The sequence below is a fragment of the Vitis vinifera genome, chromosome 6, assembly GCF_030704535.1.
Source record: "Vitis vinifera cultivar Pinot Noir 40024 chromosome 6, ASM3070453v1".
Taxonomy (NCBI): Eukaryota; Viridiplantae; Streptophyta; class Magnoliopsida; order Vitales; family Vitaceae; genus Vitis; species Vitis vinifera.
Window position 1 is genome coordinate 18,436,762 of NC_081810.1, and position 72,089 is coordinate 18,508,850.

At 34.3% G+C, this 72,089-nt stretch overlaps 4 protein-coding genes across 7 annotated transcripts in view; 1 reads left to right on the plus strand and 3 right to left on the minus strand.

Moving 5' to 3' along the window:
• Positions 1 to 5,069, minus strand: part of LOC100264975 (hydroxymethylglutaryl-CoA lyase, mitochondrial) — an 11,756-nt gene extending 6,687 nt beyond the window's left edge. The window contains exons 1-4 of one of the 2 annotated variants that reach the window (XM_010653238.3): positions 4,445 to 5,069; positions 2,391 to 2,577; positions 2,034 to 2,241; positions 1,548 to 1,727 (exon numbers count right to left, since the gene is read on the minus strand). In XM_010653238.3, coding sequence (XP_010651540.1) covers positions 1,548 to 1,727; positions 2,034 to 2,241; positions 2,391 to 2,554 — 552 coding nt within the window. In that variant the 5' untranslated portion in view covers positions 2,555 to 2,577; positions 4,445 to 5,069. The remainder of the gene's footprint in view (positions 1 to 1,547; positions 1,728 to 2,033; positions 2,242 to 2,390; positions 2,578 to 4,444) is intronic. The other variant, XM_002263829.4, reaches the window with a different exon arrangement.
• Positions 5,070 to 13,741: 8,672 nt separating this feature from the next.
• Positions 13,742 to 15,814, minus strand: LOC104879656 (uncharacterized). Its single transcript, XM_010653237.3, has 3 exons — positions 15,658 to 15,814; positions 14,817 to 15,003; positions 13,742 to 14,272 (listed from the first exon to the last, which is right to left on the minus strand). The coding sequence occupies exons 2-3, from the start codon at positions 14,978 to 14,980 to the stop codon at positions 13,897 to 13,899; spliced, it is 540 nt and encodes a 179-aa protein (XP_010651539.1). The 5' UTR covers positions 14,981 to 15,003; positions 15,658 to 15,814; the 3' UTR covers positions 13,742 to 13,896.
• Positions 15,815 to 23,816: 8,002 nt separating this feature from the next.
• LOC100251275 (uncharacterized) lies at positions 23,817 to 29,981 on the plus strand. Of its 2 annotated transcripts, XM_002265452.5 has the most exons (8): positions 23,817 to 24,004; positions 24,095 to 24,162; positions 25,302 to 25,421; positions 27,443 to 27,516; positions 27,614 to 27,668; positions 27,743 to 27,844; positions 28,269 to 28,377; positions 29,484 to 29,981. In XM_002265452.5, the coding sequence occupies exons 1-8, from the start codon at positions 23,937 to 23,939 to the stop codon at positions 29,602 to 29,604; spliced, it is 717 nt and encodes a 238-aa protein (XP_002265488.1). In that variant the 5' UTR covers positions 23,817 to 23,936; the 3' UTR covers positions 29,605 to 29,981. The 2 variants fall into 2 exon arrangements, with proteins under 2 accessions (XP_002265488.1, XP_019076371.1); XM_019220826.2 differs by lacking the exon at positions 24,095 to 24,162 and having other exon boundaries at positions 23,819 to 24,004.
• A 962-nt stretch (positions 29,982 to 30,943) lies between these two features.
• Positions 30,944 to 56,683, minus strand: LOC100242692 (Holliday junction resolvase MOC1, chloroplastic). 2 transcript variants are annotated; one of them, XM_002263424.5, is made up of 6 exons: positions 56,180 to 56,649; positions 54,190 to 54,295; positions 44,621 to 44,673; positions 37,431 to 37,562; positions 36,390 to 36,462; positions 30,944 to 31,386 (listed from the first exon to the last, which is right to left on the minus strand). In XM_002263424.5, exons 1-6 carry the CDS (start codon positions 56,585 to 56,587, stop codon positions 31,283 to 31,285), a joined length of 876 nt encoding a protein of 291 aa, XP_002263460.1. In that variant the 5' UTR covers positions 56,588 to 56,649; the 3' UTR covers positions 30,944 to 31,282. The 2 variants fall into 2 exon arrangements, with proteins under 2 accessions (XP_002263460.1, XP_010651537.1); XM_010653235.3 differs by lacking the exon at positions 37,431 to 37,562 and having other exon boundaries at positions 56,180 to 56,683.
• Positions 56,684 to 72,089: the final 15,406 nt, after the last annotated feature.

Here is a 72,089-nt window from a genome sequence, read left to right on the forward strand (position 1 = left end):
AAACCTTCCTTTTGTCAAGGCCATCAAATTCCAAATGGCCCTTTTAGGGAACGCTTATGATCTTTCCTGCCCCAAAAAAGTGTAGAAGGATTTGACTGAAAATTTATCCTTTTTTGCAGCCATCCATTCCATCCTATACTCCTAGCCCCTTCTCACAGCCTTGCCTTGAAGCCTTAAGAGGAAGGCCTCAAACCCTTTCCATCAATATTGTTAAAAGCAAAAAAGCAATGTCAAGGCAATAAGACTCCTTTTAGTCTAAGGTAAAAGGCGAAAAAATAAGGCGATAACTTAACTATATTAAGACAATAAAGAGTATACATATAATTACCTATTCGATACTTAACCAACGTAAACATCGTCTTCAACAATTAACACTACTAAATTTTCATCCTTCATGGTGTTTTATAGAATTAACAAAATAGTAATAATTATTCAAAGTGTTAAATATTATACCTCACATCATAAGAAACATCATATTATTTAGAGAAGTTCATCTTGTCCAAATGCATATTCTAATTTTCTAACACCCAAAAATCAAAATTAAAAAAAAAAAAAAGAGAGAGAGAGAGAGAGAGAGAGAATAAACATCCAAGAGAAGCTTTACGCATCAACATCATAGTCATTATTGAAGTTAAAATTGTCATCACTTCCATCCAGACTAAATTGATAGCTCTCCATTTCATTATCACTATAATTGATAATATATACTCTGTTTTAATCTAATCTTAGATTGAATTAAATTACAATCTAAGTATGTTTAATCATAACTCATGGTCAAAGGCAATCACCTCTATGCCTTGAACCTTATCCCAATGCGACCATCTCTATGCCTTCAACCTTATCCCAAGGCGACCGCCTAGGCATCGCCTCTTTGAAGCTACCTCGCTTAGGTCTTCAAGAGGCGACTTTTATTTGCCCCACCCAACCTAGTGGCGTAGGCTACCTAGGCAATTATCTTTGATAACACTGCTTTCCATCCCTCAATCATTCAAATGCCTTGAAAAGCAAGGATTCTAATGACTTCCCTCATCTGTTAGATCTCAAACAACCACCACTCATGCATCTTTTGTCAAAGCTATGATGCACAAAGAGGGGAAAGACTCTCTTAGAGTTGTATCACCACACCATTTATCTTTCCAAAATTTCACTCTTTTACCGTTACCCATAATAAAGGAGGTTTTATTGTTAATACCCTCCCATCCTGATGGCCTTCCAGAGCCCAACTCCAAAACCATCTACACCATTAATATCTTATGCGATTTATATTTGTGAAAAATAAAAATTAGTAGACCATACTTTCCAATACTATATAAATAGAAAATCCACAATTACAAAGAAGAATGAAAGACCCTTCAGGTAAATAGAAAGAAAGAAAAATGAAACTAATTGAAAGTCATGGCTTCCAACAATAATTCCCCATCCTAGGAATACAAATCCAAGGCAAAGGCATGTAAATTTAAGAAGTCAACATAAAACGCACAATACTGAATTTATAATCAGTAAAACTGGTGCCTTAAAGAACAAAAAAGAAATGGCATCTGAATTACCTGAGGTACCCATTTTGGCGACACAAAACTTGTAGCCTCAACAACAGGCAATCCACAAGAAACTAGCCTATGGATTAGTTCCACTTTTACAGCTGTAGGTACAATATTCTTCTCATTTTGCAATCCATCCCTTGGACCAACTTCCACTATCTTCACAAACTTTGGTATACCTCCTAAAAACTGCTCTTATCAAAGTACAAAAATAAAACATAAAATAAAATAAATCAGATGAAACAACTCCAGTAACACAAAGATTGTAAAATGCAAAATTATATTATTAACAAGCCAATAAATCACAACACGAAACTTGGAGTTAAATGCAACTTAAACAATGGGCTAAATGAAACCCAACCTTCCATTGGTCAGCTCTAAGAAATAACGTGTCAAAGAATCTTATTCACCAAACCAAGGTTCCAAATACTAATCCTACAACTCAAGACAAATAACAATATATATTTATATAGCTCTATTCCATTAATGAATCACCTTATTTGCCATGCCCCTTACACCTTTGTTATTGCATTGGAAGCCATATTGGTGATCTGAAGAGTACCATGAATCACAACTGCTTCCATACACCATGCAACTCCTGCCCTGGCTTGAAGTCCTTCGTTTCAAGGAGTCTCCTTGTGATGTTTCTCTTGTTTGTCTTTTCCATTGGAATGCCTCTCTTGTATAGCCTTCATAATCTTCACTGCAAATAAACAAGGATTCATAGTGATGTAAGATAAAGTAGGAATGACACTTTAGGAAGTAGAACAAAATTAAAAAAGAAAAAAAAAAAAAAGCAATGCCCTAAAACCCAAAAAAGCAACAGACACAGATCTGTGAAGAGACCCTTACTTGCAATTATTGGATGAGCTACAAGTCCTCCCGTCAATCCAGCAGCTTCCCATCCCCATATCCTCTGCTCTGGGCCTGCAAGCATTAGAGGAGAACCTCTGGAGATCAATGGTACTCAGGCTCGACAAGTTGTCAAGACCAAGCGGCTCTTCCAAACTTGACATCGTGGCAGAAGATACAAGGGAAACTGGAAAAAATACACAACATAAGTAAGTGTCCTCTGTGGCCACTTATCTAAGATCTCAGTTATTAGCATAAGATTAACAGCAGTGCATCTCATCTCAAGAAACGATAATTACAAACATTGTCAAGAATTAAAGCACCCAATTCCAATATGATAAAATAAGCTTAACATATTGAACTCAACTATACATTTTAAAGGTGATAAATTCAGTAACAGAAGTTCTACAAGAAGGTTCTTTTAAAAAGGTAAGAAAATATTAGGAATGCAATCATAGTCCATTGTATTTTTCCTCAGAGCTTTAACTAAAGTTTGTTTTTCCTGATGTTTTTGTGTTGGCCTGCAAGTTGAATTGTCAGTATAGTACTCTCATAGAAAGTTCCCTTTCATTTGACAAGCATGCATTGATCATATTTTTTAAACTTAAGAATCAATCTGAATATTGTGGAGCAAATTTATGAAAGTAACTCATTTTTTATGACTATCATGCTACTATTACTTGTTAGTACAAATAGCATGTTCCTTTAGCTAATAATATCCAATGTACAGAAAAAAAAAAAAATGATTTAAGAAGACCCTCAAAGCAATTATGACTTCTATGAATAATAAAGCGTGGTTACCCTCCTTTTTTTATTTTTTTATTTTTCTATCTTTTATTTTATTATTATTATTATTTTGATAGGCAAAAGAGAAAACATATATTAAAAGCCCCTACAGGGAGGTGTAGCACAGTACACACAAAGAAACAAAAAAACCCTTCTCCTCACTTTTAAGCTCAACCAATCTACAAAATCTAATATAAACATTGTGTGGTCCACTATATATACACTAACCCAATTTACAAAAGTATACAAAAAATCGGATTTGATTGTTTGGTCAAACTGCTCAACATCATTAAAAGTCCTTTTGTTCCTTTCCTTCCAAAGAATCCACAAGTACAAGGGAGCAGCACCCTCCATATTCTTTTCCGTTTTTCCCCACAAAAGAGCCATGTCAACACAAGAACTAAAGAATGCATAACCCACTTCAAACCAAAAAGAGAAAAAATCAGGCGTCACACCATTCTTGCTTTGGAACAATGTAGAAGCGAGTGGTATATCATTTCCTCTTCACCTTTGCACAAGTAACACCTATTCAAGAGCGTCTAACCCCTCCTTTTGAGCTGGTTAAGAATTAAAATTCAATCCCAAGATGCTTCCCAAGCAAAGAAACTCGCCTTCATTGGTGCCCAAGTCCTCCACACGATATCTAACTGAAAACTTACACCTCTTGGATTCATTACAACTCGGTTTGTCGTCCACAAGATATCTAACTGAAAACTTACACCTCTTGGATTCATGACAACTCGGTTTGTCCTCCACTTCCTTTTTAATTGTCAACGATTGTAATTTCCAAGAGAAGTATGGTTACTTTCATATTTGATTAACTCATATGCATTGATTACCCCCAACAAATCAATGAACACAAGTGAGGAAAAATCAAAATGCAAAGAAGTACCAATGAAGTAACCTCCCAAACTTGTCCTAGACAGCCAACACAAATGCCATTGAGAATGGCAAACTCAATGAAAAGATTTCAGAAAATAATAGCATCACTATATATGTATATAAACTGATAAACCAAAAATTCAAAATTCTTATTGCCACCAATGCATTGTATGTTCATCTCAATAAGTAGAATAAATATACATATCAAGCACAGTTCCAAGACAAAAGGCAGAGTATGTTTCAGTTGCATTGTTGCAGAAGCCCAACTAGGCATTTTATACTCCAATGTAATGCATCCATCAATGCTCCAGAACAGATGAGTACATATTCTAAGCAAGAATGAGACATATAATAGTAATTAAAGCTCTAACCAAATCAGAAAATACCAAAACTCGAATCAGTTGCGTATCGTTTTTTTTCAAGGGTACTTTTCCCATTTTCTGGAACTCAAACAAAACGATATTTTCGGAACTTCCAAGACACAAACCAAGCAATGCCGCAATTGAACACAAACCCCAAGTCCCAACAACCCAAATCAATCATCAACACAATCACAACTCAAACACTCCACCTAACACCAAAAAAAGAAACACCGTTTCGGTTGTACGGAGAAAACCCAGATGAAAAAACAAGAAAAGTTCCAAACTTGAAAGTTCCCTTGTTTGTTGTCCTTTCCTGAGTTTTCTCGGCAACCAAACAGGGGAAAAGAAAGAGAAAGAGAAAGAGAAAGAGAAAAAAACCTGGAAAGGAAGAAAGGCGGACGACGGAAGGTAGGGTTTCTTGGAGAAGAAGGAAAGAGAAAAAGAAACCCTAGGAATGGAATTGAAGGGCGTAAGGGGTTAGCTGAAGAAGGGGAGAGGGGAGGAGAAGGTAAACAAAACGTGACGGAGTTAAAGAGAATAGGAAGGGTGTTTGTTGACGAACCTTTATTATTACAAATCTCTCCCTCAAGGGAGTGGTGGGAAAATGGTGGTAGGTAGTTTTCAGTTGGAAGTTGGCACCTGCCTTCTTCCTTCTTTAATTTAACCCTTTTTTCTATTTCATATACTTTGAAAAATAAAATAAAATAAAATAAAATAATTTCATATAAACTTAGAATTTAAGAAAAATATTTTGGTAAAATCAAGAAAATGTTTATTATGATAAGAACTAAAAATATTGTAAGTTTATAAAATAATTTAATGGCAAAAGTGATTGAAATGACAAGGAAATGAAAGATTTACAAAGGGGGTATGGTATGATTCTAAGGAATTTGTGAAAACATTTTCAAAGAGTTAATCAGTGCATTCCTTTTAACATTTTCTGAAAGGGCATCTCAAAGTTTCCCCATGGTTAAGCTTCTTCAGGGAAAAAAAAAAAAAATCAATTAAAAAAAAGATTGTTTTACCTACCCACTATCAGTGGCGGGCGCAAGGAGGAAAACTAGGAAACAGTCCACACATGGATTTCTTTTTAGAAGGCAAAGTTGAAAAAATTCAAAGGAGTTTTGGGCGAAATAGTATTTTTATGAAAATAAAAAATTAAATTTAACCATTTTTATCAAATTTATAGTTTGTCTTTTTCTTACCGTTTAAGAGTCATATCATTATTTTATTTTTTTAAGTTAAGTCGATTACCAATTAAGATTTCATTTTTAAATTGACAATTGGACTTCATTTGTAAATCGAAATTTTAATTATTAATTGAAGTTTCATTTTTATGAGATGATGATGTGGCACTCACATGATAAGGAAAGGGATCACATTAAATGAAAGTTTTAAAAGCAGCCTAAATGTAAATTTTTGTAGTTAAATGGGCAATTTTGACCCAAAATTCCAAAACATGACCTACTTTAGTAAAATAATAATAATTTATTAAGAATAAATTGATTAAGTATAGTATAAAAAATATTTGATATCTTTGATTTATCTTTTATTTATGGTGAGAAACAAAATTTATGAAGGATGTTTTAGTAAAAACAATTAATGAAAACTAATGATACTTATTTATAATTTTTATTAAAGCTATAGTATTTCAAAATATTTTCATATTAATTTCTTTTTTAGGATTGTTGAAATGAATTAGTATCTTTCACATTTTTGTTTTAACATAATTTTTTATAAGATGGTAAAAAAAGTTATCAAACTCTTTTAGCATTTTATTTATTTCTAATTCATATATGACAAATATATATAATTTATAAGTTTTTTTTTTTTTCTAGCAACATTTATCATTATAATTTTATATTTGGTAACACTTGAAGATGAAAGAAGACCATTTTGATTGAGATAATATTGGTAGCATGACATGGAGTTTACATGATAATGATTGCAATTACGAGCATAGGTCTGTTGATCCCTTCCCACGATCTCTTCATGGATGAAAAACTCCAACACTCGTGTAAATTTGAAATCCACTTTTGTACCTAATTTGGAACATCATAGAACTTTTGTATTGGAGTATAGTTAAATATATGATAGTGATCATAAGTTGAACTCAAATCCATCCCATGATGTGGTGGAAACTACCAATAAGTCATGGAAAAAGAAGGATGAACATTAGTATTATTAAAATGACTCATTTTGTTAAGTCCCTATACTCACGAACTCAAGATTAGTAAAAAGAGACTTCTTGTCTTTGTTAGATTTTGTCGCCTTCATCTTATGGTTAGTCAACTCTTAGAGAGTTATGGTTTTCGATCATCCCGTAGTGTATGTGCAATTAGTTTTACCAAGGAATGGACTCCATGAATATTGGCTTTAGTCATATTATCCTACATCCCCTTTATCATTGTTATTATTATCACTATCTCCATTGTTATCTTTAAGTAGCATAACCAAAACCAAAAGCACCATTAACACTACTTTGCCCAACACCTTTAGTGTGTAACATAAGAAGGTGGTCTTGGTGGTTGCATTAGCTATTCAAGTGAAAACTTCATCTCTCTATTGTGATTGTCACTCCAAACTTCTTCAAACAACTTTTCAACATCAATGTCAAATTCATGAACATGTGTGGCAATTTATGGATTAGGTTTCCCGTCACCATCAAATAAGTGTTTAACCCATTGAAACAATCCATCCTTCTTTAACCCGTCAAAATAACTGGTCCTTTTCTTTTCCTTTCTTGATTGAAATCTCTAAGAAATATAAGAAAGTTATTCCAACACCTTTATCATTTTCAATCTTCATATCTCCAAACTTTTGTTACAATCTATAATAACAAAAAACTAATTGTTGAAGCTTTAGGTAAGCAAGATGATTTGTTTTGTGTAGATTAAAGTCAATTTGCTCTCATTCCTATTATAGACTAAAAGATAATGTAGTTTATGACAGATAGCTAACTTCCTTAATATATGAGCATTGTTCCCATACACGAACCGTCATTCAATTGTAAACAAATAAATGATATAAATACATGTCTAAATACATAAATAATAATTAAAGTGCTTTGATTTTAGCATTCTACTTTTCCCACTCGTAACAAATTCTTATCCATAACCATCCATTTCTATCTTTGAAGTAATTGTAGCTTAATCACCTAATCCTTTTTTTTTTTTTTTTTTGCAGCTAAAAAAAGTATGAAAAAATGTTAGAATTGTTACAAACATGGTCGATAAGTAATATTTATCTTGCTAATACTTAATAGTTGTTATATACATGTAATTATCCACTTATTGTCTTTTACATATCATGTTTTTGAAGTGAGGGAAGGATACTTTTGTAGAGATATACTCTTATAAATAAAGAATTTAATTATCAATCACCCCATGGTTTTTTTTTTTTGATAGAACCCCTTTGAACATTTCTTTTTTGTCTTGTACCATTTGATTTGTAGGGTAATGGTGCAATTAACATTATTGGATTTCTTTCATTTGTGCAACTTGTTTTATTTTTGCCTTAATCTTTTGGAGGTGTCTTTTAGCTTTGTGTTTGAATGCGGATCTATGTGTGATAGAAGATACTTAAATCAAGTGATGACTCTAATTTGAATAATATAACCACAAAAGAAAAAAGAAAAGAAAAAATATTTTTGTCTCCCTTCATTACAATGCTATTTCCCACTTTTACTACCTATTTTTTGAGTTGTAAATTTACAAAAATAAATTAAAGTAGTAAACTACAATTGAAAATATAAAATTATATATGCATATATAAAGACAAACCATATACAATTAAAATAAAAAATAGGACAAATTAAATAAAATTAAATATGAAAATAATTTCTAAAATTAAACTAACTCAACAATTACTTTGAAGTAAATAAATTGTGAATTTGTATATATAAATAATAAAGCATATATAGTTAAATTAATTTAAATCAAATATAAAACTAATATCTAATTTGAAATAATTGAAAAATTACTTTCAAGTAAACAAATTTTACTTTTATTGACAAACATCCCTAATAGATTGGACATTGAAGGTGCATGAAGTATATTTTATATAAAGAATGAAAGACAAGGAAAAAAATTGAAATCCATTAAAATTTGAATTTAGTTTTTTTCCAAATTTATTTGATTTCAAAAAAATTTGAGGAAAGATACGAAAAAAAAAAAGTGAAGAAAAATAAAAAATAGAATTAAAGCCAATAAATTATTTTATTTATTACTTCATACTTATTTTATTTATTTTAATTCATCACTATAAATATTAAATAAGTTAAAAATATATAAATTTTTAACTAATTTTAATTATATTTAATTTTTTTTAAAATTATAAGAGAAACAAATATGATAAGATAAAGAATTTGAAAACATATAGATAATAATATTATTTTAGTTTATTATTTTATTATTTAACATTTACCTATGACTAAGTCAAAAGATAATTTATGTAGTGACGAAAAACTAAAAATTTGAGTCAAAGAAAGCACACGCCATGAATTTGAATTTGAATTCAAACCGACAAGGCGGCTGGTTTGTTTTAACTTTTCCCACTTGTTTTGGAGGCAGACAGAATTTCTCAATTTAGTTTGTTTTTTCAGAGCACATAAATCACCACGAACAGCTTCCTCAGAAATTGTCGGCGGACTGCGGATATTTTTTTCCAACGTCCATTTTGTGATACAAAATTTTTGTATAAAATTGGATAAAAGACCAATATATATATATATATATATATATATATAAAAGGTGAGTTTATATTTTAAAGTTGTGAAAACCGTTGATCTTATATTAATAAATTTGACCTTAAATTAGATTAGTTGCTTCCATATCAAATTAGAGTATTAATTAACTCACACATACAAAAATAGAAAATAAAGGAAAAATATAAGATTTTAACTTGGTTCAACTATTAATACGATCCACATACATATATATATATATATATAAAAGTGCATCAATACTCAACAACCCACTCATCAAAATGAATAAGAACAATTATAATAGTGAAACTTTTAGTAAACAATCTCTCAATTTTGATTGCTTTTTCTTTAAAACAAAATCTTAAATATAAAAAAGTTAAATATATAATAAGAACAAACTCGTTAATCATTACTTAAATATATATATATATATATAAAAGACAATGCTCTATTCAATCCTATGAACCCTATGAGTTTATAATAAAAAACTCGACTCTCATGAGTTGATCAGATAGTTTGAACTCGATATATTGAGTAAAGCAAAACAAAATTTATTCAAATTTTACAATTCAATATCAAATCCATTGGATATTAAATTTTATACTTTTAATATAAAAAGAAAAAACCTGTTTTTTTAAATAACGTTTTTTTTTTTAAATAAGGTGTTTGGGGTAGGTGATGGTCCCAAAGTGCTTTTTAAGACAGTAGTACAAATAATTTTAAAAAATTATTAATAAAATTTTGTCAAACATCTCGTTTTTAAAAAACGCCTTGCTAGGATTTGAATGTATGATAAATTATTATTATTATTGAGGGTTATATTTTAAAATTTAAAATATAATTCATGGGAGTAGCCGAGTAGGTGAGATTTGGGGCTGAAGAAGGATGTGGTTGTCCTGGGACGGCAATGTGTGGCCTGAGTTTGAGGGCCCACATTATAAAAATGTGGTTGTTGTAGCGTCACACGGAAGAATTCGCATCGCTGATTTCCCCAGTGCATGTAGCGAGACGCCCAAGCAACGCGGACTGCGCAGCTCTCAGCCTCTCACCTCAACCCCCACGTGTCTTTCTTTCAGTGGCTGTGATTGAATATCTGGTGGGCTGTGACAGTAACTGCTCGTCTGCACCTTCCGGTGAGCCTTTCACCAAAATAAAAAATTTGATAACATCTCGTTTTGTAAGGATGTGGTTGGAATTTATTTATTTTTTTTATTTTTATAACCGTGGATGTGGTTGGAAATTTTTGAAGATAATACTCTAAAAACCCCAGTGTTGACATGTGTCTCGTTTTTATTTTGAAACATTGATTTTTGAAGAAAAAAATAGAAGTTATTACTTGTTTTTATTTATTTTTAAAAGTAAAGGAAAATAAAAAATAAAACACTTTTTTTTTTTATCTCAAATAAAGATTACTTATTGAAAAGGTACTATAAAATAATACTCTTAAGTTATAAGAAAATCTCTACCAAGTAAGTAAAAAGAATTATAACAATTACTTAATTAATTATCAAAATCAAGAAAAAATATTAAAAATATGTACAACAAGATGAAAAATAAAAATATACAACACAAATGCTCGGAAAATTACACAATTTGATTTCTTAGATTGATAAAAAAGAATTTGTTTATTTTAAAAACTACAACATTTATAAGAAATTTCAAAAAGAATTTATTTATATTATAAAAATTCAATTTATTTATTTACAAAAAGGCGTTTTTACATATTTACAACAAAAGATTAATTTGATTTTTATCCACATTCCAATTTATTTTCAACATGACTTTTTCTTATTTTTATTAAAAGAATGAATGTAATTTTTTTTTTTTAAAAAAAAAGACTTCAATTTGATTTTATTCACAAGAAAAAAAATTAGATACTTTTGTAGGGAAAAAGATGATTTTTACTTACAAAAGAAATTTCCAATCCAATTTTTATTAAAAAGAGATTTTTACAAATTATTTTTAAAAATATTTTTACAATCCAATTTTATTAAAAAATTAAACTTAGAAAAATGATTTTATAGTTTTTATTGAAAAAGAGATTTTGTAATTTTTATTTAAAAAACCCAAAGCACTACAACAATCAATGAAATATGAGGCCCAAAGGTATCATGACACCAAACCCGATCCAATAACAAGCAAGCCCAAGGAAAAAGTATATAAGGCATGAATTACACATCTCAACAAACCAAAATCCAATTATGCAAGACCAAGGCCCAAACAAAAATATAACAAAAGCCCACATCAAAATAATACTCTCCAACTTTATTAAAAAATGATTTTTTTTTCTTTGTTGTATTACCTTTTTGTAAACAAAAATAAAGTTGGAGAGTATTATTTTGATGTGGGCTTTAATCACTTTTAAACAAAAATTAGATTATAATACTGTAGACCCCCTCTTTTGGTCTTGTTTTTTTTCTCTACATATATTATATTTGTTTTAGTCATTTGGAGCTTTTTCCCGCCACTTTTGGAGAGCATCCGGAGGAGGGCGTATAGAGTGGGGGGACCAGCTCCTTGAAACAGCAACTGCACAAGACACATGGCTATGGATTTGACAGTAGCCATGCCGGTTGGGTGAATGGTGACACCATCCTCCGAGGACACACAGTGGAGTGGGGAGGTGGCAGAGCAAGTTACAGGGTAAGGATTTTGAGTAGAGAAAAGGAAGGGATTTCAAAAGGAGAGCTAAGGGGGGAGACCAGAGGGGGAGTTTTGGTTGCAGGGCTGTTGGGAGACTTTTGAAGAAAGAGTAGTGAGGAGTCCAACCCATTTTGCTAAAGAAGAACGTCCTCAGGTATGAATATTATAGATTTTTCCACTTCGTTTCAACTTATCTGTTTTTCTTCTCTTTCTTTGTTGACTATTGGGTGCTATTTGTTGAATGGGAATAGAAGTCCAATGCCATATGTGTATCTCAGCTGAGCTTTAGAATGGTTTGGTGGGGTTATAGCATGTTCAGGTTCATTATTTATTTGGTTCTTATTGAAGATTAATTTAGTATTGTTTCAGATTCCTCATGAGATTCCTGTAACCATATCTTGATTTAATACCCGTTTGATTCCACTCACCCAGCTTTCCATACCCATCTCCACGCCAATCCCATCTCTCGCCACCTTTTCTTTCTCTATGCCCGTATAATCACTATCACTCACACCTCCATGCGCGCAAGTCCTCTTCAATTTAATTTCCTAAATAATATCCTAATATTATTATTATCATCATTATTGTTGTTATTATTAAAAATCTATCTATATCCTCGCAATTTAATTTCCTAAAGTTCATTTCTTATTATTATTAAAAATCTATGTTCTAGCAGTTCAATTTCCTGAAGTTCATTTATTATTATTATTATCACAATTAATATTATTGTTATTATTATTATTAAAATCTATATTCTCGCAGTTCAATTTCCCAAAGTTCATTCCTTGTTATTATTATTATTACAAATTCAACTTTCAAAATCTATATCCTTGCAGTTTAATTCCCTAAAGTTCATTTCTTATTTTCTCTATTACCGAAGCTCTAATTTTTTAAATATAATTCCAAATACTCCAATTTTTAAATAAACTCCAAGAATCCAGTTTTCACTCAAATAGTTTTAATCCCATTTCAGTTCCTAAATAATCTTCTGATCTTCTTGATTTTACATAAGCAATAATGATTCCTTCATAATTCTAAAACACGGGATTTATGAGCTTAGCTCATGAACAATAAATTGGGCTTTGTTGGGGGTCCTATGTTTGATCCCTTTTTACTGTTAATTGTCGTGCTTAATATATTTTGCTTGAGCTTCGTTTTGCACTCCGATATGCATGGGTTATACTTTGTATTCATTAATTGTGCACTAATCTCGTTTCTTGATAGCGCATTGTGGCTTATGGCCGAGGTACCCATCCACTCTCATTCTAGTCAATCTTTATTGCGTGTTTTGATTCTCATATTATGCATGATTTAGGTGAGTATTCATTGACTTTCTCGTTGATCGCCGCGTCAGCTTCATTTTATTATTAGAGACCCGTTTTTAGGGACTTAGGGGTGCTACGGTCTCTACCATACCTTCCCGAACTCGATCCAGTTTTTCACATACCACCTTTTCTGAAACAAGGAGTCACACTTAGGGTTTTTCTTTCTTATTTTGTTTACCCTTTAAAAATAAAATAAAAATAAGTGACGACTCCAATCTTTTTTCTAAAAATCAAATTTTATCAAATAAAACAAAAAGCGAGTTTCGCCATCGAGTGGGAAACGCATGAGCTGAAATGCGGGGTCCACAAATACTTTTTTGTAAGTAAATTTGTAAAAATCTTTTAGTAAATAAAAAATGATAATTGAATATCATTTGTAAACAAATTTGTAGAAATTATTTTCTAAATAAAAGTTGAAAAATCATTCTTTAAAATTTAATCAAAGTACTTTCTTTTTAATAATAAAAAGAAAATTTAACAAATTTAACTCTATGTGTAATGTTAAAAAAATCCAACAAAATAATAACGAGAAAATTGACGAAAAAATGAAATATAAGTTTAAAATTGGCAAGCCAAAAACCAAAGGAGAAATCATAATTCTATCAAATTTCCCATAGCGAGATTTAAGGGTCATGCCACGTCATAAGATTCAATCAAATAAGAAGATAATATATTATTATTGTCTTTTTTTTAACATAAATATCCAATACGAAAAAAGGCCCTAATTACAATCATCTTTCCCTAAAAAACTCAAACCCTAGGTACGTTATTATTAAATCCTAGGTACATTATTATTAAATATTTCACTCTAATCGATAAACACCCTTGTAACAATACCCTTTTCCAATAAAAATGTTATTTTTTATGAGAAAAAATTTGTCAAAATCGAACAAAACCCTAATACCTGTTTTTCCTAATGATGAAACTGATATTAGATTGAGACTTATGTTTGGAACATAAAGAACATCATTCAGGACAAGGATGTTGTTTGAGGCAAGTTTAAGAACGACTTGCCCTTTACCAATCACAGGCAATGGCCTCAAATCTCCCACCAATACCATTCGATGCTCACCTTCTTCTATTGGAGTAAAGTAGTTGAATGCTCTTATATTGCCACATATATGTACAGAAGCTCCAGAATCAATTATCCAATCGTTCAGATAAGTAATCATCTTCATGCTATAAGAGAATGAGACTTAGAATCCATTTAGCAATACTTTTACAAAACACTTGTAGCATAAAACGAATAACAACTTATTAAATACCACCTTTATTTTTATACTAAAAATAACTTAATAACAAATCTTAGAAATAAGTATGGAAATATGGCCCAAACAAGCCTTACCACTAAGAAAAGTAATATTTATTCAATAAATATAGGAATAAACGAGGAAATGAATGAGACCTCTATTTTTATTCCTCATTCACGCATGTATTTAACATGACCTTAATTGAATTCTTTTTCTTCAAAATTTAGTTGCAAACACTTATCGAAAAATATTTTATCTTAAAAAAATTTTAAATTTGATGCAATAAAAATATATTAATTTTAAAAAATTCTTATATTTTAGATAGGAGTTATTATTACCTTCTGTTCTCAAAGAGAGAACAAGCTTGAAAATGGACATCAAAATTTTTTACTTATTGTTTTATACCACATAAAAATTCAATGCCTTAAAACCCAAAAAAAGCAACAGACAGAGATCTGTGAAGAGACCCTTACTTGGAATTATTGGATGAGCTGCGATTTCCCCCTTCAATCCAGCAGCTTCCCATCCCCATATCCTCTGCTCCGGACCTGCAATCAGGACAGGAGAACCCCTGGGGATCAATGGTACTCAGGCTCGGCAACTTGTCAAGACCAAGCGGCTCTTCCACACTTGACATCGTGGCAGAAGATACAAGGGAAACTGGAAAAAATACACAACAAAAGTAAGTCCTCTCCGTGACTGCTTATCTAAGATTTCTTATCCTTATTTTATTATTATTATTTGGTGATGACTAAACTAGGGATATTACAATGGCAAACTCAATGAGAAGATTTCAGAAAATAATGACATCACTGTATATAAAGAGATGAACCAAAAATTAAAAAATCTCATTGCCACAGTGCATTGGATGTTCATATCATAAATATGCATATCAAGCACAGTTTCAAGACCAAAAAAAGAGAATGTTTCAGTTGCATTGTTGCGTAACTAGGAATTCTATACTCCAACGCATCCATCAATGCTACCAAATAGTTCAGGGAAGAAAACAAGTACACGTTCTAAGCAACTATGAAAGATACAATAGAAATTAAAGCTTCAACCAAATCAGGAATACAAAAACTCTACAAACTGTGCCATAATTGAACACAACCCAAATCAATCATCAAACAAACATCAACACGATCACAACTCAAACACTCCACCTAACACACCGTTTCGGTTGTACAGAGAAAACCCAGATGAAAAAACAAGAAAAGTTCCAAACTTGAACTCCCCTTGTTTGTTGTCTTTTTACTGAGTTTTCTCGGCAACCAAACAGGGGGAAAAGAAAGAGAGAGAGAAAGAGAAAGAAACCTGAAAAGGAAGAAAGGCGGAGGACGGAAGGTAGGGTTTCTTGGAGAATTTATTGGCGTAAGGGGTTGGCTGAGGAAGGGGAGAGGGGAGGAAAATTTAGAAAAAAATAAATAAATTAAATTTTAAAAAGATAGTTTTGCCAACCCGCCATAAGTGGCGGCGCCAGTACAGGCCTAGGTGGATAATTAGGAAACGATCCACACATTGTGGGATTTCTTTTTAATCATAAAAATAAAAAATAAAAAATAAAATAAAAAGCGTGTTTATTTGAAATTCTTTTTACACCTGATTTGGAACACCATTCAACTTTTGCATAAGAGTATAGTAAAATAGACAATAGCCGGATTGGAAATTTATGAAGGTAGATTAATTTAAGATGAAAATAGGAAAATTTAAAAAAATTCAATTGAATAGAAAAAAAATGAATGAAAAATCAGTAAAAGAAAAGAAATTTTAGATTTTTTTAATAAATAAATAAATCGAGGCTTTAGATTGGAAAAAGAATAATAACAATAATAATAATAATAATCAGAATAAGAATTGCAAGGTTTCTAGATTTTACAATTTGAGGTAGTATGTTAGGACGACAATTTTGAAAAAAAAAAGGAAGAAGAAGAAAAGAGGAATGAATACATGCAACGGGAGATTGTTGAGTAAAAAAAAAGGAAAAAAAGAAATCAATCTGTAAAGGTGAGGAATAAATTTTCAAGCTAAATTCTTCAAGATTTTGAGTGTTTTTTCAAGGTAAAATAAATCAAGGTAGATTTTGTAAAATGAATTTTTTTTTTATATTGTATTTTGAAATATGTAAAAATATTATTTTTATTTCTACCCATGGATCAAATATATTTTTAAATGAAAACTATGAAGATATAATATTTTATTTTGTAAGTTTGAATTAATGAAATAAAGTGTTTGACTTTGGTTTCTATGACCTTAGTCAATGAGTTATAATTATTGACATTTCTATCGCTATAATCTACTAATTATAATTATTAACATTTGGTTTTGTTTGACTTAAATGGAATAAATTTGAAATTAGCCACTCATTTGTGGACTCCTACTTAATTGTCCTACTTAATTGGACATTATTTGTTATTTCGATAACTAAAGTAATGATATTTTGAATGTATTTGATTTGATCTTGATATGAAATTGTTTTAAAATAGATATGAAAAAGTTTTTTTTTGTTGAAAAGTTTTGAATATATTAGCATGTTTAACTCACAATTTTTTATGTATTTGGACAATAACATTGGGGTTGATGGGTTAATTTTTTAAAGTTGAGAATTAAAGATCATAGAATTTATTTATTTTACTAATTTCAACAGGAATTTGGGAATTTGTAATTCCAATTAGAAGATAAATGTTTATGTCACTTTGAGCCTCATGTTTGAGGTGTGAAATGACCGCGGATGAAGGAAAATTTCAACTTTATTTGGTTTTTTATTGAACAAAATCGGAAGAAAAAGATATCCTCAAATTTGGGGAAAATTCATGCAACCAACAAATTGGTGAGAAAATCTGGGAGAAGACTGGATGAAAATTTTTCTGGGTTCAAATTTGTATTTTATTTTTTTCCTTTTATTTTTGCCACTTAGTTTTTCCCTTGTGCTTCGCATTCATTTCCTTTATAGTTTCCAGAGAACCAAACAACCTGTGATTATTGTTATGATCACTATTTTGGGTATACAATAATTTGAAGTAACTGTAAGCCAATGACCTATTGTTACTGTTGCAGTCATTTTATTGGTACAGAACTATCTAAAGGAAACTGTTAATCAGGGTATTGGGTCTAGGGCTTTGCGTACTAAAATTTCAGAATTAGTTGGGATATTGCTTGGTTTAGTGATAGTTGAAATGTTATTTTTCTTGTTCAAAATTTTTCATAATGTATGTTTGCAGAATTCAATGGGAATTGTTTTTGTTTAGGGTTTGGGGTTTCGGGTATTTTTACTTTGCAAATAATATTTTTGAAAACTATGGAGGGAATATCAATATACTTGTTTACCCAAATTTAACAGACTCTTTTTTTTTTTAATTTTCTTTTATTAAGATAAATAGAAAAAAAGGATGAAAAGTAAATGTCTAAGGTTGAGGCTAATATATTTTTAAAATATTGTGAAATTGAAATCAAAATTTAACACTATGTCTAATTTTTTAAATCTTATATTTTGTAGAAAAATTGTGAGGATTAAGTCTTTATTTTTAATTTAAAGCAAGTAAAGTTTGTTTCAATTTAAAGTGCTTTTATATTTTCTCCCATTAAAAATTAAACTTCCACCAAGAAATTTAATGATTTAAAAACAAAAACAAAAACAAAAACCATAATTTTAATAAATTTTCTCATTATTTGAGGTATCATACAAAGATGAAGAATATTGAGATTTAAAGGGTCCTACTTTATCATGCCATATCACAACAATCAATCAAATAAGAAGATAATAAATTATTAAATATTCAATACGCAAAAGGCCCTAATTACAATCACTCTTTCCTCAAAAACTCAAATAACTCTAGGTATATTATTATTAAATATTTCATGACACTCTAATAAGTAAATACCCTCGTAACAATACCCTTTCCCCATAAAAATGTTATTTTTTATAAGAAAAATCTTGTCAAATGCCAACAAAACCCTAATACCTATTTTTCCTAATGAAGAAACTGATATTACATTGGGACTTACGTTTGGAATATAAAAAACATCATCGAGGATAAGGATGTTGTTCGAGGCAAGTTTAAGAATGACTTGCCCTTTACCAATCACAGACAAAGGATTCAAGTTTCCCCCGATTAATTCTATCTTCATACCTTTCTCCATAGGAGTATAGTAGTTGAATGCTCTTATATCTCCGCAAATATGTATAGAAGCTCCAGAATCAACCATCCAATTATTTAGAGAAGTCACCATCTTCGTGCTACAAGAGTATCTACTAGAAAAGAGAAGAAAGATATCAGTAACTGCTATACAAATTTATGATATTGAAGAAAAGAGAAAAAGTGCATTGAATGTAAAGGCATGGTTCATGCTCATTTTTATAATGCCATTATTCGAGTTGAACTAGAATTTAATTATAATCCTACTTTGTCTCAATTTTGAAGTCGAATTTGCATAATATTCTTCTTATAAAGAAACCTTTTATTTTGTCATTTTATCACTTCAAAAACCTTACCTTATTTTATTTACATTATCCTTAGGAGTAGTAATTTTAAAGATAATGATAGAGTCCGATATTTGAAGTTGTTCAATCAAATTGGAGCACTTGGCATTCCTAATTGTATAATATGTCACAAAATTATTTGATTTTTAGTATTAATATTTAATGGGTAGCTCGTAAAATTAAATTTTAATTTGGAAACTTTTTAAAAATAAATTTTATATATAGTATTATTTTTAATTATTTTTCATATTTATCTCGTTCTTTTTTTAAATGAGTCATTAAAAAATAAATGAAAATAATTAAAATAAAGTAAAATATATATATTTAAAAATATCGTGTTTTTTATTTTTAAGAATAGAAAACTGAGACTATTTGTTAATTGTTATAAAAAATAAACACATGAGAATTAGAAAATAAAAGATTGATTTTTAAAAGAGTTAACAAATAGACCCTAAAAGTCTATTTAATAATAATTTTAAAGAAGGTTAAATGTGTTTTTTCATTCTTATAAAAATTCTATATTTGATAATTTTTTAGAAATTATTTTTAAAAATATGAAAAATCACTATCCAAAATTGCTTTTTCATTATATAATATATTAATAAAAAAAAAAACTATCAAAACACATTTTTAGTTTATATCTTACCAAAGGTCGATTCTTTTTTAAAAGTGTTTATAATGGAGGTATTATAAATAAAAACATATAAATCACTTTCAAAACCGACTATACAACTTTTTTTTTTTAAAAATATCTAATTACTTGAAAAATTATTATCTACCTTAGTCTAATAGTTTGAATGTTTTAATATTCTTGTCTTCAAATGTTTAAGTGTTAGGTTATTGATAAAAAAGAAGTATTTAAATATACAAATATATGAAGTAAAGATAGAAAGTTGTTACAGATGATATTAGAATCAATTATTGATCTTAATATGATAACAAGGTTTTAAAAACCGATCTTAATATGATAAGAAGGTTTTAAAAACCGAACCGACCGACCACAAATTGACGAAATACAACCAACAGTTTCAAATAAGTGAAGTGTAAATTAAGCTCCTCCCCCCACTGCCACATCTGTCAACAAACCAAGTTTTCTTTCGTGGTGTCTTAAAGCTGCATGCTGTTAACAACAAAGAGAGAAGAACAGGTAACACCAATCCAATTCCTTTGGTTCCACCAGTCACAAGAGCAGTCGTTCCCTTGAGAGACCATCTACTATCTCCAGAGCTGCACCCACATGTCTGAGTCATGCCTCCTCCTATCCTCTCCCACTCCTTATTTTTACAATAATGTTAATATCACTGTATTTGGAATAATCTCATTTTGCTATATTTATAAAAGTATCATCTTACTATTCTATTTTAATTTATTTTTTAATATTAAATATTAGTAACAAAGACCCAGATAATAATCTCATTAATCCTATTTAAAATTTTAAAATCTGTGTTGATTTTAATCATCTCATAATTTTCAAGAGAATCAAATTTTAAAATAATGTTTTTTAATTTTTTTTAAAAATATTTTGATAAATCAATAATTTCAATCAATTAAAATTATTTTTTTTACAAAAAAAAAAATATTTTAGTAATATTTAATTATGTTTTTAATATTTTCTATTCGAAATTTGAAATTTTGGATGAAAAAGGCTTGCTTCTGTTATTATGTAGTTTAGTATTTTAGATGAAAATATTAATTTTTATTCTTATCTATCTATATATAAATATATATAATGTAAATTTAATATATTTTTTTAATAATGATCATAATGTTCTTAGAAATATGTTCTTAGAATAGTCATGTATGGAAAGCAAATATCCCAATTTTTTTTTAAGAACAGGAAATCGATGAATTTTTTTAATAAAAAAAACATGTTTGATAATTAGAAAAGATGTTTGAAAAACAGAAAATAAAAAAAAATAACTTAACAAACAAACCTTAAAAATCTATTTAGCAGAAATTTTGAAAAAAATAAAAGAAAAACGGAAAAACTAAATGTGTTTTTGCTTTCTTATGTATTTGATAAAATTTTAAAAATCATTTTTAAAAATTTGAAAAATCATAATTTAAAATCACTTTTTATGATATAATAAATTAAATCAAAACACCATATCTAATCAATAAAAGATTGTTCTTTTAAAAGTGTTTATAATGGAAATATTATCAATAAAAACACTCTCATTACTCCAATATGGACTACATTTAAAAAAAAATAAAATTAATTACTTGATAAATTATTATTAGAATGTGAAGTCTGAATCAGTTTTATTATGGAGTCGAATTGTCTTACTTTGTCTGTCCCTTTTTATGTTCCGATTTTTTTTCATATATTGCTAGATCGAACTGCCCAAATTTGTCTTGGAATCGAATTGTCTTACTTTGCCTCTCCCTTTTATGTTTCAATTTTTTTCATATATTGCTAGGTCGAACTGCCCAGATTTACTTGTTCTTTTTATGTTTAGGGTTTTAATTTTTTCATGCATGTCCCTATTATATATTTAATAGGTTCCAATTTTTTTATAAAGTATAGTCGCAATTGAGAGTTTTTTTTAAGAACTTTTATTATTATAACTTTTCTCATTTATTTTAATTAATAATTATTGAGTATTGGTGCACTTCATGGAAGTAGAGCTCACATTGATTCTCAAACCACATTAAAAATCTTGTCTTTTTTATTTTTTATTTATTTGTGTGGTTTGGATAACAATTATTATCTACATACTAATAGTTTAAATATTTAAAAAATTATTATATTTCAATCTTTCAAGTTTCGAATGTTTCTTAAAACCCTAAATTTTAGGTTTCAAATCTTTCTTAAAACTCAAAAATTTTAAGCTAAGTTTGTTGACTTCAATTCACGTGTAAGGCATTTTTACCTAAAATTAACAAACTTTTTTCTATTTTCTATTTTTCTATTTTTTTTAACCATAAAATAAACAAATTTTCTTTTATATATATATTTTTAAAACAAATATTAAAATTGTTTTTATAACAGAGGACCAAGCCCGAAGACTCCATTTGAATAATAAAAGGATTTGAGAGAAATTGGACCAAAAGTAAAATATTAGTTTAAAATTGGAATGTGATTAAAAGCTATTTAATAAAGAGAAAAATAGAAAAGGATGAAAAATAAATGTCTAAGGTTGAGGCTAATATATTTTTTTTTAAATATTGTGAAATTGAAATCAAAATTTAACACTATGTTTAAGTTTTTAAATCTCATATTTTCCAGAAAAAAAATTGGGTGGATTAAGTTTCAAAGCACAAGAAGATCTAGAATTTTATTTTTAATTTAAAGCAAGTAAGGTTTGTTTCAATTTAACATGTTGTCATATTTTCTCTTGTTAAAGATTGAAATTCCACCAAGAAACTTAAATGATAAAAAAATAAAAAGAAATCATAATGAGATTTAAAGGGTCCTACTTTATCAAATATGAAATAGACTCTAATTACAATAGCCCTCCCATCAAAACTCAAATAGCCCTAGCTATATTACTAGTAAATATTTCGCGACACTCTAATACATAAACACCCTGGTGACAATGCCCTTTCCCCATAAAAATGTTATTTTTCATGAGAAAAGCCTTGTCAAAGTCAAACAAAACCTCGATACCTATTTTTCCTAATAGGGAAACTGATAGAAGATTGCGGCCTATGTTTGGAACATAGAAAACATCATTCAGGATAATGATGTTGTTCGAGGTAAGTTTAAGAATGACTTGTCCTTTGCCAACTACAGACAAGGGTGTTGAATCTCCCACCAGTACTACTTCATTCCTCCCTTCCTCCATAGGAGTATAGTAGTTGAATGCTCTTATATTGCCGCATACATGCATAGAAGCTCCAGAATCAACTATCCAATTATCTATAAAAGTCACCATCTTCACTCTATGAGAATATCTACCAAAAAAAGAGAGGAAGATATGAGTATTTACAAGTCGAACTTATGATACCAAAGAAAAGAGAAGAAATGTGTTGAATCTAAAGGTATAGTTCATGCCCATTTTTATAGGGCCTTTCTTCAAGTTGAAGAGGAATTTAATTGTAATCCTACTCCATTTCAATTTTGAAAATGAATTTGCAAAATATTCTTAACCTTTTATTTTATCATTTTATCACTTCAAAACCTTATCTTATTTTATTTGCATTATCCTTAGCACTATTAATTTTAAAAATAATTATAGAGTTTAATATTTGAAGATGTTTGATCAAAATGGGGCACTTGGCATTCCTAAACATATAATATGTCACGAAACTTCTTATTGTAATCCTAACAAAATCAAAATTTTTAGTACTATGAAGATTAATTGATTTTTTTAATGAAATAATTTAATAATAAAAAACATCTATATGACCCTCTTTCCTATTATGAAGAGACTATTGATTCAAAAGGAAAATACTTTTTTTTCCTTTAAATAACTATTAGTATTTAACAAGTAGCATGTAAAATTAAATATTAATTTAGAAATGTTTTATAAAATAAATTTTGATATTAGAAAACAAGTGAAAATAAAATAAAATAAAATAAAATATTTAAGAATAGAAAATAGAGGCTATTTGTTAATAATTATTTTCCAAAACGGAAATATGACAATTAGAAAATAGAAGATTATTTTTAAGAAGAGTTAACAAATCATACCTTTAATAAGAGTCTATTTAACTGTAATTTTGAAAAATGTTGAATCTAGTTCGGTATTTTTATAAAAATTATGTATGTGATAATTTTTAAAAAAACGAAAAATTGCCATCCAAAATTACTTTTTCATTATATAATATACTAAAAGGATACTATCAAAACATATTTTTAGTTTATATCCTACCAACATACTATTATTTTTACAATGGATGCATTCTAAATAAAAATATATTAATCACTTTCAAAACGGACTCTTTTTACAAGTTTTAAAAAAAATATCTAATTACTTGAAATTTTATTATCTGTCAAGATGTGTAAGAAGTGAAACTTAAATTGTTTCACCATACTAATATTTTTCTATTTTCTGTTTTGGAAGGCAAACGGAGAGAAAACCCTGATAATGGGGTTGGACCTCTGAGGCCCGCACCCATCTCAAAATCAGAGTAAAATCCTTGAGGATTGAGCCAACAGAAGCCTAAAAGGATGGAGAGGGAAGGAGGAGGAGAAGATGATATTGTGTGCTTGGATGGGTCCTTTTTCATCAATGACGAGTAATTATGTCTTTCCTTCTCTGCCTAGCAAACTATCCCTCTCTCTCTCAACATTGTTTGTTGAAATTATTGGCTGTTTCATATATGCAGTTACCAGCTCACCAAATTCACATTTGGGTCTCAAGTTCTTGAGCTCTTTTGTCTCCACTCTGCTTCAAGTCAGTTTCAACCCAAACCCATACCCATACATGCTTCCGATAACTGTCTGTGATGTTGAATTCTCTGATGATTTTTATTTTTTTTAATTTTAACTTTAGTTTATTTTTGGATTTGCAATGTGTGTTTTGGAAAATAAATTGAAGCTGTGTTTGGTTGTGGAACTGGAATTGGATTTGGAATTGATTTAGAATTTGTATTCTGTGGGGGTTCTGAAATCTTGGTTTGACTGTAGATTTGTCTTTGTGGGTTTGGGTTAGAATCTTTTAGTATGTAAAGCAATAAACAGTTCAATTTCAATTTTTCGAGGCCCCAGTTGTTTACAACCAAACATGAACTAGGACAATATAAAAAATAAAGTTACAATATTATTTTAAAAATCACAAAAATAATTGAGATGTATGGTTGGCTCTCAAATGGGTTAAATTTACATGCAACTTGCAAGATATTAGTGTGATTTTATATTTCTAACCAAAGTGTATGATGTTTGCAATTTCGTATTTGCTACTAGAAAATTTTGTTTTCATTCTATATGGTTTTTTGTCACAAAGAGTGATAGTGATTTAATCTAGTACCAAAGTTGATATAAGTCAAAGAACTGAGGAAGAGAGAATTTCCATGAACAAGAACACATTTGATCTCAGGCTCCCGTGGAGTAAAGTGGCTGGGCATTCAGCATTCTTGATATCTGAAATAAACGTTTGGATGGTTCACATGTTTAATTACAATTATGTGCCTCATTTGTCACTATATTCTTGATTGGAAGCATACTATTCATTCTCCATCTGACAAGTACGAAGTGATCATATACAGTTATAGGTTGAGGTGACTGAACTTCTTGCATGGTTGTCTCTGCTGACCTATTCTTCCTCCCTTCTCATGGGAAAAAAATCTGGAGTATTTGATGAGAGGATAACCAAACTATGATTGACAGTTGGAAACCATGCCCATGTTATGGGTGATGGTGTTGTCATTGTAGTTGTTTTTTTTTTTTTTTTTTCAATTTTTTATTATTTGTATTTGTGAACTCTCTGGAATTGAATTTCCATACATCCTGGAAGTTGAATACTTTGTGTTAGCTTTTAGTAACTTTAAGGCTGTTACAATACGCACATTGTAAACTAACAATTTGTGGGGACAGCTGATTTTGATTTGACGGGACAATTGGTATGGCCTGGTGCCATGTTGTTGAATGATTATCTTTCAAAGAATGCTGAGATTCTCCGAGGATGTTCTGTTATTGAGTTAGGCTCTGGTGTTGGTAAGTGAATATCTCCTTGCTTTTTCTTGTGTCCTTTTGGGGCTTGTTGATCATTTTTTGTCAATAAAACACTTGCATGAAAAGGAAGCAGCAGAGTCAAAGCACACAAAAAGTATTCAAGGCTATCTGCTATAGGAATCAAATGCTTCAACAATACATCTCACACCAAATATCAAGAAAATAACCCATAAGAACTTCCTAATGTCAGCGATCTCCCTGGACTTGCTTTTTGAGAGCTCTTTCCTTTATAGTCGTTGTATCTAACTTCTTACAAACATAACAAAGGGAGCAATATAAAGTAGTTTTCAACTCAAACTAGACAGGTTGGAGCCCCTGGAAGTATCAACTTGACAAAAGATCTTGAACATTTTTTTAATTTTTAATTTTTTAATTTAGTTATATATATATATATATATTTTTTTTTTAATTTCTTTCTTTCACTTTGTTGCATCCTATGATGGATGGTTCCTTCCTCCATAAGAAAATTTGAAGTTGGTGTCTATTCTAAAATTTCTTTTGTTCTCTGTTTTGGGCCTTTTTTTTTGGGTTTTTTTGTTTTGATAACAGGGAATCTGCCATGACATTAATTTCTTTCTTTCACTTTGTTGCATCCTACGATGGATGGTTCCTTCCTCCATAAGAAAATTTGAAGGAGGTGTCTATTCTAAAATTTCTTTTGTTTTCTGTTTTGGGCTTTTTTTATTTTGATAACAGGGAATCCGCCATGACAGTAAGGCATCTGTCTCAACTATTTGTGAAGAAAAACATGAGTGATATGGGCCCCTTCATATACCCTACACTAAAATACAGGAGAGGCTCAAACTCAGGGTCTGCTGGTTCATTGCCATAGGTCACTACCACTAAGCTACACACTCAGGGACTGAAATTCCATTTTGTTGTGGACAACTCCGTTGGGTAGGATTCTTGTAGTGGATTAGACAAATTGTAAAGGCCGTTGTTTTTGTTGACAGATGATTTATTTGTCTCAAAAGTGCAACATTGGTTGACCATCCCTTCATTAATTGTTGGGGTGCCTTTGGTCTTTGGTCTAGTGTGCACCCATGGTTAACATTTGTTGGACTGTTACAAATTAATTAGATGAATTTTATTTTCATCAGTGTTTTAGATATATCTTGGGCAAAGAACGAAGATTTTGTGGGGTCTCTTTCTATCGTGGTTTATAAGCAATTTGGAGGTAGAGAAATGACACTGTTCAATTGGACACTTTTTAATACTTTTTCTTATTGGACTGAATTCGACTGTCTTTATCTGGTGGGACTGTTGAAGGCCTTGTGGTTGTCTATGAATGGCAAGTGTGCCACTACAAATTTTTGTTACATTGCCCTTGTACTTTTGTTTCATGGTGGAGACTACTTGCTCCATTTCTACATGCCCCCTCCCCCTCCAACAAGAAAAAAAAGAGCCAAAAAAAAAAAAAAAAAAAATTTCTTTTCCTTTTCCATTCATGGATGAGGGACATTATAGGTAGCTCTTGATCAGAACGCCTGAAAGTTTGTTTTCCTGACTCTTTTACTTTCTTTGCTTATATAACAGAGTATGCTTTATCAGAATATGTGAAGTCTATGTCCCACTATCCATAATCTTTTTACAAACATTTTGTGTATCTATACTAGAAGGCTAGGAATTCAATTGCTTTTGAGGACGGTGTACTGTCCATTCAAAAGCTGAAAGTCTCTTTTGTGTATTTACTTTGGTCGGAAACCAAATTGTGGATAAAAGATGGTCCTTCAACCTTAATAGATTTTATAGAATGGGTGTGTTTGTGTTAAGGGAGAGGGTTTTTGTGTTTTCATTGTTGGGTTGGGTCCTTTTGTAAGGGGGTGAGGCTATCTATACTGTAACTCTGTGAGTCGCTTCTTTAGCGCCTCTTTGCTATACATTTTTTGCTTATTCATCAAAAAAATAATCTTTTTACAAACATTTTGTGATCCAATATATCTCTTTTGTGTATAATTTCAGTTCTTGATGCCATAAAGTGATTGTCTCCATTTGAAACACAGGTGTTACTGGAATTCTCTGCAGCAGATTTTGCCATGAAGTTGTGTTGACTGACCATAATGAGGAAGTCCTCAAGGCAAGGACATGACAATTCATTTCAATGCTGGAACATCTGGTGAGTTCTATCTTTGTCTTGTTGTAACTTAACTCTTTATATCATCTTTCATTTTCAGATCCTGAACAAAAATATAGAGCTCCATACGTCTTCTGAGAATCGTAATTGCACTGGTAAGAAACAAACTCAAAAAGGTACAACTATATTTGGATAAGCTGATGTCTTTGATTTGACCTCTTGTATGCAGGACTGGTAGCCAAAAAGCTAGAATGGGGAAGTTCTACCCAGATCAAACAAATTTTAGATGAACATTCGGGGGGTTTTGACCTCGTTCTTGGGGCGGACATATATATCCTAATCAACACTTCCATTTTGAAATTTTCAACTGAGCTCTTCTATATATATATATATATGTGTACACTGTGTGTGTGAATTACTATTATGCTATATGCCATTCAGCTCGAAAAAGGTTCTTACAAGCTTGGAATTATATAATGTTAAGATGCATGAAAATTAAAAATTATATTATTAGATTAGCAGGTGGCATGCCAGTCTTATCACCTATGTTAATTTATGGGAGACTGAAGTTTTGTTTATAATTCAAACATTTAGGCCTGAGTTTGAGTGCTGGTTTGTTTAGTAATATTGTAACTGTGTCAAATGACTTGCACTAAATCATTTTATTTATATTCAAATTTGATAACTTTCAAATAGTTCTTGTTTGGTACCTCCTTCCTCTTTGACAATATTGAAAAATCCTTAACAGTTTGTAAGCTTTCAGCAGTCTAGCATTCCCTTACTTTTTGATACTGTGGCACAGCTCCTACATGTTAGAAGAGGACAATGCAAATTCATTCTCGCCTATGTATCACGAGCTAAGATGTAAGTAACCCAATAAAATATTTAATTTTCTGCACTATTTGTCTTGAGGCTTTGTGGAATTGTTTTGCTTTAGACAATAGTACTAACTTTAATAAGACATCTTCTGAACATAAGCTAACAGTGTAATGCTTTGTTGTCAGTAATCTATTCTATTAGGAACCCTGATATGTATGTATACATATGCAAAATTATTAATTAAAATTTTCTTATCTTTTTTAATAGATAAAATGGCTAATTCATTTAATCTTTTCTTGTAACATAGTTGTTTAAAAATAGGATTTTTCGATCTTAATCTTGAAAACTCCTCAGCAGAAGTAAATTCCACTGGTATTGTCAATAATATTTTGTAACATCTATTTGGCTCATTGCCTGGAGAAATATGTCATCTCTGTAATGAACCTCAGCACTGATAATCCACATCAGTTCATCCAACAGGAGAACCTAGAGCAATATACATTTATAATTGAAATGAATATATACACCCAGGAATGTAAAAGGTGGTCAAAAGGCAAGAGAAAAAAAAATGCAGATAAACAGAGAAACCAAAAGATAGTGTTTCTAAAACTCCGATCCTTCTTGTATAAATTATTGCTTTTCTTGAGCATTTTTCTTTGGTTTTTTGTCCTGTTCCAACAGTTCACTTGTACATGGATTTGCCTTTGTTGAGGACTCTTTTCATGGTGAGCCATGGTGGCATGCTAACTTTTTAGATGTTGCAATTTTGTCATTTTAGGCTTTTTTAATGAATGGGTTTTTAATGAACGGGTGTTTCCAAGATTGAAATCTGTGTCCTTGTGAACTGGAGTCTCTTCTCTGCCTCCTGCTAGCAGGTCCCCTTTTATTTTTGTTGGTGTTTTTTTCTACATTTTCTGACTGTGAACAGGATAAGAAATAAGGCTGCTAAAAACCACCTCAATCTCATCAGTTTCCCATTTGTTGTTTCCCTGATTATTATCTTCCTTGAATCTGAGCAAATTTGACTGGCATACTGTGGTAGCATTTCCTCTTTTCACTAAGTGTAACAAAGCAAACAATACACAGATGGAGGGAGCTTGTTGGAATGAATGATAACTCTTGTTTGTAATTATACTGCTTTGTCTGTGCAGCTTGGATGCAATGGTTACAAATGAAGCTATTAGTCATGGGATGCAGATAAGTGAGGTAGTTGGGACCCGAACTATAGTGGGAAATCTTGAGGGAGTTATATATGAGATCACTCTTCAGTAGGAGCATCAGAATGTTAAAAACTTTTAAGCTTAATGTCTACATTGAAGGTTGATGGATCTTGATGCTGATCAGCAAGCAATGGAGATCTATCCTACCCTTTGAAGAAATTTCTAAGTTCCAACTCAAACTCTGCATGATGAGGGTTTCTTGGATTTATACTGCAAGAATCACATGTTTATCTTCTTCCCTTTTTTTTTTTTTTTTTGTTTTGTTCAATAAGAATTCCATTTATAAGTTTGATTGCTTTTTAACTTGAAAGTAGGGGCTGTTATCTGATACAAATTCCATGATTTTCATCAAGTACAAATCTTATTGTACATAGCAGGATAATATGTCAAAATTGAGATAATATGTTACAAGAGTCCATTTAAGAGTGATTCTTGGAGGATTAGAAATCTTTTGAACGTTTGAAAGCATTTTCTTTACGAAAGGTAGGTCTTTGTTGAAGTTTTAAAAATTTGATGAATCACTTAAAGATATTTTTGGATTTACACTTGTTGATATTTCTACAAAAAATAACCTCTTTTTATTTATTTATTTAGGGTTAAATACATTTTGCCTTTTCAACCTTCGACGTATTCTTTACTTTGCTTGTAAAATTTATTAAAGAATAAAATTTAACTCCCTAATTATAAAATTATAGAAGGTACTACTCTATTTTGCACTTTGATTTGAATTTGGGTAGAATTAATTTTAAATTGGTAATCTTGAAGTGAATTTTCAAAAATCTTTAAGATATGACAACTACAGTTTTGACTTTTTTTTTTTTTTTTTTTTAAAGAGATATTTGCATGTCTACTAATGATTTTCACATACAACTAGTAAGTGTGGTAGCTTTGAACTTAAGAATAAGTTTTTTATTTTTTTTTAAACCTTATTTTTTAACCTAATATGTTATTTATTGATTTTTTAATAAGCTTGGAAGGTAAAATATTGATATTTAACAAATTTAAAGAGTAAAATGTTGAGTTCTAAATCTAAAGGGACGAAGTGTAAAACATGTAAAAGATTGAGAGGATAAAGTGTATTTAACTCTTCTCTTATATGTTTCATTATTAAAAATACTTTCATAGAGTTAGAAACACATTTTAATGCTTGGAAGCATTTCCTTGTAAAAATTAAATTGAGGGATTTAAAAATAACTTTAAGTGATTCCTGAAAAATCATTTGATAAGCGATTCTTTGAAATTTTGATTTTAAAGAACATTTTAATCAAAATCACTGCAGGCTTTTAAGCATTAAAGTTTATCATCCAGATGTTGTATTAGTGTTTACCCTCTCATTCTGTTTATATGGTTGGATGACCCATCAAACTCAATCTGGCAATCTGAGCTCCAAGTATCCAAATAACAAGAACAATAGGTATAAAATTTTTGGTCAGCACAGGAATGGATGATTTTTCAATACAAGATCCATCTTCCATTAGCAAATTCCCTAGTAAGCTAGATTACAATGAGCTCATACATAATAGGAACTTCCAGCCCACAAGAATACTTTAAATGACTCCAGTCTTCTTAAATCTGATACAACAATTGAGGTTTTTGAAAGGATGGAATCTTTTGATCTGGGTCATCCACCGTTCCTTCACATTCCGTCATACTTCCAAAGACGATGAACACCCCAGCAGCAATTAAAATGCTGGATATGGCAAAATAGAGTTGGATCCTGGGGCAATTTGCTAATTGTAAGGTATCGATTCGAATTGTTCTGAGATGCATGGAAAGTCTGACTTCATTTTCAGTCCTTTGCCAAAAGCAGCGATCAGTAGAGCTTCAGCTCGGCCTGCAAGTCTCAGAAATTCCAGAGTATAATGTCAATGAAACTTGAGTGAAAAGCATTTGGAAGACACTTCTTCACTGAACTGATGAACTGAGCTGGCATAGAGAAATCATACTGAGTGAAATTATTCCAATTGGATTTCAATGGGCAATGAGCAAAAATAAGTAAATAAAATCCATCGCCAAGAATGGAGAAATAACCAAACATCAATTACATCATCAAATCACAAGACAGTTTTCAGACTCAAAAGAAACAGCATAAGCTGTTGAATGGGGCGAGGACCAACTTCACTGGCAATAAGAAGAGTACAATATCAGTTTTTGGTCCCAGGGGTGAGCTACAATAAATGTAGAGGAGTGGGATTGTTTAGGATGATAACATGGAGATGGAGGATCGGGCTAAGACAGATGCAATCCCTTAAATGTGGAATGCTTTAAATTGTTGCTGTCATCTTTTCAAAGAAGTTAAAACTGCTGTAAGGTGTAAGGAAGAGAGAGGGTTGTTACGAAATCTGGAAATCAACCTGTTAATAGGGGTCAGAGGTTGGGGGAACAAAGCTGCAGTCAGCTATTGTCTTCAAAGCATGTCTTTGAAATAATTTATAACCTGGTTGGAAAAAGATTGGTAAGAGACAAGTTTAGGAATCTGACTTGAGGTGAAAAACTGCATTTCTTTTATTGTTATACACGCCCTTCAGGTCTACTCAAGTGACAAGAGTTGGGGTGAGGATGTATATAGAATAGCCAATCATATACCGAACTCATCAAGTGTTGATTCACATGAGAGCAGTTAATAGGTAATTTTACCTAGAAGTTGTGGTAAGGAGTTTATGCTACTGTTTGCTCTTTACAGAGGAAGGCTCCAGGGTGATACCTCCTTAATAATTAAGGATGAAGTCACTGGTCAATCATTATAAGTATTATGCAGCAGATCAAGCATGCCAAACCCATCCGTAATCAATATCTACATTGATGTATGAATTCTACGATGGTGTCCATAACCATGGGCCAATCCATAATGCAAAGTGGGAAGGCCAGGAACCAAGTCAATTTGAAATATGTTGTAAACCAACTTTGAACTGTCCCATAGGAAAGGACAGAACAATATGAATTTCATGGGCTGACATTATAAGAAAGAATGGAGCAGGTGTACACCTATACACAAACGGTCTTTAACTCATCAGTATGTTGTACAAGAGAAGCCAAGTTGTGGAATACAACAGGCTATTTTCTCTATTATTGGGAGAAAAAGACTACAGCAAAAGCAATCATGGAATTACCAAAAAAAAAGGGGTGGAAAAAAAAGGTGTGAGACTTACAACTTCATGGACTCAGTATGTCTAGGAGCAGCCATGTAGATCATTAAGTTTCCATATTACTGTTGGATCACAAGAAAATTTGCACTACAACATGGTGTGAATACACCATTGGAATTGAATCTATTGATTGAAATCTATTTTCATATCAGAATATCTGAATTCTTTTAAGATTTATTGCATGGTTGGTATCCAATTTAATTTTTCTTTCCATATTCACTCAATCCTGTCATTTAAACCCATCTTGGGTATCATCAAGGCTGTTCCAGTCTTGCTTTTCAACATGATACCAAAAATTTGGGTAAGACCTTTCATCGGTGTTAGATTTCCAAGGTGGATATCGATTTTAGGGTATTTCTCTATTTCCTCATTTTTGAGGTTGTGTTTTATAGTAAAGAGTCAGTTCAGTCCAATCCTGCATTGACTTGGTCTTTTGTCTTCCTTTGTCTCCTTGCTGTGGTTTTGACAGAGAGAACCTTTCCACAAGCAATGAATATTTGATCTTAAGCCTATCTATTTCTTTCATAATTTGCTCAATTGGAATTTCTTAATGAAGGTCCTTAAAAAAATGGGCTTTGGGACCAAATGGATGAGATGGATGTGGAGTTGTGTCTCCTCTGCTAAATTTTCCATTCTTGTTAATGGAGTGCCAGCTGGTTTCTTCCCTAGTACTAGAGGGCTTCCTCAAGGGGACCCCCTATCCCCTTACCTCTTTGTTATGGGCATGGAGGTTCTGGACGTCCTTATCAGGAGAGCGGTGGAGGGGGGCTATCTTTCAGGGTGCAATATTCGAGGCGGTAGTAGAACATCCTTGAATATCTCCCACCTATTTTTCGCTGATGACACAATTGTGTTTTGTGAGGCGAGCAAAGAGCAAGTTTCCCACCTAAGTTGGATTCTCTTTTGGTTTGAAGCGGCTTCGGGTCTTCGGATTAATCTAGCCAAAAGCGAAATCATCCCAATTGGAGAAGTGGAGGATTCTCTTGAGTTGGCAGCTGAATTAGGGTGCAGGGTGGGGTCTTTGCCCTCTCATTATTTGGGCCTTCCCTTAGGGGTCCCCAATAGGGCTACATCTATGTGGGATGGAGTGGAAGAAAGGATCAGGAGGAGACTTGCGCTTTGGAAGAGACAGTACATATCCAAAGGGGGGAGAATCACTCTCATAAAAAGCACCTTGGCTAGTTTGCCAACTTACCAAATGTCTATTTTCCGGATGCCCAAGTCTGTTGCCAAAAGAGTGGAAAAAACTCAAAGAGATTTCCTTTGGGGGGGAGGAAACTTGGAAGGAAAAGTTCACCTAGTCAAATGGGATGCGGTCTGTACAGAAAAACACAAGGGAGGGCTGGGATTAAGGAGAATAGCCACTTTGAATAGAGCCTTGCTGGGCAAGTGGATTTGGAGGTTTGCTTGTGAAAAGAATAACTTTTGGAATCAAGTGATCACTACAAAATATGGGCAAGAGGATTATGGTTGGAGGCCAGAGAAGGTCCGTGGGCCGGCTGGAGTAGGGGTCTGGAAGGAGATCATGAAGGAAGACGATTGGTGTTGGGATAATTTGGCATTTAGGGTGGGAAGGGTTCCAAAATCAAGTTTTGGAAAGATTGTTGGTGCACAGACACTCCGTTGTCCCAATGCTTCAATCAACTCTTTGTCCTTGCCGTGCATAGGGATGCTACGATTGAGGAGATGTGGGATCATGATGCGGGCCAAGGAGATTGGAAGCTTGTTTTTGTGAGGGACTTCAATGATTGGGAGATGGATATGGTTGGGGAGCTGCTTCATACTTTGAGGGGTCAAAGGCCCTCTCTGGAGGATGACTCAGTTGTGTGGAGGCAGGGAAGAAATGGTATTTTCAAAATCAAAGAAGCCTATAGGCTGCTAGACAAGCCTAATGCCACAGTTTTTCCCGCAAGGAAAATATGGGTGGATAGGGTGCCAACAAAAGTCTGTTTTTTTGCTTGGGAGGCTACGTGGGGGAAGGTGCTTACCCTGGATAGACTCCAGTTAAGAGGGGTGCAACTCCCTAATTGCTGCTATTTGTGTGGTTGCGAAGAAGAGAATGTACATCATATACTTTTACACTGTATAGTGACTAGAGCCCTATGGGAAATTATTTTTGGGTTGATAGATGTTAAGTGGGTCCACCCAGAAACTGTAAAGGAGGCTTTAATATCCTGGAGGGGCTCATTTGTAGGGAAGAAAAGGAAAAGGATTTGGAAATCCATTCCGTTATGTATTTTTTGGACGGTTTGGAAGGAGAGGAATAGGTTAGCCTTTAGGGGGGGTGAGTTGAATATTCAGAAATTAAAGAATTCTTTTGTCTGTAACTTGTGGAATTGGGCCAAAGTGTATTTAGGTGAGGAGTCTTTCTCCCTCATAGGCTTTTTGGAGTGGATTGCTTCCACTTAAGGGGAGGTAGTTTCTTTTTGGTCCTTTTCCTTTTTTTTTGAGGCTTTAGCCGTTTTGTATACTCCCTGTATGCTTTATGGCGTTTAGCCTTTTCTAATGAATATCTTGTTTACTTATCAAAAAAAAAAAAAAAAAAAAAATTTCTTTCATAATTTGCCTAGCCATTGATTGAAACTATGAGTTTTCTTGGATCATTATCACTGTTCTTTTCCTGTTCCTAAATCCATAGTTGATCATCTTGTCTAATATGACTTTGAAATCTGTTATCAACAACTTCCAAATCCAATGTCAATGCGTTTCTTGCTGTCAATCTGGTTTAGATTCTTTAAAATTTCATAATGGTCCAACTTCATTTGCAGTGGTAGAATAATTGTATAACTCATCAAAAGTGATACTAATCAAGAGATCTTCATCATTCATGAATTTGAACCACCACAACTGAACTGGGGCCATGATAAAATCTTGAATCTAAACCAAATGTATGGCAACAAAACTAAAATGACAACAGATTGAAGAGATGCTAATCACAGTCAAGGTGACTAGCCATGCATAGGGAACAGAAAAATGGTAGAAGACAGCTGCATATTTCCAACCAATCGCAATTTAAAGAAAACAAATAGACAAACAAATGAGACTTAAGTATTTGTTACTTTTGCAAAAGGGTTCTGACTGTTAAACATAACAGAAGAAGTTGTGGATAAAAAGTTGAGTACAGAGTTGGAGCGGAATTGGCTCTTATCATAAAACATAGGCAACAATAAAACAAATAGAGAACAAGACCCTATAATAAATTGGCATCCATGGCATGCCATCTGCTGCCTGACAAAATGTGGAAGGATCTAATCTAAAGCTCCAGTACCAAGTTGCCATTTCCACATTATTTGTCCATCTCTAACAACTTGAGCTTTTGGGAGAGGAGGAATTGTAACATAGCATAAGAGTTATCCCTCCCAGAGGTAACAGATTCAAATTCTCTCTCTCTCTCAATTAACTATCGTGCCTGCTGTTTTTCCTTTTAACATATGTTTGCTTGCCTCCATATGGGGGGGGGGGGGGGGGGGGGGGGGGGCGGGGGTGGTGCAGAATGTTAGCTTGATGCATAAGTTTTTAGCAGAAATGGTTGTTAACAAATAGCCCTCATTTAATGCAACTTCAGATGCATAAGGCATAGGCAAGTTCTTACATGTCTAAGTCCCTACTTGACTTGGGGAGATTTTTTACCTAAATAGCATATGATGATAAAAGAGCAAACTTTATGTAGTGAAGAAGACAGAATGGGTACCGTGATCTTTCTTCCTTTTTAATAGAGAACTCATAGATGGAAATATTGTGGATGCCACCCTCCGGCTATCATCCTGTGAAAATGCAACACCTATAACAAATTAAAAGATGATAATATAATTATAATAAACTTGGGGAAAAAATGGTTTTATGAGAGCCTTGGGCAAAGATAGGTAAAATCCAGAAGGTAGTAGTTGAAGTCAAGTATTGAGGCAAAAAGAAATTCAAAAGGTCCATGTGAGTACATGGTTGAATTTTAAGTAAAAGAATAAATAAAAAAAATATGGAATTTGTATGTGTTTCATATTATTTTAGTTGCTTTTTAAAAACAAAAAACAAAATACAAACCATATCTTTGCCCCCTGTCTTGCTATTTAACAGATATCAAGGGAAATACAGCCCAAGCCCTTGGGATATGTTTGGTTCTCGGAAAATGTGAGGGAAAACAAGGGGGAAAATAGAGAGGAAAACCTGAAAAATTAAGAGGAAAGAAAAAGTAAAGGAAAACAAAAACTAGATTTAAAGACAATAAATTATTTCTATATACTGCTTCAAACTCATTTCATTTATTTTAACATTTTTTTTTTTAAATTTGAAAATGTATAAGTTTTTAACTAATTTTAATTATATTTGATTTTCATTGATACTTTTCATAGTATAGACAAATATGACAAAACCATTTTCTTTAGCATTTTTTTCTTTTCTTAATGCTTTATGGGAACCAAACATAACTTTAAAGTTTCATACATAAAAACATGTGCATATCTCAATAGAGAAACCGAAGAAACATAGCTCATTATGTTTCAGATCATACTTGTATAGTTTCAGGTTGCCTCCATTCTATTCACATCCATAGGTAGCAATACTGATGATACCAATACTTAAAATCATATTTTGCTGGTCCAAATTTCTTCAAGTGGTTTTTTTCATGTCTGAAAAAAATCATTTTGCTGTGTTGAACTCTTATTTGATGCGACTAATTCAGATTAGATGGAATATCAAAACAAAAGGAGTAAGTGTATGAACTTATGATCAAACAGACCTTACTTGTGCCGTTTCCAGACAGTTTAAACTCATTCTTCCATAAGGAAGATGGTACTGGAACAACAGAAAATCCTGAGGCAACTAAGATACCAATCCATAATCCATACCCAAATCCGCCACTCCACCACCCCTTCACCGTAGAAGAAAATGTTCAGCATGAATTATGATAAAATTGTAACAATAAATATAGGTGAACTAAAGATGTTATCTCCACATTGTAAGGAAGTTTGGCAGCAGCAGTTTTGGTGGAAATTGGAAAATAAGTACAGAAATAAACAAATAAAGGACTCAACACTATAAATATGCATCCATGAAATAGACACCACAATTATCAGAAAACCCTTTTGCAAATAATTGAGATATTTACATGTTAGCTAGCTTAATGTCATGGACATAGTCTTTTCCTAAGCTCGTGTGACACTTAAGACAAGTTAAGACGACCCTTGATCTTGCTAAGTCAACCTTACTCCCAATGCTTAACTTGCTAGGCTAAGATGCACCCGACTTAGAAGCTTTAGAGGGCGTAGTAGGCAACACTTAAAGAATGGAAGCTTTATTGCTCAAAGAAAGCTTTACAAGTGCTTTTGAACTTACTTGCTTGGCTAGGAAGTGATTTAGGTGGTGCCTTGGCCAAATGAGGCCCTCACCTATTTATAGGTACCAATGGAACTCTCTGGAACCTTGGATGGTTCCTTACAAATCAGGAATACTCTAAAACACCCTACACAATTCTATGTACAAGCCTATGTATATGAATATACAAGAGATCTCTAGAATTCTCTAGAAAGCCTTGGACTCCTCTCATGTCTTCCACCATAGTGTAGAGATGTGTGGACATCTCTAGAACCTTCCACACTCTTCCCACCAATGTCTTAGTGTAGATGGCTCTAGGAGTCTCCAGAAGCTTCCCGCCCTCCATATAACCCCATGAGAAGGGTCATTTGAAGTATCTTGTGACATTAAGCTTCCAAATTGTCATGTAGAACAAAATCAGTAAATTATTTAGCACAACAACCTAGAGTCAAACTGTGGTCAGCTCTGTACAGAATTCTGAAATGCAAATGCACATCATAACTCCCAACTGAACTGAAATAATTTTTTTTTTTTGATAGGTAAATAAAAATATATTAAAAGTGCTTGCAACACGGTGCATTGGAGTACACACGAAGTATACAAGGACAGGCCACAAGGCAAGCAAGAGGGGAGAGAAGAAGCAGAAAACCTAGCACCCTACACAATAAAGCCACCCCCCCCAAAAAGAAACCTCATACAGCAGAAGAAATAAAACAACACCCTGACAAGACAGCTATAAAACCCCCGTTATTCCTCCCCTTTCCCTTGAAGGAGCATGGAGTGCTATTGTAACTTACAACACACCTAAGCTTCCGTAATTCCCTCTCAAGACGGGAAACCAAATTCCTCTTTCCGCCTGAGATCTTAACCCCACGCCCTTTTCTTTCCTCCAAATTCTTCAGAAAGGAACTAATCTCCTTCTCAAACCCCGCAATTGGCATCCCCACAAAGTTGTTGAATTGAACAAACTTACTGAGAAGGCAAACAGGATCCTCTCTCTCTAAATCGCCGACATGCTCCATGGCCCTAGAGGATCCCAACTCATCAGCCCTAATTACCAACTTCTTATCTGAAGAGTTCTTTGAATTGCTTTCTGCAGCCTCCAACAGGAAGCCATCCTGCAGTAACATTTGAAGCGCCCTCCCAAAATCCAGAATCCCCAAGCTAGGAGAGTTAGGAAACGTATTTGCCTCCTCCACTAGAGCTTCATCCATGAACTTCACATGAAACCATGACGCTTGCAATGGAACTTTCCCATCTACCTCATCTTCAATATGCCTCCTGAACTCAAACTCTTGGGTCTCATCAAAAGGGACACCCCCTTTGAGAAGCCCTAGTGCCCCCATCGTTCCCTTAACTGAATTGAAATAAATGAAACCAAAACCTCTCTCAAAAGAACTCCAAAATCAACCTCAAGCAGCAATGCCATTTCCCTCATATTTTAATCTCATCCATGACTCTCATCATGAAATCTAACAATTTGAATCTTCTTCTTGCAGATTAGTTATCAAACAATTTGGATCTTCTTGTTGTGAAGATCAGTACAGATTTATCCCCATCTTATTGAGAATAACGGGTCAGTCTAACAAGAGAGAGAAGATCGACTAAAGCAGCAGATTGCTAATGTGCTGTACCATATGTCAAACAAGTGGAGGACTTTGGAGACTATTTGGTAATTCATTTATCTCTACTCCTCTTTCTGGGCTTCCATTGCTGCAGCTTTTGAGGGTACTCCTCTCAGTGTTCTACAGTATGATTGGAACTCAACTCAGTATGCAAGAAAATAAGGTTAGACAAATAGTTACCTTCAATATGGATTCTGCTTCCGGCAGGTTTATTTAAGGTAAATTTTGGTGGTTGTGCTTTAGATAATCCATGTTAGTTGGGAATTGGAGTTCTGATCAAAGATGGTGATGTTTTAAGCTTTTTCAAGACCAAGAAGAAAGGGTTTCAAAATCAAGGCAGAGATTTTAGACCTCAAGATTTTAGCTGTGTTATAGGATTTATTGCAGGCCAAGGCTTTAATCTTTCTAACTAATGGGTGGTAGATAATTCTGCTAGTATGATACCTTGGGTGTCTAAATCAGGGAGAGGTCCTTGGAAGTATGACAGGTTTAGATATTAGCAACTTAGGCTATTCAATCTCTTAGTCTCCACATTTTAGCAAATCATGTTTTCGCCCAGTTAGCAAAACGTGGAGCCAAGCAATGAAATTCATTTGTCAGGAATTTGTTTACCCCCTTGAGAGGTGTAGAGTTTCTCTAACTTAGTACATGTTCTTGCAGCATTCTTGAGCTGCATAGTTATCTCTTGTTTCTTTTCGAAAAGTTCATTGTCCTTTTGCTCTTTTATCAACTTTTATATGTATTGGAAGGATTTCTTGTTATTGTTTGTACTTGAAAATTCATATCAATGAATTACAAGAGCTTGCTCTTTGAGAAAGCAGGAATACAGGGCCAGGTTATGTTTCAGTTTCACTTCTCCTTTTCTTGGGCTCCCACACCACTATGTCCTCAGAATCTCCAGAGAAGGAATGATCTTGCAACCTCCCAAAGAAGTTGTCTACCTCCTCCAACTCCTAATTATTCAACTATCTAATAAATCTAGGATTCCAATTACCATCCCAAACATCAACCACCCAGGAATCCTTAGAGGGAGCTATAGAAAAAAGATCCGGGAAAGCATCCCTCAAAGGCAATTCCTTGCACCATCTATCCTTCCAGAACTTCACCCTATTCCCAAAACCAACCCTGAAGCATGTTTTAACTTTGAAAGCATCTCAACCATTTTTGATTGCCTTCCAAACCCCCACTCCATACCTCTCTCTCACCTCACTCGTTCAACTATAGTTTCAGGTGTCTCATTTTTTATCATTTCATGACTACTCTATATATGTGGTCTAATACTTTGTCAAGCCTTGGACAACAATAATATTAGTTTATCAAGGCCAATAAGTTTCAAGTGTCTCATTTTTTACCATTTCAACTAACTGTTGTATAAGGTTTTCGATAAAGGATAAATTTATCATGCTTTTAATTCTTTTAAGAGTTAAAGTGTAATTTTTAATTAAATTTGGTTTTCCCAAAGATAGTTAGAAAGCTTCTTTTGGCTTGGAGACTTCAGGGCATATGGATAACATGAGGAAGGTTTGATGGATAGCTTCTCTGTTTGTTTTGGTGCATTTAGAGAAAGCACAATGATTGTGGTTTCAATGAGAGGGGGCTTTCCTATTAACATCTAAAGGAGGACTTCAATTTAACCCTTATGGAAAGGTCTAAAATTCCATTGGGGATGATGCATTGTTCTTTATTGGACTTCATTGATTAGTTAAATTGGGGATAGTAAGCTTTAAGTCTCCTTGAGTGTACTTTGTTTATTTGGGTCAATTAGTTTTTCATTGTGGTGCCTTTGGTATACTATCTATGTGTATATGGTGCATCTCCTCTTTAGTTAGGTGCTTTTGTACAAATATCTTTTTTTTTTTTTGATAAGTAAACGATTATATTAATGAAGGCAAAAAGCCAAAGAGCATACAGGAAGTATACAAGGCTACAAACCCTATACCAAAAAACAAAAGAACCCAACCCCTACTTGGAGGCTATCCACTCCAAGAAACCTATAAGGGAATTCGACTCCATATCAATGTACACTTTAGCCCAACCCCAAAAATTATACACAAACGAAGTCTTTAATTTCTGAAAGGCTAACACACCCCCTTTAAAGGCAAGCCTATTCCTCTCCTTCCAAATTGTCCAAAAAATGAAAAGCGGGATGGATTTCCACACTTTCTTCCTTTTTCTCCCCACAAAAGAGCCTTTCCAACTACTAAGAACCTCCTTTACAGAATTAGGAAAAACCCACTGTACACCACACAACGCAAGGATGATATCCCACAATCCTTTTGCCACCGTACAATGAATTAACATATGATTGATAGTTTCCTCTTCACATCCACACAAAAAGCACGGGTTAGGGAATTGCCACCCTCTTCTCTGCAACCTATCCAAAGTAAGAACCTTCCCCCAAGTAGCTTCCCAAGCAAAGAAAACAATTTTTGTTGGAACTTTGTCCACCCAAACATTGCTATGAAGGAAATCCGCTTCATCAGCATTGGTCAACACCCTATACGCTTCCTTGACTTTAAACAGCCCGTCCGCTCCTCCCCTCCAAAGAACCGAATCTTCCTCCATAGTTACTCTATAATTCCTCAATTCAACTAACATATTGTCCACCAACCCCAACTCCCAATCATTGAAGTCTCTTAACAGTCTTAAATTCCACCCTCCTTGACTCAGATTCTGATCCCAATAATCCTCCACAGTGACGTTCCTTTGGGCAGCCATGGAAAAGAGGACTGGGAAGGCTTCGGACAGCACATTGTTTCCACACCAAGGATCAATCCAAAACCTTACTTTATTGCCTTTTCCCACCTTGAACACCATATTTTCCCAACACCAAGTGGACTCCTTCAAAATTTCCTTCCACACACCAACCCCAAACACCCCATTTGCCTTCCTTGTTCTCCACCCAAGCTCCTCTTGCCCATACTTAGCCTCAAGCACTTTTTTCCAAAGCTCCTCCTTAGCACGCGCAAACCTCCAAATCCATTTGCCTAGAAGAGCTTTGTTTAACCAAATTAACTTTCTTAACCCCAACCCTCCCTTCTCTTTATCCGCACACACTACCTCCCACTTGATTAGATGAACCTTATTCCCCCCATTGGCTCCTCCCCACAAAAAATTCCTTTGAAGCTTTTCCAGTCTTCTTGCCACTGATTTAGGCATACGGAATAATGACATTTGATACAAAGGAATGCTGGCCAGCGTGCTCTTAATGAGAGAAATTCTCCCTCCTTTGGACAGAAATTGTCGCTTCCAAAGAGCTAGCTTCCTCCCCATTTTCTCCTCCACCCCATCCCAAACATAGGAGGCCCTATTAGGCGCCCCAAGGGGCAGCCCCAAATAAACAGTGGGCAGCTGTCCCACCTTACACCCAATTTCAGTAGCCATATCAAGCACCCCTTCCACCTCCCCTACCGGAATGACCATGCTTTTCTCCAAATTAATCTTTAAACCTGAGGCGGCTTCGAACCATAAGAGGATCCAGCTCAAGTACAACAGGGACTCTTTTTTTGCCTCACAGAAGACAATTGTATCATCCGCAAACAGGAGATGAGATATGTTGACGACCTGCCCTCTCCCTTTCCATATCCTACAGCCATAAATGAACCCCCCTTCAACGGCCCTCGATATTAACGCACTAAGGACTTCCATTCCCATGACAAATAAGTAGGGGGAAAGGGGGTCCCCTTGCCTAAGCCCTTTAGAACTTGAAAAGAATCCAGCTGGAACCCCATTCACCAGCATTGAGTATTTGATAGTGGAGATACAGCTCCACATCCATCCTATCCATTTTGACCCGAAGCCCATCTTTTGCATAACCTTTAATAGGAACTGCCAATTGATACTATCGTACGCCTTCTCAATGTCCAACTTACAGATTAGACCTTTCTCTCCCCTTTTTTGCCAAGAGTCTATTACCTCATTTGCAATTAGGGAACCGTCAAGAATCTGTCTCCCTTTGATGAAGGCGTTCTGATCAGGAGAAATCACCTTACCTATGATTTTTTTAAGCCTATTGGCCAGCACCTTAGCCAATAATTTATATAGACCCCCAAGCAAACTGATTGGCCTGTAATCCCCCAAGTCCTCCGCCCCCCCTTTCTTCGGAATCAAGACCAGGAAGGTATGGTTTAGGCTCTTAACGAAAGAATTCTGATCATAAAACTCCTTGAACATATCCAAGACATCCTCCTTGACAATCTCCCAACAATTTTGCCAAAATGCTACAGTGAAACCATCCGGACCCGGGGCTTTGTCCCCATTCATCCCCATTAATGCAGCATAGATCTCAGCCTCAGAAAAAGGGAGCTCAAGCGCTTCCGCTTCTAAAAGGCTGATCTGCTTCAGCACAAGGCCCCCTATATCCGCCTTCCAATCCGAGCTTTCCGAGAGAAGCTGCTGATAAGCATTTACTATTCCATCCCTCACTTCTTGATCCTCTGTAAGCCTCACCCCATTAATCTTAATTTTGACCAAATATCTTTTTGTCTATTAAAAAAAAATGGAAGCAACAATGGTTGCAATTGACAAAAAGCAAACTCTTTTTAGCACTTTGACCATCTCATACAATATTTAGGGAAGCCAATAGATCAAATTTTGAAGATACTATATATGGAGGTGATAAAGAATCCCCTATTGTTCACTAAACAAAGGCAGATACAAGCTTTCAAACAATAAAGTAGAATATGATCATTCGTTTCTTTTTCTTTGCACATATAGCATCTATTAGACATCTTCCAACCCCTCTTTCTGAGTTGATCGTGGGTCAAAATCTTTGCCTAATTTTCCTCCCAAGCAAAGAAGCTAACTCTAATAGGAGCCCAAGAGTTCCAAACTATACCATGAGGGAAAGGTTCCCCTCCCTTACTAGAGAAGGAGGAGTAGAATGACTTAACTAAAAAAAACACCATTCTTTTTGGGGTAATGCAAACATGATAAATTAGCACAATGAGAAGTCAAATTAATTTGAAAATACAACTTGATTCATGCTAACCTGTTTCCCATCTTGAGGAAAAGGAATTGACTGCTCTATATATGCTATAGTTCCTGAAGTAACAAAGTTCAGTCAGTATGAAAACTTTCTAGCAAGGGAGATTGGAGAATAAATTAAAACAATTATTTATGAATATCATCCGCAATCATAACAAAAAGAATAAGAATAAAAAACAGAACAGTACAGATTAGCTTGATGAAAGTGTGTGTGTGTGTGTGCATGTGTCTGTTGTGTGTGTGTGTGTGAGAGAGAGAGAGAGAGAAAGAGAGAGAGAGCCATCTCAACCGAACTAACAAATTTGGACTATTTGAACAAGTGAAGCTTTAACAAAAAGAAAACCAAGAATAATAATAGAATTCCTAGCCTAATCCTAGGGAACAGAAGCCAAACACTGTTGCCTTAGAGCTAGTATGAGATAAAATATAGATCAATATCCTTATTTAATCAAATATCACATATTGAGCACTACCAATAGACCCAATTTTATGGAAAAACAAGTGACTAGTTTGCAAAATCAGAGAAAGGAAAATACAAGAGAGAGGATCATAGAGTTTTATAAGTTTCCTTAAACTTTTTTTTGATAAGTAAAGCAAGATATATTAATGAAGAGGCAGAAAGTTACAAGTATACAGGGGGTATACAAAGCAACAAGCCCCTCACAAAGCCAAAAAAACAACAAGGCTCACCACCCCTTAGTTGGACGCCAACCATTCCAGAAACCCTATAAGGGACATACGCTCCTCACCAATATACAATCTAGCCCAGCTCCACAAACTACAAACAAAAGAATTCTTAAGCTTTTGGATATCTAACACTCCCCCCCTAAAAGCTAGCCTATTTCTTTCCTTCCAAACCGTTCAAAAAATACACAACGGAATGGATTTCCATATCTTTTTCCTTTTCTTTCTCACAAAAGGGCCCCTCCAGCTAGTTAAGACCTCCTTTACAGTTTCTGGAAAGACCCACTGCACACCTGATAACCCAAGAACAATATCCCACAGAACTCTGACTACTATACAATGAATAAGAATATGATTTACAGTTTCTTCTTCACGACCACATAGAAAACAACAATTAGGAAGCTGTCATCCTCTTTTCTGAAGTCTATCAAGAGTGAGCACCCTCCCCCATGTAGCCTCCCAAGCATAGAATGCAACCTTGGTTGGTACAGAATCCACCCAAATGCATCTAGAAGGAAAACCAATATCATTGGGTCTGGCCACCAATCTATAGGCTTCTTTGACCCTAAATTTGTCATTCCTTCCACCCTTCCAGCAGACTGAATCTTCCTCTATAGAGGGCTTGTAATCCCTCAGAACATGCAACAAGTTCCCTATCATATCCATCTCCCAATCATTAAAGTCCCTCAAAAATCTTAGATTCCACCCCCCTTGACCAAAATTCTGATCCCACATCTCCTCCACAGTCGCATTCCTATGAGAAGCCTTGGCATATAGGTAGGGGAAGTTTTGGGACAGCCTTGTACCTTTACACCAAACATCAGTCCAAAAATTGATTTTGCTTCCCTTCCCAACTATGAACCCTATGTTATCCCAGCACCAATCAGTTTCCTTCCATATTTCCTTCCATACCCCCACGCCGATAGCCCCATAAGCCCTCTTTGCTCTCCACCCATGACCTTCTTGCCCATATTTCGCTGTTATCACTTGCTTTCAAAGATCATCTTTATCATAAGCAAATCTCCAGATCCATTTACCAAGCAAAGCTTTGTTCAGGAGCACTAGCTTCCTTAAGCCTAGTCCTCCCTTGCTCTTATCCTCACAAATCGCCTCCCACTTGATTAGATGAGCTTTCCTTTCCGCACTTCCCCCTCCCCAAAGGAAATCTCTTTGAACTTTATCTAATCTCCTAACCACTGACTTAGGCATTCGGAACAAAGACATGTGGTAGATTGGCATGCTAGCCAAAACGCTTCTTATAAGAGTGATTCTCCCCCCTTTTGAGATATATTGACGTTTCCACCTCGCTAGTCTCCTCCTCACTTTCTCTTCCACCCCATCCCAAACTGAAGAGGCCTTATTAGGAGCCCCTAATGGCAAGCCCAAGTAATGAGAAGGAAGAGAACCCACCCTACATCCTAATTCCACTGCCATCTCCTCAATCTCCTCCACCCCATCAACTGGGATAATTTCACTTTTGTCCAAATTAATCCTTAAGCCTGAAGCTGCTTCAAACCACAAAAGAATCCAGCTCAAATGTGTTAGGTGCTCTTTGTTAGCCTCACAGAACACGATTGTATCATCAGCAAAGAAGAGATGGGAGATATTTAGATTGTGTCTCCTATCACCTTTGATACTGCAACCTGAAAGGTAGCCCCCTGCAACCGCCCTCCTAATTAGGGCATCTAGCACTTCCATTCCCAAGACGAAGAGGTAAGGAGATAATGGATCCCCTTGACGAAGCCCTTTAGAACTCGGGAAGAAACCAGCTGGAGCCCCATTAACAAGAACTGAAAACTTGGCTGAAGATATACAACTCCACATCCACCCCACCCACTTTGAGCCAAAACCCATTTTGTGTAGAGTTTTCAACAAGAACTGCCAATTGATGCTGTCATACGCTTTCTCAATATCCAACTTGCAAATGAGCCCTTTCTCTTTTCTTTTCTGCCATGAGTCTATCACCTCATTCGCAATTAGAGAAGCATCAAGGATTTGTCTTCCCATCACAAATGCATTCTGAGTTGGGGCTACCACTTTGTTTAACACTCTATTGATTCTATTAGCTAACACTTTAGCCATCAATTTGTATAGCCCCCCCAGGAGACTAATGGGTCTAAAATCTCCCAAGTCAGCCGCTCCCCCTTTCTTAGGAATCAGAACCAGGAAGGTGTTATTGAGGCTTTTGAGAAAGGAGCCTTGCTCATGGAACTCCTTAAACATCTCCAAGATCTCCTCTTTCACAAAATCCCAACAACTTTGCCAAAACGCCATAGTAAAGCCATCCGGCCCAGGGGCTTTATCCCCACTCATCTCCATTAAGGCTGAATGAATCTCATTTTCAGAGAATGGAATCTCAAGACTCTCTGCTTCTTGCTGGCTAATTTGGTCTAATTGGATCCCCTCAATATCCGCCTTCCACCCCAAGTCTTCTGATAGCCTCTGATGATAAGCATTTGCAATCCCCTCCCTTACGTCCTGTTCCTCTACCAGCCAAACCCCATCAATTTTAATTCTGTCCAAAGAGTTGTTGTTACGGTGGGCATTCGCCATCCGATGAAAAAAGCCCGTATTTTTATCCCCTTCCTTAAGCCAAACCTCCCTTGAGAGTTGTCTCCAATGACTTTCTTCCAAAAGGACCCATTTTTTATAGCTTTCCTTCGCTTCCTTTTTTAATTCTGTCTCTTCCAAGGACAATCTTCTTTCACTTTCCACATGGTCCCAATAATCCACTTGCTGCAGGGCTGCTCTTTTGTTGTCTTCCAGATTTCCAAAGACTTCTCTATTCCAAACTTTCAGTTTCTATTTGAGCTCCTTCATCTTTGCTGCCAATCGATAGCTAGCAGTGCCCCTGACCTCAATTTCCCTCCACCAACTCCGGATAAGGTCTAAAAAACCCTCAACTTTTAACCACATATTTTCGAACCTGAAGGGAGATGGACCTCTCCTTAGCCCACCTCCTTCTAGCAGAATAGGAAAGTGATCCGAAACAGGACGAGGCAGCCTTCTTTGAATCACCCCACTGAACTTATCTAGCCAGCTAGGAGACACCAAGAACCTATCCAATCTTGCCCAGGACTGGTTATTCAGGCCCCCGCTCCAAGTAAACACTCCCCCTTGCAACGGGAGATCTACCAGCCCTAAATCATCGATAATATGAGCAAACCTCCTCATGGTCGAGGTTATTCTCCCTTGGCGGCTTCTTTCTCTTTGATAGAGGGTACTATTAAAGTCACCCCCTAGGCACCAAGGCTCGTCCCAGATCCCTCTTACAACCCCAAGCTCTTCCCACAGGCAATCTCTTTCCTCCTTGGTGAATGGGCCATAAACTCCCGTAAACACCCAAACAGCCCCATCTTCCACATTCTTGAATCTACACGAAAGGGAGTACTGTCCCTCCTCCCAATCCACAACTTCCAGCGATCTTTTATCCCAGCATATCAACAGTCCTCCCGCCGCCCCATCCGCATCCAAAGCCCTCCAATCTAAGAATCTTCCCGAGCCTAAACTTCTCACCACCCCCTCCGACATTGGCTGAATTTTTGTCTCCTGAATACACAGTAAGTCAACTTTTTGATTCCTTATAAAGGTCTTAATAATTTTCCTCTTGGACCTGTCATTTGCCCCCCTCACATTCCAACTTAACAGCTTTAGCTTCATTAATCTACTGCAAGCTGATCCCCTTTGCCCTGTGAAAGGCTTTTTTGCTTACACCCTTTCTCATAATTAACTGAGCACTCTAGTCTCTTCAATTCCCTTTCAAATTTTGACTTCTCCATCAATTCTTTGCTATGAATTCTCTCCCGTCTCTTTCTTATTTTGATCAAGAAGTTCAAAATTTCCTTTTCCAACCCTTCTGTTGAAAAGCCCAAAAAATGACTGAACTTGGCCAAGCTGCTTTCTTCCCATCTATCCTCTTTCTCATTTCTGGCTTCTTGAAGTTCTGTCCTCTCTGAATTCCACTCCACCCCCTAGCCAAAATGGGGTCCTTATTGAATTCTACCAAGTCCCAGCATCCCTTGTCATCCATTCCGGAACCAACTTCATTACTTTCCTTTAGCACCCCAGAGTGATCGAAAGGCTCCCCCACCGAAGTCCGATCAAAAGAATATAAGATGAGATGAGAAGACCCATAACCCCTTTCCCTCTCTATCCTTAGACCAAAATCATACCTCATGGCTTCCTCTGCCAGCGCCTTGTCTGTTGCTGAAGGTATGGCTTTCTCCCTTGTCTTCCTTGCTTCCTCTGACTCCCATATGACTAGGTGTTCTCCCTCTAAAGAGCTCCCGTTGCTGGCAATTCTGCAATCCAGAAAACTGCTTTTCTCCAGGGGTCTTTTACCTTTGTTTTGGCCCATGGACTGACTTGATCTGGCCTCTTCCAACTCAGCCACTGGGCCTCTCCCAACATGAGCCCATCTTTTGGACTGGCTAGTCTCTGGTCCATCAGGAGTGGTCATCCTTTCTTTTAATGTCGGGCCCCTCACTGCACTCAGCCCACATGATCTCTTCTCTATCCCCCTTATCATTGCCTCCTGGGCCTGATCTATTTTTTCTTTCCAGCCCAAGTTACTCTCCTGCCAGCCCAGCCTCTTACCTGAGTTTATCAACACCTCGGGCCGTTCACAGTGGCCCGTGGGCTGAATTGAACTGGCCCCTTTCATTAAACAGCCTTCCCCTTCAAAAGCCCAGCTCTTGGACGGCCCAGCCTCTAGCCCCACCCCTTCTTCCATCACACCCTTTAGCTTTAGGCCCAAAAGTTTCGGCCCACAAACCCTATGACCCATGGATGTTGATTCTTGGGCCCGGTCAGCTATCCCCTCCCAGCCCATATCTCTCTTCTGTCTCCCTGTCCCCTCCTCTGACGATAACTGCGCCTCGGTCTTTTCAATGGCCGATTCCACCTCCACGCGCGATCCGGAGCGTGAGATGTTGTCATCCCTGACCTTCCCCCATCGTCGACTATCAACCCTAAGCTTCTTGACTGACGGCCTGAGCTCCCACCAAAGGGCGAGGGTGAAAACTTCCTCCTCGATTCCAATCTCCAACGTACTCGGTTTGTCTCCGCCGTCCGACCTAACCAGAATCCTAGCCCACTGAAGCTCTTCCAGCTTCTTTGTCTTCAAATCGATGTCGATGAAGCCACCGCATTCATCCCCCACCCTTCTCAACACAGTCGGGTTCCACAACAACACTGGTAGTCCAAAGACTCTAACCCAAATCTCGTTACTTTCTTCCTTCTCCTCTCTGCATCCACTCCATGGACTCCATTTCTCGAACCCTAGCCTTATCTCTCCCATCATTTTTTCACCTGATAAGGAAATCCGTTGAGCTTCTTCCAAATATTCAAATTCCAATAAGAATTTGTTTCTCTCCAATTTTGCCAACCCTAGGCTTCCTTTCAATCCCCAAGAGCTCGCCAGAAATCTCCCCAATTTTTCCAAATCTTCTTCATCTTCAGACCTAGGGTTCCAACTCCCGACAACACAATGCTCCAATTTTTCCAAATTTCTTTGGATTTCCTCCCTCCATACCTTCACCTGAACTGGATTTATACCTCTGCAGATCGGTCTCTTCACCACTTCCGCAAAAGTTCTCTTCAGATCCATGTTTCCACCTACCTTTTCTTCTTGCATTTGGTTTTTTCTATCGATTGACCTATGCAGAATCTGTAGATTTTCCACCATTGCAGTCCATCCCTTTTTTCCTCCTCTACCTTTTGGGATGTAGATACAGTATTGTTTTCGTTCCAAATCAGTTACCCCTAGCCGGAGGAAGCATCCCGCTTTGTTTACACTTCGCAGCAGAGAGAAAGATCTCCCCTGTTCCTTCCACTCCTTCACCCATCTGTCTTCCTTCTCGTCCCTTATACAGTGGTTTAAGCCCTCCATTAGAAACCCTAAACTCTCCACTCCCATTCTGACCCAGGACGAGACTCCCCCTTTGGTTTCCTCTATAAATATTTGGGGTTTTCCTCTTCTCTCTAAAAGCTCCAGCTCAAACACCTTGGATTCAACTGTGAACCTGCTCCCCCTTCGCCTCCTTCGAGACCCCTCCTTATCTTCATCTCCCTCGCCGGCGTAATCTCGCCTTTTTCCTTCCTCACGAGCTCGCTCGCTGCCGCGTACACTCTCTCTCTCTCGCTCTCTCTCACCCATGATGTTATAAGCTTAAGTTTCCCTAAACTTGAGGTCAGTCCATGGGTCGCACCCATTCCATGCTCTCGATAGAAAGAAAATGGATACAAAACAGTAGTCCTCTGGCAGTCAACCATCTACACCCTCCAAATTACTTGGAGGGTTAGTGTAGAACAAAAGGAAAAATGCCTAATATAACACCTCAAGGTTGAATAAACATTTTGTGATCTTTAGACCAAGTATTCACCATTCATCCCCAAACCCACTAATTTTGACAATAAATCTACAAATGAAACTTTCCCACTCCAACTGCTTCTGCTGTTCATACTCTTCCAAAGAGTGGAGAACAACCCCCTTAAGCTTCAATACCAAGTATTAGCCCCCTAAAAAAATCCATCTAATTTCTTCCTCCCATAGGCATCGAGCATCACAACGAGGGTGATAAAGCACAAAGAAGGAAAAGAAACAGAAATCCACAAAAGAATTCTAAAAATAATATTGATTTTATAAAATAATATCGATTTTTTTTTACCCGGTGCTGGTTGTTACAAGGTAGTCAGCACCTTGAGATTTGGGTTCCCATGGAGAGTCCTAAGGGCTTGGCCATTGAAGATTCCTTGGTTATCAAAAATAAAAAATAAATAAAAAATAAAAAAAATTAATAAAAAAAATTCAATAGCAATCTCCCAAATGAGAACACTAAGCATATATAATGCAAACTTCTCATTCAACCAAAACTCTTGACCCAATAAAGATGCTATACATACATTGCATACTCCTACTTAATAAAAACAACTCACACCTAATACTCCTTACAATTCAGTACATTAAAAAACTACATGACTACTTGAAAAGACTTAGGACACTAACAACAATTATTAAAAGTTCAATGAAGTACAAAAACAAAAAATAAAAATAAAAATTGAAAATTGAAACTCCAGACCTGAGTTAAGTTTATTTGTTGGCGCATGGATCCCAATAAATAAATAAACAAATAAATAAATGGAAAGAAAAACAACAACAACAATAACAACAAGGGAAGTGGCTCCTTTCTTAGCCAACCTATCAACTTCTTAACTATCTGATCTAGGCTTCCACAAGGAATAGCAAACCAATCCCCCATCAAGATTCACAATGTCCCATATATCTCCAAAACCTTCTATAATTACTAGTCACCTAAAAAAAATATCACTGAGTCCCCCACTAGTAGAAATCCCAAAGCAATTCTTACAAGTTTTCTTTCTCTTTTGTTCCACACAAATAATATGACTATGCATTAACTTCAGTTTCCATTAGAACAATATCAATGGCCCTTATTTCCTCTTCCACCATGACCTCTTCTATGTTCAAAAATAGTGAAAATCTAGGGACACTCTTGATAAAAATTGGTATAGCACGGAAGAATGAAAAGAAAAGGTAGAATTCTGCAAGAGAACTAAAAAACAATTAATTTTATTGAATGAATAATAATCCCCCAATAATAACACCAACATACATATAGTATTCATTCCTAATTTAACCTAAACTTCTAACCCAACAAGGGAACATATAGATATATACATCGTACTCCCAATTAATAAAAAAGACTAATACCTTATAATTTTTTTTGATAAATAAAAAAAAAAATTATAAGGTATTAGTTGTTTTTATTAATTGGGAGTACAATGTATAATACCTTATAATCCTATACATTCACATTATGTTAAAGAAAAAAAAATTATATGACTAATCAAAAAGATTTCAGACGCTAGTAGCAATCTAAAAAAACAAACAACATGAAACTCTAGATCTAAGTTAAGTTGATTTATGGCATTTTATTTCCTCCATCACAGAGGTTGTCCAAACCTCTTTCCTCTTGTCCAGCACAGGCTTCCCTTGCCAACAACTTGTTCTCTCTTCTAGAGAACCCATCTAACCTGAAAGAACAAAACCAACAGTCCTAGGCCATGACACAATGTTATTGAAAGCCCTCGTAAGGCAAAGACATGGTTTTCTAACTGAGAGCATCATGTATACACCATTCATTAAGGATATCCACTTAGAGAAAGTAATTAGCTGCGGACACCCATGATGACTTATTTGGACAAAGTTTCTGTTCAAGGCACCACCATCAATTTTGAATGCACATTTTCCAGAGCTCCCTCCACAATAACTTCTGCAATTCTCCCACATCCAATTTGCTAGTTGCAGACAAATCCTGATCTTGATTTCCAAAAGAGAAGTAACTTGATTTACTTATTAATATAGAAGGTACTATGGCCTTGCAACCCAGAGACAACAGCTCAACAGACCATTTGTGGATGCAAGATTAAGTCCTGCAGGACTCCTTAACCTTAAGCTATAACAGCAATCTGATGACGATCAGTGTGTTGTTACCCGGTCTATAAAATACAAGCAAGTAATGTGAAATGTTAATATAATATTTAATTTCACACTTTTTAGGCTGTGGAGATGGAAGGAGAGCATCTAATAGCTCCACCCCTGAATGCAATTAGTCCATTGACTGCTAAGATTTTTTGCTAAGATCAAACTTAAAATCATTAAAATTTAAAAGGACATTCAAGCGAACCTCAGTAGTCTTGTCTAGTGAACCAATCCATACAATGCGAAGAATTTTTGTAGGCTTCCTGGAATGCTAACATTGAAGCCCAAAAATATAATAATAATGATAATGATGATGGTGATGATGATAGTACTAATAGTAATAATAATAATCAATTAAAAATTCAAATGATGAAGAAACCATATCATACCAATTGGAGCGTCAAAACCCCGAAGCAATTGAACTATAGATTTGGCATCTAAACGTTTTCGAACTCTTTTGCCAACAAGAATTTGCAAGTGAGGAGAATCAAATACCTGTAAGATGGAGGAAAACATTGCCAATTTAGTGGGAAAAATAAATTTATAATGCAAAAAACCAACAAATTAATAACATAATGAAGGACTTGATTCCCATGAAACTATGGCTTCAAGCCGCAACATTATTGAACATGAAATTATATCATCGATATATCCTACTCATTGTAATGGGTTAGGTGTCAATACAAGGGTTGACAAGAAATCCTTCACAAAAGAAAAGGAAAAAAAAAAAAAAGAAAGAACAAGAATAACAAAGGATCACACTCAAGAAAAGAATCCAACCCCTCCCCATAAATAACTAGATCATGGATGTAATGATTGCATCTACTTGTGATTGAACCGTAAAACCAATCTAAAGGGATGTCCATCCTTAAAGAAAGCCCCTCAACCTTTTCCAGGGGATAAAATAGCCCCCAAGATCCTGACACATGAACCAAGGTCGGTTGATCAACTTAGTTTCCTCAACTAGAAGCTCTCTTAGGCATCAAGTAAAGCAAGAACAGAAAAGTTTAATCTCCTACGCAATTTTGATCCTGGTTTCTGGAGGAGTACCATCAGACTCAACTTTAACCACCCCATAACTTCAACTTGTCCTCAAAGTCATGGCGAGTGAACCAGATATACACCCATGTTAAAGAAACTGGCTCTCACTTGATAAGATTAAACTCTAAAACATGGAAGCATGGTCCAATGTAGGTCTAGGTGAAGTCTCATAGACATTGCATTTCTAAATTGAGAGGGAGGGGGGGCACAATCCTTAATGCAAGCATCAAAGCTCCTCATCCTTTTCATGATCCTGGATCCTCCTAATTTTTTATTCAACAACCTAAATGTTAAATGCTCTAGCCATGCTGAGTTGGAAAAAAATCCATATAAACTATTACCAACATCCCACAACACCAATCTCAATCTAGGATTATCAGACCCATTAATAAAATATTCTTATCATTTCCTACCATTTGATCCTAAATTTTTCATCATTTTCTTAGTTTCTGAGTTCTTCTAGTGTTTCCCCTGGAAGCACAAATTTCAATAATAAAGTCTGCTTCCAAGGAAAATTGAACTATACTAAAACCCAAATTCATAAAATCTGGCCAGTTCCAACAATCACTTGCTCTTCTTGAGGGTCTGAATTTTGCCTTCTTTGGGTTTATTAGCAGTCATCGATTCATATTGTATATTGTTCTTGTACAAAGAATATCTCATCCTTCTTTGTTTGTACTTTATTTTCTTTTAATTAATTCCAAGGTTCTAGGGATTCAAAACATGCCAGTAGTTTAACAATCAAGGTGGCTGCCTACCAGTACATGTTTGTGAAAGTTAAGCAAGATATTGCCTAGGCTAACAATGCTGCATATGTAACCAAGCAAAAGGGAGCTCTGGAGTTAGAAGGGCCACAGTAAGGATTCTTCCTATCAAACCAAAGAGAGAAAAGAACAGGGCCCAACGCCCAACTCAGGTTACTAGCATTTTTAAATTGTAATCAACCAGTGTGCATTTACGGACTTCAAAATAATTGAAAGAGATAATTTGTTATGAAGCAAAGCAATTTTCAGAATAGGCCATTCTCAAAGCCATCAATTCCTTTGTTGCATGAACTTCCAATGGATTGACAATCTCAGAAAATAATCATCAGTTTTAAAATCTAGAAACTTTAGATCTTCAGAGTTACAAAAGTTAAAGAATATTAGAACCTTTCCCACAAAAATGTGTACACTCTTAATGAAGAACTTCACCACCACCATTTTATGCATGGTTTTTAAAATAGTGTTAAAGCTAAAATAGAAAAATTAAAAAGAGTGTCACTCAAAAACTAACAGCACAAAGCTCATCATTTTCCAAGAAAAAGGAAAAGGAAAATGAAACAGGGTAAAGCACTACCTGAGCAGAACACCCAGAATCACCGGTTTTCAAGAGCGCTAAGGCTCCAGAAATATCTGGGTCGATCCCAATAACACATTGGGTACCGGCATTGCTCTCAGCCGAGTCCATTCGAATTCCTGGCCTCTCATTCTCATCTGGAAAGGGGCAAGAGAGAGAAGCAAGCCAGTTTTCTCTGTACTGAGTATCAGAAACCCTGGCCCTAGCCTTACCACTGCTCCTCAAAACAGTATCGGTGGAACTTGGGGCAGGAATTGGATCATGGGTGTTGGTTGAATTGAGGGAAGTTGCACAGAAAACCCTAAATTTAGGAGCAGAGAGGGCAAGTTTTGGTGTGATTTTGGAGATAGGGTTCATGAAATTGGGGGAGGATGAGAGGCTGTGTGGGTGGATTTGGAGTGCGTCCATCAAAGGAGTTTCTGCTACTGCCACTCACTCAGCCTCAGATTTTTAGGAGGGAAAGAAAAGAGGTATGTCTTTTTTATATAAAAATTAAAATATATATATTTATATAATTTTCCAAGATATATATATACCATACTAATAGGACTAAGACATATGGCATGGAAGATAAATAAAAAATTAAAGAAAACCAATTCTTCAGGTTACCCAATCCTAGCTGTCATGCAATTAATCCCATGCAGCCAAGGATGAAAATATCGGTAATCATGGATATATCGGTATTTCGATTTTACGGATATATCGGATATATCGGAGATATATCGGTGGATATTTTGAAAAAAAATATCGGTAAGCTTAAAATTGTTAAAAATTCATGAAAATGTAAGGAAAACCTCATAATAATATAATTAGAAATATAATAGACATTTTAAAGTTATTTTATTGAAAATTTTGATATGTATAACATGATTTATCATATTTGATAATAATATCGTATGCATCGATAAAAATATGAATTTTATAAGTGTACATTTATTATTAAATTACACCTAATATTATGATATTTGATTATAATATGTCTAATTTTAAAATATATATTAGTATTAAAATATGATCCATTTAATTCAATTGTATTAAACAATATAAAATAAATAATGATATATATATAATTTTTTAATATTTAATTAATTATTAATGATATTAAAAACGTTGTGAAGAAAATTATATAATTTTTATATTTTTGGTAATTAATTAAAAGACTTTGTATTTAATTATAAAATAATTATAATTAATTTGCTCTTTAAAATATTCTTATATTTTCTTTATATATGAATTTAAGTGTATATATATAGTTGTTGCATATTATGTGTCAAAGGGCAACTTAGCCCAGGTAGTAAGTGGGTGAACCCCAAGTTCAAATCCTCTCAGCAGCAGGCAATGAGGAGGCACTGTAGCAGCACTGTAGCGGGTCTGACTTTCGTTGACCCGCGTTGACCACGCGATATATCGGATAAAAATCGCCGATATATCGCGAAAAATCGGCGATTTAAATCCCGAAATATCGCCGAGCCAATATTTCTCCATAAAATATCGTGTCGAAACCCTTCGATACAAATATCGCGACAAAACCAATTATAAAATCATGTTTAATATAATTATTTTTTTATAAAGTAGAAAAATAAAGAAAATCTTGAAAAAAAATTGCAATTTATTTATTTTTGTAATATAAAGTGATAAACCCAAGAGGTAAAGATAAAAGTTAAATTTAAAATAAACTATTTTTAAAATAAAAATAAAAATTGGTGATATAATTTATAAATTAAGGAAAAGTAAATTTAATTTATTTTATCTTTAAATTATTTGTTGAAAAAATTGAATGAATATTTGAAGTGTGAAAAATAATGTAATTGATTTATGAAGTGAAAAAAATGAGAAAAAATAGAAATAATTTTTAAAAAATATATTTTAATTTAAAAATAAATTAGTTGTGTGTTAATTATTAATTGAGAAATATATGAATAAATTATTTCTTAGCATTTAAATTGAATTATATATGAATAAATCAATTAAACACTATAAAGTCATATAAAGTCCCAAAATTATTTTATAAATTCAAAGAAGTGGAGAATGGGGATGATACATAGAACGTGAGGATACCTCACATTCTTCATACAATTTCTAATTTTTAAGTATTTTGAGTTGTAATGAACCTATTTAAACAATATCAAAGTCATATGAAGTCCATTTTTTTAAAAAAAAATTTTCAAATAAGTGGAGAATGGAGAGGGTAGAATAATGTGAGAATTTCTCACATTTTTCTTACCCTTTCTAATTTTTAAGTATATTTGGAGTTTGATATTTTCAGACATCATTTGGACACTCACTAAGTGTAATGAACCTATGTAAATAATATCAAAGTCATATGAAGTCCCAATTTTTTTTTTTTAAAAACATCAAAGAAGTGGAGAATAAGGAGGGTACGAAGAATGTGAGGATTCCTCACATTCTTCGTACCACTATAAAGTCATATAAAGTCCCAAAATTATTTTATAAATTCAAGGAAGTGGAGAATGGGGATGATACATAGAACGTGAGGATACCTCACATTCTTCATACAATTTCTAATTTTTAAGTATTTTGAGTTGTAATGAACCTATTTAAACAATATCAAAGTCATATGAAGTCCATTTTTTTAAAAAAAAAATTTCAAATAAGTGGAGAATGGAGAGGGTAGAATAATGTGAGAATTTCTCACATTTTTCTTACCCTTTCTAATTTTTAAGTATATTTGGAGTTTGATATTTTCAGACATCATTTGGACACTCACTAAGTGTAATGAACCTATGTAAATAATATCAAAGTCATATGAAGTCCCAATTTTTTTTTTAAAAAAACATCAAAGAAGTGGAGAATAAGGAGGGTACGAAGAATGTGAGGATTCCTCACATTCTTCGTACCATTTCTAATTTTTAAGTATATTTGGAGTTTGATTTTTTTGAGCATCATTTGAACATCCACTAACTGTAATTAATCTATTTAAACAATATCAAAGTCATATGAAGTACCAAAAAATTTTTAAAATGTCAAAGAAGTGGAAAATGGGAATGGTACGAAGAATGTGAGGGCTTCTCACATTCTTTGTACCCTTTCTAATTTTTAAGTATATTTGGAGTTTGATTTTTCGGGGATCATTTGAACACCCACTAAGTATAATGAACTTATTTAAACAATATCCAAGTCATATGAAGTCCCAAAATTATTTTAAAAATTCAAAAAAGTGAAGAATGGGGAGGCTACGAAGAATGTGAGGATTTCTCACATTCTTTGTACCATTTCTAATTTTTAAGTATATTTGGAGTTTGATATTTCCAAGCATCATTTGAACACTCAGTAAGTGTAATGAATCTTTTTAAATAATATCAAAGTTATATGAATACCAAATTTAAAATAAAAAAAAATTAAATAAGTGGAGAATGGGGAATTCCTCACATTCTTCGTATCTTCTCTAATTTTTTAGTATTTTTGGAGTTTGATATTTTCGCGCATCATTTGAACACCCATTACATGTAATGAACATACTTAAACAATATCAAAGTCATATGAAGTCCCAAATTTTTTTTAAAAAGTCAAAAAAGTAAAGAATGGGAAGAATACAAAGAATGTGAGGATTCTTCACATTCTTCATACCCTTTCTAATTTTTTTAGTATTTTTGGAGTGTGGTATTTTCGCACATCATTTAAACACCCACTAAGTGTAATGAACCTATTTAAACAATATCAAAGTCATATGAAGTCCCAAAAAAATTTTAAAACATCAAAGAAGTGGAGAATGGGGAGTGTACGAAGAATGTGAGGATTTCTCACATTTTTCGTTCCCTTTCTAATTTTTAAGTATATTTGAAGTTTGATTCTTCCGGGCATCATTTGAACACCCACTAAGTGTAATGAACCTATTTAAACACTATCCAAACCATATGAAGTCTCAAAAACTTTTTAAAATCATCAAAGAAGTGGATAATGAGAATGGAGAAATTGGCTTAGCATCAAACAATCGGTCGCTTAAATTCAACCGGTTGAACCATTTTCTCTATTGCTAGACACTAGTGCCAAAAAAAATTGCAACTGCTTCATTGAAAGGTCGATCGATAAACCAATATGTGTTTTTTATGTAATTTTGGATTTTGAGTCGGTGATTCTTACATTAAAATGGTATTGCCCAATTATGACATATATTGCCTAAACAATACCATTATAGATTTCAACGCATTGCTAATCATATCAACGGTCCTCAGGTATATAACTATAATAGCCAAATTGAGGTATATAACTACTTTCCTTAGATTTCAAGGGCTTAAATTTCATGCCTAACTGACATTATTATAACTATTCTCCTTAGGTAGTTTACAAAATGATTCAAACAAGCACACTAAAAGGCATTATTATAAAACAGTCTTGAGAAAGATGATACCATCTATAATTGGGGCTATCTAAGAAATCCATAGTTAAGGCTGCAAAAAAGCCATATGAAAATCATCTCGGTTTACAGTAAGCCACAATCAAAATCAATTAGTATGGAATAGTTTAAATTGAAAAAGCTAATCTCACTTAAATGTTTCATTTGTATGAAAGAAGTCCAAAGTAAGTGGATTTCAGAAGATGCCATAATTTGTAAGTAAAAAACACCTAAAAGCCAAATGACCAAAATCAAATTGAACCTTGCAATATCCATCTGCTTACTTTGCCTGCAAAAAGAAGTCCAAATTGTGTTTTAAGATTACTAAACAAGTTGGCAATAGCTTGCCAATATGTTCTAAAATTCATCTAAGAGCAACATTATATATTGAGTACACTCCATTGACACAATTAAACACTCTTCAAGACAAGTCATTCTAAATATAGAAATTGTTACCTCCATAGCAAAATCAACAGTGAAAATCTTCTCCAAATTTGTATTTAAATTAAACACATATATAATCCAACAATTAGAGAATGAGGCCTTCAAGTGATGTTGGAGGAACTTGAAAGTTGAAGAAGACTATTAAACAATGTGTGGCAAGAAATACAAGCAAATGTTGCCTTAATGTTCCATTCCTACACATATAAAAGTGTTTAGTCATTGGACATTACACAAGCACCTGTATATGCATAATTATAATGCAAGTCTAAATGAAGATGAGGGTAGACACACAAAAACTATATAACTATAGACACAAAAGGGGTCTTCATTAAAGCAATGAAGCTATATCAATATTGTGAATGCCTTCTAATATAGATTGTATGGAATAATTTAAATTCAAAAAGGTAATTTCACTTCAATGTTTCATTTGTATGAAAGAAATTTGAAAAACAGAAGCATAGGTGTGGACCCCGCATTTCGGCTCATGTTTTTCCCACTTGATGGTGAGCTTGATTTTTATTTGAAAAATTGATTTTATTTATTGTTTGAAAATGACTTGGAGTTTTGATTTTATTTATGCTTTTCCCACTTATTTTTTTTTTATTTTTAAAAGGGTAAACAAAATAAGAAAGAAAACCCTAAGTGTGACTCCTTATTTTGGAAAAGGTTGGTCTACGAAAAACTGGATCGGGTTCGGGAGTCAGGTTACTTATCGGGAAGGTACGGTGGAGACCATAGCACTCCTCTAAGTCCCTAGAAATGGGTCTCTACTAATACAATGAAACAATCATGACAATTGATTAATTGAGCATGGATACCAAATGAATGTCACTCAAAACAAAATAACTAAATGAACAAGAAAGACAAAGAATGTACCTGAGTGAGGAATCGTTTTACTTCAAGGGACAAGGGTTAGTGAACCAATATAGGATGAATATATGCGTATCACAAAGCAGAATAAATCAATCACGCATGACAATCGGATCAATCAATCGATCAATCAATCATAAATCACATATGTCGGGCCCCCGCCAAAACCCAATTTATTTTAGCATGAATTAATTTCGTAAATTCCATTAATTTGAATTACAAAATTAAAGTCTTGCTTATTTTAAAACGTTTTTAAAATCATGGAAGTTATGAAAATTGCTTGGCAAAAGAAAAAATGGCGGCAAAATTTTATTGAAATTGATATTTTGAGGCCTAATAAAAAAAAACTAAGGATGAAGATTTGAAAATTTAAAATTATTTGAAAAATTGAGGAATTGGAAACTATTTGAAAACCGAAAATTTGGAAATTATTTTTAAATTGAAGATGAAGAAATAAATAAATAAAAAAGACACGTGGACCTATTGAGGTAGTGCAAACCATATAGAAGTGAGATCCCAAGCTTAGGGCATCTGGAGCATTGACTGCGTATTATTCTATTTCTACCTCCATTTTATACTTAAATATCTCATCCTCACTTGATGCTTTGCTAACCAAGTTATCCATCAAATCATTTGAAAGACCCAGATGTTGATCATGTAGCCGACAACCACAACCAACAAGTTTGAGTTTATCAGAGGCAAAAACTTCACTTGATGGCAGTAGTACATTCTTGATGAGCAACATATCAGGCTGATCCTTAATGTTATTCACCTGCTCACATAGACTATCAAGCTTTAGCTGCATACTTAACAACACCTGGTCCCTAGTCTGTACAGACTTATTGAGCCGCATTATCCTATGATTCTTCTTCGACTCAGCGGCGGCGATGACGATGATGACGACAATGAGGATGCGGTGAATGAGGCTGAACAACTCCCAAGCCATGGCCTCCTCCCGTCTCAAGTTGTTGCCAATGGCTCAAAGGTTCTGATATAATGTGCTCAAATAGGAGCTCTGTATCATCCATAGCATGAAGATCCAAAAGCCTAGCTCTAAAATTCCCTCTAAATTCAGGAGGATAAAAACCCTCTGATGAAACCACTCCTGAAGTCTGGGCAGTAGGAGTGTATGGCTCAAAACTAGATTCCCCGTTAAAATTAAGGTTCCTCATGAATTTGAAAAGCCTCTCTTTAGCAGACTGCGCTCCATAACCTTGCATTAGAAGATCAGGGAGGAGGCGATGATCAATTCTGGTGGAAGCTAATGGAGAGGCCAGATGTTGTAATCCAGCGGACTGGAGCCATCGTGCCATGATTGCATTCCTAGTGTCGCTAGTAGGACTTGCACTGTGCAGAGTTTCGCCGCTGGGGTGATTATACAGACCAGTCGTCTCAACATTGCTTTGTTGCCTCTGGCCACCCATGCAAGCTCGAATAATACGATACAATTTCTGTGCCATCTCTACATCTCCAAAATGAATATAATTGTTTTAAATAGGGAACTCTTTCTATAGAATATCAAGATCCCGAGCATCACAAGCTTCCTTCATGTCATTCCAGGAGGCACAACTAAGAGAAATTCTTAAATATTGCCAAGCATTATCTACCTTTGGATTCATCGCAAGTGCCTAGACATAGTAACAAATAGATTTCTCATGCATACCCTGGTTGGCATAACTGATACCCACATTTGGCCATGCACGAACATAATTAGGCTTCAAATCCAATGCCTACAGAGGCTTCAATTCCATGACGGTCTTTGGATTTTCACACAAGGGAGCAATGAGGGCAAGTCCCTAAGAAGCTTATTTTTCAAACTAACACCAATAAACCTCCATTGCAGCCAGGTTACAAGCTTGGTGTATATGAGTCCATAGGCCCAGTAGAAGGAGCCCACTCCATGAGCCATGAAACAATGGTGAGCCACACTCAGAACGGATGTCGGCATGAGGAATAGGTTTTTTCGCATGCAATTTTGGTTTGATCCTTTTGGACCATGCAACGAGGGCTATCTATCTTTGTCCAGTCCATTATGTAGCACGATATCCTCAAGGGCCTTACTGTCATGGGTATGGTGAGTACGTTCCAGATTCAGCAGATAGGGTGCGTTTGTGAGCAAGGTAGAGACATCAACCAAAGCGTTCACAGTACCCACATTCTCGTGATGATTTAGCTCAAGTTCTTTTCTCAGGATGTCTCAGTGAGGTCCACATAGCTTTTCAGGTCTCAAAAACATCCCCAATCATGATAGCTAGTCCCAGAAGAGATATTTAACACCCCAATCCCGACAAAATCAGAGAAATAAACACTAAGGCATGAACTAAAGTGAAAACTAAGGGTAAAACAAATAGGTGAGCATGCAGCACATGAATGTATAGGATCTCATATCAGTTGATGATCATGGGCTCAAAACAAGTGGGATGAGGGAGAACCTTGAGCCAGGTTTACACAATGTATGAGAAACAAAGTTCCACTAACTCCAAACCAAACCACAAGAACAACAGTAAAATCAACAACAACAGAGTATAAAAATGATTCAGAAATCAACAAGATTTAGCACGTAATCCATATTGTTCAACCTCAAATTGATGAGTAATGAAGAGCAAACCAAAATGGGAAAGAAATGAGAAAATATTTGAATCAAAGTAAACGAGAAACTCACCTTAAACTCACCTACAGACGGTCTTTTCCTCTGTTTCTCCATTTCCTCCATTCTTTGTAGATCTCCAGAAAATCACCCATGTCCCAAGCCAAAAGGAACCTCCTCAATATATCCCTAGCCAGCACCCAAAAAGCACCACTTTTGCCAACCGATCTCTTTTCTCTTTTACGCTCTCCCTCTAATAGAAATGTACCCATCTCTGAATATTCCTCCAGGTGTCACTCTCTGATTGGTGTATGCAAACCACCATCTGATTCTTCACCAGCCACCAAGGAGGCGACACGTGGCCCTCTGAGATTGCAACACTTGGCAAAACAGGCTGCATGAAAGTGAGCCCCAAATGGGGATCTACAATAGGTCCTCTACCAAATTTTATAATGAGATCTTTTGGCTACTAATACAGGTCCTAGTTTCAACCATCTGATGTTTACACCTTTTAAAACTTGGTATATTTTCCATCTGACTTGCTATATTTAATTTAGAAAGGAGTGATGATTAATAAGCTTGTCATATGTAGAGATGGCAATGGCCTTATTCAAAACTTGCCCATTCGTGGCCATTAAATTTTATTTCTGCCAAATAGCATCCTTAGTTTTGGTTTTGGTTTTTGCTCTTAGTTTTTTCAACTAATCATTTTTCATTGCATATTTGGGTACAGTGCAAATGAGGCAACAAAAGATGCATTTGCATATGTGGCCCATTGTGCAGGCACGACTTGGAGTATCTTCAACATAAGAAAAACCATCAACCCAACATCATTTGTTTCCCGAGGGTTATCGAAGAATGTAGCAAGTAATAGAAAAATAAATTCTTCAAGGCCTTTGTAGTAGATTAGTTGAAAAATTGTGATCATCTTAGTATTTCATTTGTTTCTAGTGTTTCTAATGGTGTTCCTTGCATCATTAAGACTTCCAACTTTTATGTGATTGCCATGGAATTGTATTGAATTTAACTTAATCATTTGAAAAAAATTGGTGTCTACTTAAACTCCATAGAGGGCTTAGTGATAACAAGAAGTTCATACCACATTGTCTCTTGCACATTATGAAACGTCATAGGAACATTAGAGTGAGAAGTAGGAAATTGTTGTCCATAACTTGTACTTGTTGTTCTTTGATGAATCTAGGACAAATAGGCATTGGATGAATTGTTATGGAAATTATTCAATGGTTTTTGGTATACATCATAAGTTCGCAAGATATCGCAAAGCTAGCTATGCAAAGTGAGTTTGCCTATTTTTCAAGATAATCTAAAAACTTGGTGAACATGCTGAAATAGAATTAAGAACAGAGGTGAAAGACAGGTTGTCTCATAAGACACTTTGTGGATTTAAAGATTTTAGTGAGTTGGGATTTGGAGCAGCAACAAAAGGTCGACCGGTAATCCTAGCGGTTGAGTAATTTTCTCAACCAGCAGGCACTGCCATTTTTGCTGAGGAAGTACCTAAAGTGGCAGTGTGTAGCAGTAGAGAAATAATTGTAACCGGTTGTTTGGCAGATCAACCGATAAATCAATATATGATCTTAATGTAATTTTGGATTTTTACCCAATTGTTCTGACATGAAATTGGTATTGCCCAATTATGACATAGCTCACCTAAACAAAGCCATTACCAATCATTTGCCTTCATCGGGTTAATTTTGGTTAAGCAAATGAGGTTCATCATATGTTTCAAACACATAAAATTAGTCTATCATTCCTATGTTTTTTGTGTGCTAATGAAGAAGTTTAAGTAACTTAAATTTGTCATATTTATATTTCAAATCATATCAATGCATTGAAGTATAAAACCACTGTCCTCAAATTTGAAGCTATCTAAGAAATCCATAGTTAAGGCTGCAAAAAAACCATATGAAAATCATCTCGGTTTTCAACAAGCCATAATAAAAAAGCAACAATCAAAATCAATTAGTATGGAACATTTTAAATTCAAAAAGATAATTTCACTTCAATGTTTTATTTGTATGAAAGAAATCCAAAGTAAGTGCATTTAAGAGGATGTCATAATCTCCAAGTAGAAAACACCTACAAGCCAAAGGACCAAAATCAAGTATTTGATAGATACCTAGAGCAAAAGTTAGAAGAGAAAGCAAGTATGGTGTTCTATTCATTTAAAATTAAAAAGAGAAAGAAAAGGAAACATAGATATTTGATAGGTACCTAGAGCAAATGCAGACCTGAATTTTTATAGGTAATTGAATGCACACTGAAATAGTATATTCCCATACATATCTTGTGAAATGAGAGGATTTGCAATACCTTTAATCAAGAGCCCACATATGATCCCAACTCTTTGATGGTTTTCCTAGTTAGATGATTTCCTCTCATAGACAAGAAAAAAATGATTATAGGTCTGTCAGGAATAACTTTATGTCTTTCGCTACATCAAGAAATAGAAGTTGAATCAAACAATTGTAACCTCCAACAACCATAGTGCATTCGAAATCCTGATCCATATTACATGCTGCAACAATAAAGATGCATGGATATGAATTAACGGTGGCATTAAGGATCAGACTCCCTGTTCCATGGTGAGCAAACTACCATTATCCTCATGCGGTGAACAGGAAACCCTTTTATAGCGATTGGAAAATCAATAAAGTGAGACTTAAAAATTCATGGCATCCCAATGAAACTTCATATTATATTATCTCCACCCATAATTATAAATATACAAAAAAAAAAAAACATTAAAAAAAGTGCAGGAAATTTTAATCTTCGCATGAAACATATCAAAATAAGGTAAAAGTACCATATTACTTGCTAAATCCATCGATGCATAATATAATCCATAAATGTATAAGTAAATACATCATCCATGTACCATCATCAATAGTGAGGGAAAACATTTATGCCATATATGTGAATAGCTTATTAGTACCCAAATAAGTTGTAAGAGGAAGTCATAAGTACAAAATGTCAATTACATTAGCCAAATGTCCCAAAAAAAAAAAAAAAAAAACTAAACTTTGCTAGCTATATAAGCAATGGAAGATGTAGGAAAGAGTCATTTATGGGTTGGGTCATGAGGTGGGAACTAGGCTCGCAAGAATGCCATAATCTCATCATGTTGGTCTCGTATAACCTGCATACCCACTTTGAATTCCTCCTGGAAACTATCAATGCGCTGCTCCAAAGATGTCAAACGTCCATCATTGACTAGCATCATCTCCTCTAAACGTGCACCAATAGGGCTATGATTGGAGCTAAAATATGTGCTCTAATGGCACATATTCTATATGATTTGTGCACCAAAAGACATTCAAATCACCTAACTTGGCCTAAATCAATGCTAAGGCCCTAGCCATGAGTTTAATTTGTACTTTGGAGACTTATCTTAGGTTCAAGGGAAGAAAATGGTGCAAGTTGAATCACTTTAGATTTTGAAAGATCAAGAAAGGGCTAAATGAGGAAATAAATAAGTCAAGACTTATGGACCGTAAGGAAAGGCAAGACGAGGATATCATGAGTTTGAAAGATGAGAAATGACCATTATGGAGTAAGAAAGAAGGCAAGGAAGCATGAGAAATGAGGTATGAAGCAAGATTCAGCTACATGGAAATTTAGAACTCAAAAATCTGATGACATTATATACTCTGATTTTGAGGAAAAATTTAGAGTACTTCTTGGATTCCATTGTATACATACTATATATCATTTCGTTGCTCGAGAAGTCAAGAGTCCAACGCTTCAAACAGTGTGCAAATCGGAGCTGAAACAAAGAAGTTATGGCTATTTGAAGACAACTACACCAAGTTGGGGGGTCATTTCGAAATGATTTTGAAATTCAACTTATGAATTCGAAATCCACTTCGAAATGACACCAATTTCGAATTCACCCACTGCCACTTTGATGTTTCACCTCCTCTACCTCGGGAATTGCATCTATTCAACTTATGAATTCAAAATGACACCAATTTCGAATTCACCCACTGCCACTTTGTTACGCCTCCTCTACCTTGGGAATTGCATCTAGGGCACTTCATCCACCCTAAGTGGACCCAACATGATTAGAAATCGCCATTTTATTATTTTTAGGAAATTATTTTGTAATAAGTGGCCAATGAGAGTGTGTCACATGTTAGGTAATTGATGGTATTATATAAACTCTCTCAATTCTAGGTTTTAGGGATCTTGAATCTTTTTTCGGAGTTTTTGACATTGAATGTGGAAGAAGACGAGAACTTTGGTTTGTTTTCTTTTTCTTTTTTATTAAATATATTGTTTTTAGTTTCCTTTTATTCAAATTATGGATTTTTACCCTATTATGGATTGTGAATGTGACATCACCCCCATGAGAGGCTAAGAGCCAACTTGGGGCTTGAAGTATGAAAATCTAAGGGCTAGGAAACCTATAGGGATAATGGGTAAATTATTATAACAATGAGATTAATTATTGGTTGGGTGACAAATTATCATTTTTTTTATCATATTCTTGTGAGTTCGTTTAGGGAATGATATGGTAGGTTATTACTTGATACTAGTGATTCTTGGTAATTCTTGATCATTTTTTATCCTCGTCTTCCCTACCGTTATTTGCCCCTAAACAAAGCTATAAGGAGTAGGAAAGGTTAAAAATCCAAATCTTAAATTGGTAATCAATCTCATTCATTTGATGGTTTTAGGAATCTGTTTTAAAAAAGAAAAATTAGGTTTCGGATGCAATTTTGAGTTATAGAACTCAACTTGATCGTGAGCGGCCAAAGATCCCAAAACCCTAAGATCATATTACTTAAAAGACCTTTGTTTCCTCTAATTTCTATACCCTAGGTTGGATTGTGGAAAACCCCAAACTTGAATAAATTGAATTTAAAATCAATATTCATTTTTTTATTAATTTTCTTTTACTGAATTTTGCATTAATCACATATTATTTTTCACTTTAGGATTTAAACAAAAACAATTCATTTATTCTAATATTGACAATTTTCATAAGCCAGTCCTTGAGGACAATACCCGGAATACTACAAAAGTCGTAGTGATTCTTTCTCTAGTTTTTTCTTGACCAGAGTTCCTACGTAAAAAGGCTAAGTATTTTGGTAGAATAGAGAAATTTAGTCAGGCTTATATGGGCATTGAGGTTATTCGATGCTTCAACCTCGTTCCTAGTAATTTTTAAAGAATGATTTGCAACCGCCTTTACTCCTGCCCCATTGTTTGACGGTATTTTTGTCGCATTTTTATTTTCAATACATCTTCCCTTTACATCATCATTTTCATTTTCCTCATTGGAGGACTTGTCGTCTGAAGACATGTCCACCTCTGAAGGGGGCATAAAAGACTTTCTTCCCTAATAACCATCTTTGTTGTGCACAAAATGCATGCGACAAAGTGAAGCCCGATCATATGTATCAAAGGATTTTAGTTTCTTACCGTTTATCTCATTCCACAAATTCACATTGAAGTATTTCACAGTCTTTGTGATGAACATGCCATATGGGAGGATTGAATCTTCGCTTAATGAACATGCTTTCATATGTCGAAAAATTATATACCCCATATTAATCTCTCTTAGTCACAATGTTGTCAACCAAAAATGCTTCCAAAAAAGATACATCGTCTCGATGCCCTTTTTTAGGGATAAAAATATAAGAGATCATGTGTTGTAGGATACGACTCAACATAGTTAATGAATGAGATGTTGGTCTACCAGCTTTTTGATAACCACACAGCCTCTATACAGCTTCTGTAGGTTTGAAACCATCCACCCTTGGCCACTTCTTTGATTCATATAAATAAGCCCCTTCATTTAGAATGTCTAAAATCTTACAAAGCTTAGCTACATCAAATTTTATTTGTACACCATTAACAGTTGTACTAATGGGTCTTTCCTCTTCAAAAGTCATATTACAGTAGAAACATTTCACAAGCCTAGGATGAAGAAACTCTTTCACGGACACAATAGGTAGCCATCCCATTCTCGTGAAAAGCCTATCACATTAGAAATAACCGAGCTTTGAAAAATCAATGTTCCTACTCGAGATTATAGTACTATTGGCAAAATGAAGATTAAATCTTTGTGCTAGCTTTGGGGTTATGAATGTAGCTCGATCAAAGGTGGCTTTCTTACGAACCTCAATATTTTCGTCCACGACTGGTGTCTTCCATTTTCTGGCACTGGTCTTTGTTACCTTCGGTGTCTTTCCTTTGTTGGCGCTGGTCCTTGCTACCTCCAATCTCTTCCTTTTGCTAGCGCTAGTCCTTGCTACCTCTAGTCTCTTTCCTTTGTTACCCTTGGAGCTTGCTACGATCGGTGCTCGTTTGGTGCCATGGGAAGTTGATTTGGGGTTGAGGGATTTCGGGAAGTTGAAATTGAAGGAAAAAGAAGAGGGAAGGGTTGAGGGTTTTAAGTGGGTTGCCCATATCGGTCGACCATGATTTTAAATTGAAATGCATATACTTTGAGGTTAAAACCTTTTAATTAAATTAATGTTCTATATAGATGAAACATTATTTTTGTATTTTAGTAATTTCAAATTTCCCATACTTGTCATTTAATTTATCACCCTAGGTAGATTGATTATATGAAAAAAATATTTGGATATAGCTTAATTAAATTAATTGAGGTTAATTAAATAAATTTTATAATAAATACGATATAGTATGATAACTTGATTAAATTAATTCAAGGTAATTGACTAACATTTCTAATAAGTATGATAGAATGATACCTTCATTTAATTAATTCAGGGTAACTATTTTGTTCTTATAATAATTAGGATATACTATGACAACTTCATTAAATAAATTATGGTTAATAGATTAAAATTTATAATAACTAGGATATAGTACGATAGCTTAATTAAATTAATTCAGGTTAATTGACTAAAATTTCTCATAAGTAGGATATAGTATGATACCTTAATTAAATTAATTTAGGTTAATTGATTAAAATATATAAGAAGTAGGATATAGTATGATAACTAAATTAAATTAATTTAGGTTAATTGACTAACATTTCTCTTAAGTAGGATATAGTATGATACCTTAATTAAATTAATTAAGGTTAATAGATTCAAGTTTATAATAACTAGGATATAGTACAATAGCTCAATAAAATTAATTCATGTTAATTAACTAACATTTCTCATAAGTAGGATATAGTATGATACCTTAATTAAATTAATATGAGTTAATTTATTATAATGTAGAATAAGTAGGATATAATATGATAACTTAATTAAATTAATTTAGGTTAATTGACTAACATTTCTCTTAAGTGGGATATAGTATGATACCTTAATTAAATTAAGGTTAATATATTCAAATTTATAATAACTAGGATATAGTACGATAGCTTAATTAAAGTAATTAAAGTTAATTGATTAAAATTTATACTAAGTAGGATATAGTATGACAACTTAATTAAACTAATTAGGGTAAATTCCATTGAGAAATGTAAATATTATAAATCAAGTCCATAACTCCACTTTATATTTTGTAAAGTTATACATAGATCATTTTAAAATGAGTGTAATGATCCACATTAGGCTGACTTCCCCTCCTACTTATTATTGTTCTATTTAATGTCCCATAATAAAATAAACCAAAAATAGTAAATTTCAACCACCAAGTGCACC

Coding starts and splice junctions, on each gene's coding strand:
- LOC104879656 (XM_010653237.3), bottom strand. CDS start 14,980: ATGTCAAGTGTGGAAGAGCCGCTTGGTCTTGACAAGTTGCCGAGCCTG. Junction 14,273..14,816: donor AGCTCATCCAATAATTCCAA/GTAAGGGTCTCT, acceptor ATTCTCTTATAG/CATGAAGATGATTACTTATC.
- LOC100251275 (XM_002265452.5), top strand. CDS start 23,937: ATGGAGAGGGAAGGAGGAGGAGAAGATGATATTGTGTGCTTGGATGGG. Junction 25,422..27,442: donor TGAGTTAGGCTCTGGTGTTG/GTAAGTGAATAT, acceptor TTTGAAACACAG/GTGTTACTGGAATTCTCTGC. Junction 27,669..27,742: donor TGAGAATCGTAATTGCACTG/GTAAGAAACAAA, acceptor TCTTGTATGCAG/GACTGGTAGCCAAAAAGCTA.
- LOC100242692 (XM_002263424.5), bottom strand. CDS start 56,587: ATGGACGCACTCCAAATCCACCCACACAGCCTCTCATCCTCCCCCAAT. Junction 37,563..44,620: donor TTCCTCAAGATGGGAAACAG/GTTAGCATGAAT, acceptor TCTACGGTGAAG/GGGTGGTGGAGTGGCGGATT. Junction 31,387..36,389: donor AAAAAGGAAGAAAGATCACG/GTACCCATTCTG, acceptor TGAGACTTGCAG/GCCGAGCTGAAGCTCTACTG.